This window comes from Spinacia oleracea, chromosome 5 (assembly GCF_020520425.1).
Source record: "Spinacia oleracea cultivar Varoflay chromosome 5, BTI_SOV_V1, whole genome shotgun sequence".
Classification (NCBI taxonomy): Eukaryota; Viridiplantae; Streptophyta; class Magnoliopsida; order Caryophyllales; family Amaranthaceae; genus Spinacia; species Spinacia oleracea.
In genome coordinates, this window is record NC_079491.1 from 60,539,684 (window position 1) to 60,611,772 (window position 72,089).

General features: G+C 41.0%; 1 protein-coding gene across 1 annotated transcript; it reads left to right on the forward strand.

Moving 5' to 3' along the window:
- Positions 1 to 4,253: 4,253 nt before the first annotated feature.
- LOC110791122 (carboxyl-terminal-processing peptidase 1, chloroplastic) lies at positions 4,254 to 31,435 on the forward strand. The gene is made up of 13 exons (XM_021995878.2): positions 4,254 to 4,760; positions 15,080 to 15,199; positions 15,796 to 15,933; positions 22,104 to 22,208; positions 22,298 to 22,466; positions 23,891 to 23,967; positions 25,518 to 25,562; positions 28,658 to 28,738; positions 30,355 to 30,393; positions 30,480 to 30,542; positions 30,748 to 30,877; positions 30,990 to 31,070; positions 31,204 to 31,435. Exons 1-12 carry the CDS (start codon positions 4,344 to 4,346, stop codon positions 31,043 to 31,045), a joined length of 1,440 nt encoding a protein of 479 aa, XP_021851570.2. The 5' UTR covers positions 4,254 to 4,343; the 3' UTR covers positions 31,046 to 31,070; positions 31,204 to 31,435.
- Positions 31,436 to 72,089: the final 40,654 nt, after the last annotated feature.

Consider the following 72,089-nt stretch of genomic DNA (forward strand, 5'->3'; position numbering starts at 1 on the left):
GATTTCATTGTCAATCATGTTGTTCAATATTTATGCATGTATGGTTTGTTTCACATGCAAGGGATGAATTATTTATTGTTATGCTATTGTACGGGATGTCTAGCATACTTTTGAGCCAATTATTAGTACCACGTTGTACTATTTATTTTACCACATGTGAAGGGTTAGCCCACGTAAGCCACCGCACATGTAGGGTTCAGTCGGGAATGTTTTGTATGAAATGAATTAGGATTTGTCGTGCAAGGGCACAACCCTCATGTTAACAGGCATGATGTGGAATCTCACCTTTGGTGAGAAGGAACTTGGTAGTAATTTCACTACGTCTTGATTTATTAATCACAAGTCCTAAAGGAATTAAAATGAATTGTTTTGGTTGTCGTTTATTAATTGTATGTATGAATGTATGTGTGTTCGTGTCTCGAGTTCACCATTAATAAAATACTAATAAACGTAAAGTGCAACCAGAACAAGCTTCAAAACTCTTGGAACATATATACCTTGAGTATGAACAATGGGGGAAGACTTGCCGGAAAGCTTGCTCTCCTACTAATGATACAAGACGTTGTTTCATTCATTTTTATGCGCTGGAATTCCGTCGGTATGGCCCGACACTCGGTATGGTCCGATATTTATTATTTATTATTTGGTGTATGGTTGGCTCCCAACACCCTTCCTCTATGGAATATTCTTTTGGCCCGTTCAAAGCTTATTCTAATTAAATTGTGAGTCAAGAGTCGAGTCACGAGTCGAGTCTTGTATTCATGATTTGTTTGTTAATTATTAAATGGCTTTTGCATGTTGATTAGTACTTAGTGAGTCATGCATGTTTATAGTTTTATTTCACTCTAGTCTTGGAAGTACTCAGCTTTTGCTGACTACGTGCTTTGTGTCTTTTGGTCATGGCCTTTGCCTTAATGACCCTATGATGATCCATCATTTGCACTTGCATTGTTGGGGAGTAGAATAATATAGCAGGTTGGTAGATCGAAGTACGATCGAAATCATGTGGCTGGGATGATTGAGAGAGTTGCATGCTTTGGTACTTTAAAACTATTTTTATCTATACTTTAATTATGTTTTGAATTTGTTGAACTTTTAATACTTTGGTTTTTGGGCCATTATGGTTCCAATTTGTAGGAGGCCTCGATAATTTATTATTTATGTTTTTGAAAAGTTAGTTGACATTAAATTCTGCTGCGTAATTCTGGTAATAGCCTTAACCGTTATCACGGTGGCGGTAATACTTTAGTAATTCCTTTATTTTAAGTTGAAAAATGATTTTATAAAAGCAAGGAATTATTAGGGTGTTACAAAAACGGACGGAAAAGTCAAGGGAAGTGTACCCGAGGAAAGCTCGAAGAGGAAAAAGGAGTCAAGGAATCAAGAACTCAAGATGTTCGGCCGAACTCCAGAAATGTTCGGCCGAATCGAAGCTGAAATGCCTGAAGAAAACAAGCCCAGAGTTCGGCCGAACTTCCTTATGTTCGGCTGAACTCCCCTAAAAAGTTCGGTCGAACCTCTCCAAAAACAGTTCTTGTTTCTCCTCAGGTTCGGCCGAACCTGCCTCTATGTTCGTCCGAACTTGCCTCTTAGTTTGGCAGAACTTTCTTAATGTTCGGCCGAACCTGCTGCCAGCGCTGAGCCGTTTTTTCGGGACTATTCAAATCATTTTGGGAACTTTTAGAATACCTAGTTTTTCACAAAAGTAGTCTGAATTTTTATTTTAGAGAGAGAAAGGAGGAGAACTTCATTTATTGCTCATTGTATTGCTTGGGCCCTAATCTTGGATTTGAAGCTTCATTGTAAAAATTCTCTACTCTTATTTCCATTTATTGTCATTAATTTCTGATTTTTCTTACTTTTGTCTCTTATTTTCTCATTAATAAAAAACCCCCAAAAATAGGCACTTTTATATTTGTCCTTCCTACTTGTTTGATTGTTTAGCTTTTCCTAATCCTTTATGATTAGACTTACTAGTTTCTTTGCTAATCTTTTCAGATTTGGTGATTTTGATTGTATTGTGGATGATGGTTGTGCTTATAGATTTGATTGCCATGATGAAACTAGCTTAAACTATTTGGTTAGGGATTTTTGCTTTGATTATTCGGAAATGCATGCTCCTGTCGAATTTATCATGTTGAAATTTGTGGTCAAGTCCATGAGTGAGTAGTTTTCATCTAGGGGTTTGGGTGTAGCCTAGGGTTTTCATGTATGGGGTTTTAAGGTAGGATTTACTAGTCTTGCAATTAAATGCATAAGTTGGGGGGTTCCTTGTTGCTTGCTTGGTTAGACGTAACCTTGTTTAGTCAATGGAATGCAATGCATTGATTTGGCAAGGGATTGTGAGTCATTGCGTTGTAAGTTTTTGAACGGATTGTTTTGGTTGATTCTTAGCCCTTGGGTTGATGCGGAAGCACAATTCATTGTTTTAAGATTATTAAAGAATCGATTTCCCTTTTGGACTTGTCTTTGCATATCTAGTTGATCCCCAAATCCTTAATCCCTTATTGCATGTACCCCTTGGTGAACCCCAATTCCCTAGTGTTTTTAATCCTTGTTTAACATTCTAATCGCTTAGTTTAAATTTTCTTTTTCAACAACCAACCCCTTTTCAAACTAGCTTATGTTAGCATTTCTAGCTACGGAACTCGCAATTCTCTGTGGATATCGAACCTTTGCTTGCCACTCTACTTGATTCTTGTGGTTAGTTTAGGTATTTGAATTAATTTAGGTGTAAGACTAGCAACGACCTAGTTTTTCCCTTTATCACTAGGATATTAATTTTTTTGTGTTTATTTGGTTGCCTTGATGGCTGATTTTTGTATTAAACAGTGGAAGTGGAGCTTAACTCCTGACTTGGAAGGTATAGTTCCTTCTGGAATTATAAAACGTTCTCCTTAGGGAGACACCTCCAAGAGCGAGTAGAGTCTTGTCCCCCTCGGGGGGGGGGGGGGGGTTTGCCTGTTATAAGTTTATGCTAATGTGTTTGCGCTTTAATGTACAAGCTTACCTTTTTTCATAAAAAATTATAACTAAATAATAATTAATAATTAACAACTAAATAATAAATAATTAATAATCTGTTAATTACTAAATAATAATAATAAATAATAAATAATAATAATAAATAATAATTAATAACTAAATAATTAATAACTAAATAATAAATAATTAGTAATCCGTAAGTAAATAATAAATAATAATAATAAATAATAAATAATAAATTATAGTAATTAATAATAAATTAATACTACCTCCATTTTTTAAAATTCTTTACGCTTTGGAATATGTGTCCAAAGTATAAAAAATTTGACCGTAAATTCTCAATATTATATACATCAAAACCTTACAAGTGAGATCTTATTAGATTTGTCTCATTATGTATTTTTAGAATATCGACTTTTTTTTTTATAACTTTCACATACGAAATTAGATATATTAGTAATTAAATATTGCATGGAGTCCGTGCAGATAGTAACTATAAAGAATTTTAAGAAACGGAGGCACAAAATAATAAGTTATTCCGTATACGTATATAATAATAAATAATCTTATATATATATATATATATAAAGGAGGCATATTTGCTGAACTATTAGAGCGCCACCTAGGATTACTAATGGTTTCGGCCAATGAAAAATAAGATTTCTAATTTATTTTTGAATTAAAAAAATCGAGTGCCACATAGATAATTAATTAGGTGCCACGTAGATATTTAAGTTAATTAATAATTACTAATATATACAATTCCATCCAAAATCAAACGCTCTAATAATTAAAAAAAATAAATCTAAAATAAAATTCATCAAAAATCAAACAATAATCTAAAATAAAATTCAATCCAAAATCAAACATTAATCCAATATTAGAGTGCCACGTAGGAAATCTAATGGTTTCGGCCAATGAAAAATAAGACTTCAAAATTATTTTTGAATTAAAAAGTCGAATGCCACGAATATTAATAATTAGGTGCCACGTAGATATTTTTATTAATTAATTATTAATATTTCTTATATATAATTTCATCCAAAATCAAACACTATAATAATAAAAAAATAAATCTATAACAGTTGATATATATAAGAGTTTTATTTTAACGTAACAATTCAATAGAAACCGTGCATTGCACGAGCTAAAATTTAGTAATAATAATAGTAGTAATAAGTTAATTGAACAGAAGTTACAGAACAGAAGTTAAACCAAAAATAACAAAGCATTACTTATTTGTGAACGAAGAAAAACCCGAAGGCATTAACACTATCTATCCCCTATATTCCTATCCTATGCTACAAGAATATACTCCGTACTCACAACAATAGAGAAAGATATAAACGAATTGTAAGATGAGACTATGTTCTCTCACTTCATCCAACCCCTGCAACACCACCATTATCATCACCAACAACAAAAATGTCGGAGTAGCCAAGAGCTACACCAACAATTGCAACCCTAATTTCAATTCCAATCATCAAAACTCTCCTAAAAAATCTTCAATTGGTGCTGCCGTAGCTGCTGCTGCACTCTCATTCAGCCTCTTACTATATCCACCTGTTTCGATTGCTGCTAATTCGCCGGCTTCTGATCAATCGTCATCGTCTGATGAGTATTGCCGCGAAGATGGGGGATTATTGGGGGATGATATGGCGTTATCGGCGCCGAAATTGGGGACGAATGAGGGTATTGTGGAGGAAGCTTGGGAGATAGTGAATGATAGTTTTCTTGATACGGGTCGTAGTCGTTGGTCGCCGGAATCGTGGATTGTAAGACCCTCTTCTCTCTCTTTGATTCGGTTATGATAATCGATTTATATTGGTTTATTTTGTATTTTGATGAAATTGCATATTTTTTTTTATTTAGTAATTGAGTGATTGCAGAGAATTAGACTGGATATTGCTAGAAATGCATTTCCATGGTGTAGTTCTGGTGGAGGAAAACTCTTCGAATTTGAGTTTTGATCATATACCTCACTATCTATAGTTACTTATAGTTGGAAAATTTAAGAAAATTGATTATGATCAATGGAAATTAAGATTAATTGGGAAAAGGGTAATGGAAATAGATTTTTGTGGAGCAGTGCATTAAATTATAAAGACATTTTTTTTTTCTTTCTTTCTGGTGTGGTGCGGATGAGGCAGAAGGGCAATAAATTACAAATAGCGGTGGGTGATTCGAACCTGACCTATCGTAGACAGACCCTCAATCTTAATCACTAGGCCAAGACCTCATTGGTCTTAATCACTAGGCCAAGACCTCATTGGTCTTAACCAATAGGCCAAGACCTCATTGGTATGGAGACATTTGATTTGAAACAAGCGAAAATGGGAAGGACATTCATTATGAGATGAAGGGCCTAAAAACTTATTATTGTATCTTATTATTATTTTATACCATATACCTAATTCTTAAACTTCAAACTGCTACGTTTTTAATTGCTGCATCATTCTGCTCTCCAACGTGCATCAACTCATAATAGTTTGTAAGCTCAAGCAGAATGTATGGTGCAACATCGACGCTGTTGAGCTAGAGTTCTAAAGATGGAGGTGTAATGATTAATCAAAAATAGGATTTTGAAGAAGTCTTTAAAGCTTTTCATCTTGTGTGCTGTGTGAAGGAAAGTGGATTCCGCGAACACTGGTCCGCTTGGAGGGTGCAACCGGCACGTTCACGGAGGGAGCGATTAGTGCTAGCTAAGGGAAGGAGCTAACATAAAAAGAGAAGCTTTTTAGCCGGAGCAGATGAAGATTGTCGGCGCGCAGCTCCGATGAGGAGGAGCGGAGCGAAGTCTGTCGAAAATCGGCTATTTCTTCCTCTCGAGCCGCATCAATTTCCTTATCTCATTCCATTTTCTACTTAAGACGTTGGGTTTGTTGAGCATTTGCACCATCCATTTCAAATGGAATTTGTTTCGTGGACACATGAGCAATCATAGTTACCATTTGAAATGGATGTTACCTTTGCTTACTGAACATAGTCAATATGTTCTTGCACCTTAAGTTATGAAATCTTCATGTGCCTGCTCATGAAATTTCAAATGAGCAATATTATCAAGCAAGATTCAATTTAAGAGTATCTTCTTTGACCTTGTTGTTGTGGAGGGTGGATTCAACATTTGGCAGCACCGTCAAGTTATGAGTGTATCACTTTGGTACCTTTTCTCTTATTATGGGGAAGATCACTAGTGTTCATTTGAAGTTTTAATGAGGTGGATGATTTCTGAGGCTCATGTGTACATGTATATATATATTTGTGTCTAAGTATGCATGAATTAGTTATATTGCTTATGGATTCCTTCAAATTTTCTAAGATCAATTATGAAGTGTTCTATATATTTGTGTCTAAGTATGCATGAATTAGTTAGATTGCTTATGGATTCCTTTAAATTTTCTAAGATCAATTATGAAGGGTTCTATGCATGTGACCTTGTTGTAAGCCTTCCAAGTACATCATACATGATCATGACCTTTGTTTTGAAATAGGATGACTAAATTTTCACCGGTTGTTTAAAGCCCATTTGTCGTTTGCTACTGTCCACTAAATTTGATGCGCTTCACCTTTATTGTCTAGTATTCCTCCATCCCAATTAATATGTCCCACATTAACCTTTCTTTTTGTCTGAAATTTGAGTTTATCCAACTAATACATACTTCAAGGAACTTCTCTTTGTATCTCCTACCATATTATCCTTCCTTATTTGTATACAAAGTTTAAACGGGGCTCTTAGTTTGGGAGAAAGGGAATAGTAAATTTCTTTGCCATAGGGTGCCTGGCTTGGTATGTTTTGATGAAACCTTAGTAGCTAAAGAGGTCATTGGGGATGTAGCTAAGTATGTTACTAGAACTTATGAATACCTATTGCTCTTGAGTATAAATCATTTTTTGACCTATCATAGGAATTCCAATTTAGGGAGAGCACATGATTTTACTTCCCTTGTGCTTTGATCTTTATCAACATGCCCTAAAGTGACGGGTAAACTTATGGGTTAAGAGAAAAGGTGAAATGGTTCTCACTGAGTGTTTAGTAAGGCTTCATCAAGGTCCACGAGAGTAGATAGAGGAGGTGGGCTCTTTTGTCTTTATAAGATTCTTGTAATTTAAGTGGACTGTCGGAAGTCCTGAGATTCATTTTGTGCTTTTGGAGTTGTTACATGAGATATCCTCCTTATGCTTTCCTTGTGATGTGATTGTGGATATTTTGAACTACTTCCTCTATTAACTAATATATTGCCACATTTAGAGTTTTACACTTTCTAACCGTTAATATGTTTAATTATCTTTTAGTAAAAATTCTAAAGATTTGATGTTTTAGAAATATAGATCGAGTGACAGGCTAAATCGCACTCCTATCAAAGATAAACCTAATGTTCACCAACTAAAAATATAGCAAGGGAAGTAGGGATCGTATACACAGGAAAACAACGTTCTTTCTACCTAGGATGCTCGGACTCGGGTACGGGTGTCCGACTCGGGTACGGGTCCAAGGGTCGGACCTGAATTTTTTTTAAAATCAAGGACTCGGGGACACGTTTTAAAAGTGTCCAAAATTTAGAAACGGACTTGGGGACACGGCAAGCATTTAAATATTTATATTAATCCGCATAAATATAATAAATGAAAGTATTATTTTTGTGATTTTAAAATAAAATTTAAAAGTAAATGTTTTGTAAGTTGAAACTACGGAGTCATGTGATGATGTGATCTCTTTTCCCAAAATAAAAGTGGTTTAGAAGTCAAAAAGAACGAATATCAAAACTTATTAAAAAAATAAAAATTTACGTACTGTACCACCTATTTACTTTTTTTTCTTTTTTTTAGTGGGACCACACCTGTTTACTTACCCAGTTATCCCACGTTATTATTTTAAAAAGAGATGAGTAGTAGACAGTTGTACCTTACCTGTCCCACACCTAATTTTACTTATTTTTTTAAAAAAAAAGAAAATCTAAGTTTTTTTTTTTAATTTTAACATCGAACTTATCGACTTCCATGGAGGTCGCTTCCATGGAGTCTGTCTGCAGCATCCAAGAGTATCAAACCCTGCCGGAGAATATTCCTGGTGAGCTCGCAATTCTCAGTTGATTGCCTTTCCCTTTGTTGAAACCCCCCAACCAAACGCCCCCTAAGTTCTCAGTCTCTGTATCCCTGATTTAAGGCCTCTATTTTTAGATCTGGGTTTCCAAAACCCTAAAAAGACGAGTCCATTTTCCCCATGGCGAGTCCGGTCCGGATTCCGTGTCCGCACCCGCGTCGTGTCGTGTCGACACCTGTACGGCCGGGTGACAGGAAAAGTGGTTAGTTTGAATATTATAACTACGACAATAATTAAATCACGATAATATCAATATAAAAAGGTCTAGGGCATAGGTTCACCAATGAATAATACTCCGGGATGAGACATAACAATTAACAATCAAAGAAATCATTAATCAGACTGACATGCTATCTCGAGTCCATATTAATCATAAAATTAGAAATAACACTCTCACAATTTATTAACACTAATTCTATCTATTGAAACTAGCCTTAGCATCGAGTTGCATCTCTCGATTATTAACTCAATGCTGCCCAACTATAACAATTAAACCTGCCCAAGTCTAATTGCATGGTAATGAAATCAATCAATGGGAAATTAATCAACAACACCAACAATCAGCAATAATAAATCATTCCTTCATATTAATTCATGGATTCCCAAAACTCTAGAAAATAGACTACTCACACATAATAATGAATAAAACAATTAAAATTAGGGAAAGCATGAAATACATAATTAATTAATAATACCAATCTGAAGAAATAAATGTCGAGTCTTGAATTGAAATAACGAGTGTAATCGACAAAAGTTTAGAGCGATATAGATACCAAAAACTACGAAACTTTTAATACTAGAATAAAACTAAGGCCGAGTTAAAGATGTCCCATTAAAAGAAAACTAAGTTTAATATATAGGCTTCCCCTAAAAGCGTAAGAAGAAAACTGACTAAAGCAGGAAAAGCAACGAAAACCGGTCGGGTCTCGAAAACCGGCCGGTTTTCGGCACAACAAGCTGTTCTTGATTCCTGCGTACTCAAATCCGCTGCGATCGGGTTTCAGAACTCGGACGGTTGCGATTGCATCTCAGATATCTCCTTGTGCTCTAGCCCGGTCGGGCGGAAAACCGGTGCCACCAGTTTTCGTTGCATTTTGTCGTATTTCCGTGGGCCTTGAATCTTAAGGCCCAAGCCTAACTCCTTTGGGTCTAAATTGTCGTTTGTGGCCCCTTGAAGTTGGCTAGATCACCCCGTACATGTTCGGGATTCGTGTAGTCATCCAGGAATAATAGAAACGGGTCTCAAAAGACCAATTACCACCAAAAAGCGGTCCTGCGACTAAACATACTACACAACACATATTAGCATTAAAATTGGTTCCGAAGAGCTCAAATGAGAACAAAAGTGCATACGGGACGGGGATAAAAACTCTATAAAATATGAATGTATCAAACTCCCCCAAGCTAGACCTTTGCTTGTTTCTAAGAATAGACATCATTGATGAATAAATAAATCAAAACTTCACCCCAAATACATTTCAAACCAATAGATACGATTCAAGGCAAATCCAACAAATACGCATCAATGTCAACCAAACAAATCCATCCGATTACCAATAGCAATTGTCAAGCAGGGCAAGCCGCAATTGCATATGGAATCCATAACTAGTGCTCACACACTCTTCACTCATTTATGTGGCGGGTAAAAAATGTCCCCGATCGTTCTCCAACCAATCTATGCGAACAATGCCCTCCCAAACTCACAACACTCGTGTGTTTAAAAAAAAAAGACATACACTCAACCTAATAGTCGATTCGGAATATGTCACGTCATTTGTTGCATTGATAAACAACTAATTTCACATTAATACAACTCTATGCACAAAGGTCGTAAGGTATTCAAAGCTTGTAATGTAAGGCATAGGTAAGGGGTATGGTAAATTTGGGAATATGTGAGAGTAAAGCTTTAGCTTTGGGGAGCCAAAATCCTAATACGTCCCATGGTTAAAAATAAATAATGACCATAAACTCTCCCACACAACTCTACGTATAATCACCAAGCAAACCACACAAAATTTTCCACTAATTTTCATCCGTACAATTGATCACTCATAAAAATATAAACTTGTAACACTTGAAAATGAAACCATGCTCTGCACTTTTCTTCTTTTGAAAGTAATGATTTTTTTTTTCAATCTCACAAATTCTTTTGAGGAACCTTCACTAGAACATTTGAACATTGATAATTCTTCTCATTTTTGCTCTTTTTTTCTCTCTTTTTTTTCTCTTTTTTTTTCCACCCAAATTTTGCATGAATGAAACACACTACAACTCCCTCACCTCACTTACTAGTAGCTCCCCAAAGCCAAGCTAATGTGGCTAATAAACAATAAAAGGGGCACATGCAACAACATGGGTAGCAAGAAGGGAACAAATGTATCTAAAATCATCTGAAAGCCACCTAAAAGAACAAATGTCTTCGTCCCTCTCAATATGCATGTATATGAGTCATAAAAACATTACTAAAAGTTGTAAACCAATACTCAAAGTCTATGACATACTAGGAAACTAACACATATAAATTCCTAACCAAATCAACTAGTCAAGTACCAAGTTCACAAACAGTTGGACAAAGTTAACTCATGCTAGAGCATCAAAACAATCGAATATCAACTCATAGCTAACATGTCCACAATATTCATCATTAATAACCAAGAATAAAAACAATTTTCGAAAAGATAATTTCATCAATATTCATCACAGGGAAGCAAGATTTAGTATTCATCGGAACGTTTTTTTTTCTTTTTCAAACCAATAAAGCTAACCTAGGAAGCAATAAAACACACCAAAAATAGACTAATCATACCAAAAAGCAAGAAATAGAATGAAGGTATGGAGGAAGAGAAATCATACCATATATACACGAAAAGTGAACACCCCCCAAGCTAAATCAGACAATGCCCTCATTGGCTCAAACGGATGTGGAGTCATCTCCAATATCATCATCATCAACGTCATCATCATCACCTCGGCCACCACTCGTCCCTACTCCACTACCTCCTCCGGCACCATAACTCCCTTGCCCACCTACATGGTTAGTGGGCATATAAGTGCCATGGGTGTCGGAAACTCGCCCTGAGTGGCGTAATAATCGCATATGGGCCTATGGGGAACATGGCTCTTTGTTGATCACTCTCAAAGCGATCAAATCGACTCTCGGATCGATCGAAACGAGAGGTGAGAGCCTCTTGGTGGAGTTCTAATTGTCGGGACGGAGCATAGATAGTCTCTAGGTCTAGGGGACCGGGCTCACCAGGTTGCCCGTATCACGGAAATAAGCGTGCCGTGGTATAGGTTAGGAGCTGTATAGTTCCAGGAAGTTGCTCATCAAGGATTGCCATATATGTAGTTTGCTTGATCAGGAAGGAAGACCGTGAGATTATTAGGCATTGTGAAAAGCCCTATTCCATTAACCATCCATAAGATCTCACCGGCTTCAAATTATTATGAACTGACTTGATCCATCGGTCCACCCTTGCCGTTCTAGATATGCAAGTGTGATAGTATTGCCGCCTACAACATGGCCATTGGCCGGTGGAACAAAGTCTGCAAGACCCATAGCAAGATGAGTGATCATGCCCCCAATCATGATGGGGGTGTGGGATCCTGACTTCCCGGCGGTGTGGAAGTGGCCATGTGGTGTGTAACATTAATCTTATAAGGATTGGTACTATGGTAGACCCAGCTGCCCATAAGCATCAGTTCAGCACTGCGGACATTGCCGGGCTCAAACCTCCCAAATATGGACAACCCGAAGAACCATTGCCCCAACCTAAGGATAGGGTGTTGGAAAGCAGTAGCATGCAAATGTTACAATCCCCTGTCAAAGTATTCCATAATTGCAAAGCATTGTAACCTATTGGGGGGGGGGGGTTCTCTAGGGTATTCCGTTTTCATGCCAAACACACGTGCGAATTGTGCCAAAGTAATATGAAGCAACCGAAATTGCACATGTGTGATTTCACCACTACTAGCTTTCACCACCTTAAAACTACTCAAGCATTCAAGAGTCAAGCTAGCATAAGTTTTCCTACCAATAATAAATCATCCCTTCATATTAATTCATGGATTCCAAAAAACCCTAGAAAATAGACTTCTCATACATAATAATGAACAAAGCAATTAAAATTAGAGAAAGCATGAAATACATAATTAATCAATAACACATATTGAAATAGAATAGATAAATACCAATCTGAAGAAATAAAGGTTGAGTCTTGAATTGAAATAACAAGCGTAATCGACAAAAGTTAAGAGCGATATAGGTACCAAAAACTACGAAACTTTTAATACTAGAATAAAACTAAGGCCGAAGTAAAGATGTCCCATTAAAAGAAAACTAAGTTTAATATATAGGCTTCCCCTAAAAGCGTACGAAGAAAACCGACTAAAGAAGGAAAAAGCATCGAAAACCGGTGGGGTCTCGAAAACCGGCCAGTTTTCGGCACAACGAGTTGTTCTTGATTCCTGCGTACTCAAATCCGCTGCAATCGCGTTTCAGAACCCGGTCGGTTGCGATTGCATCTCAGATATCTCCTTGTGCTCTAGCCCGGTCGGGCGGCGAAATCCGGTGCCACCCGTTTTCTTTGCATTTTGCCGCATTTTCATGGGCCTTGAATCTTGAGGCCCAAGCCTAACTCTTTTGGGTCTAAATTGTCGTTTGTGGCCCCTTGAAGTTTGCTAGATCATCCGGTATATGTTCGGGATCCGTGTAGTCATCCGGGAATAATAGAAACAGGTCTCGAAAGACCAATTACCACAAAAAAGCGGTCCTGTAACTAAACATACTACACAACATATATTAGCACTAAAATTGGCTCCGAAGAGCTCAAATGAGAACAAAAGTGCATACGGGACGGGGGTAAAAATACTATAATATATGAATGTATCATCGAGATGAATCTAATAAGTTTGAACATGACTAACTATATATTTCCTTACATGTAAATTGGAATAAAAGGTTAAAGGAGAGTGCTTGAATAGTGTAGAAGTCGAAGCGGTGCAATATTAAGAGAACGAAGGAGGTATATAGTATTTCACAAGGGAGAAACAATGGCAGGTTGTCAAATACGAGGTTTTATCGGGACATTCAAAATGTGTTGACGTTACTAAGTTTTTTTATTTTGATGATTTGAGAGTTTAGAAAATAGATAGGCTGGCCTAGCATCACGGGCATTTTTGATAACAAATTTCCATGTAAAAGATAGTGTTTTGACCCAATGGAAACACTATATAAGTTAAAAGTTGTTTTTGGTAAGCTAGTGGTTAGATGTTGAAGTTACTTAAAACTTTAGGTAACATATGCTGGTTTTTTGCTACTATTACCCATGAAATTTGAACTAAAATCTAACTTTAACACATATTCAGACAGCTATCAGCTAATCACTTATGGTTGATTGAATAGTCAACCGTTGGTAGAAAAGCTAACACCACTTTTTACTTTTAAGTTTTTAACATACAAGTTCTTAGGGGCTAGGGTCATGATCAAAGCACAATTATGAACGCCAGCATGTATTGAAGGGGTTTATTTTAAAATTTCATAAAGAATAAGTTCAGTGAAGGAAAAAAATAGAATCAAACCACCGCACCCAGAACGTGGTATGAAAGATCATTGACTTGAAGAAGAAACTACAAAGTACCAAATATTTGTATTTTTACCTTGATGTAGTGATAGAAGTGCAATCTGGATGATGATGCTAGAACTGACTTCAATTAAATGAAGGGAAAATATTTTCAGTTAAAGAACTAGAAACAGAAAAGTCAGACCTAATGCTCGTCTTTATGTCACTTGTTTCACTGAGACTATATACCAGGTATTGCTGCATAGGAATTCTGTTATCTTCAAACAGAACACTAATCCTGTAGTAAGCATTGTAAAGGAAATCCATGCCGTAGGTTCCCTGAAGAGTTCAGGAAGCTACTTGTGGTGTAATGTTTGCTGCAGCTTGTTGCTGTTTTTGATTTTGTTGTTCTGAGGTCTGAGCTGTAATACTTGTCATAATTTTGACAAGGCTGTCCGGTTATTAATCAATTTACTAATTCATCATTATCATTACCCCATTGCCTCAAAGAGGCTCCCGCAAGAAGCGGGGTAAGGGGGGTCGGACATACGCAACCTTACCCCTGTAATTGCAGAGAGGTTGTTTTCAATTGACCCAAAAGCGATAACAGGACGAGACGGAACGACCATCTTCTACTTCATGGAAAGGAAGCGAAGAGGTATTAAGAGCCATTTTACTAATTGCTAGAATATGAGAAAAAGAAAAGATTGAATAAGGGATTAAAAAGGGCTTCTGATGTCAAATGTGAGGGTTAATTTGGACGCCCATTGTAAATCTATACTAGTATTACCGGAAGTTTTGCATGCCACATTGCCCCATGTCCTCCCTTTGTATTTTCATTTTCATTTTATTTTGAATCACTTGTTCTCCTCTCTCTCCCAATTACCTTATATTCCCCACCCCCACCCCCAACCCCACCCCCAAATTCTCTTCTTCCATGTTTATTGACCTTCCCCAACCAATTACGTTCAATTCAACAATTTCACCTCTTGATTCCACTTCAACAATTTTAATCAAACTCCAAACTCATTCTTCATTTCTGCTATTACGTAGACAAACAAAACTAATTTTAAACTAGATGCATGGGCTAAAAAACTAGTTGACTTCAACTAGTGACTTAAAGTAGAAACTTTAGATTTTGCGTTTGTGTGTGTGTGAGTGATTGTGCATGCTTCAAGAATTTACGTATGAGTGATATATTATGAATTTCAATTACTTGTCTATTGCGTCCCATTTTGTGCTGCGATCAACAAATTTCATCAAGTTTCTGACTGGCTAGGAGTTTCCTTGATGCTAATAGTAGTTTGCTCCTTCATGTTTGGACTTGAAAGAATACTCTGGCTTGCAAACTTTTGATTGTATATTGTTAGTTTCTTTCTCTTCTACCAAATCTACGTTTTCTTTCTAAAACATATTTCACTTATGTATATAGCGCAAGAAGGAAGACATATTGAGCACTTCTATTAAGACTAGATCAAAGGCTCACAATATCGTTCAAAAAATGTTGGCAAGTTTGGAAGATCCTTATACACGTTTTTTGTCTCCAGAAGAGGTAATCGGGTTTAAGGATGATGTTTGTATAGTTGTATACTACTCTTTCTGTTTCACTCTAATTGTCTGAGTTTCCAAATACAAACTCCACTAGAATATGCTACTATTGGTTATTCATGTAGCACATTTAATATGCTCAAACAGTTCAAGTGATACAGAGGAGGGTGTAGGTGCTTCCAAAATCTATGCATGTACTGTCTGTTTGATGTCTATGTCTGGTTACACTAGTCTGATAACATGAGAATATTAGGCTGATGTGCTGCAATTCTGAGGTTCTAGGCTTCTAGCTTGATTGGTGTGCTGGATACTTTTCAAAGCTTTAATATGAAACGTACTTGATTGTTTAGGTTTTGTTTGCAATATCTTTTTCTCTATTGTCATTTGTCTTGCGTTCCAATGCCCTCGTATATGTACCACCTATTTGATTGCATGTTTAGCATTTCCCAATGTTTTAAATAGTGTCAGATTTACGGCTACATGCATTTTTAGATTACAAATTTTGTCCTGGTTTATAATTTTAGTAGATTAGTCCCAGGTTTTAACTCACGCATGTTGTAGTATTTTTTCCATGGCATGTGAATCATTGATGGATGAAAGTTCTCGAAGATGGCTAGATATGACATGACTGGTATTGGAATAAATGTCAGGGAGATGCCTGACAGCAGTGGAAGCTTCAAACTGAAGGTGCTTGGACTCGTATTGGATGGGCCTGCTCAAACTGCTGGAATTAGACAGGTAACTAAAACAAGAGTGCTATTCTTTAATGGTTATACTGTATTAATATCTTTATAAATATTAGAGTTGTTGTAATAGTGTAAAATATTATCAATAGGCTTTCTATTGTGTGTCAGTCATAAATTGGGCCTTTAGCATTTAGCTTAGATTTGGGATTCTGTTGCTTGACTCGGTTTCGAACTTTTCTTGTTGGACTCGATTTGAGATTCTGTTGCTTGAATCGGCTTGATTATCTTGCTGGAGCGTCCTGGGTCATTAGACAGGAATCCGAAAATTAAAAGAAACAAAGAATATTACTACTGTGTAAACAAAGAGTTTGAGAGTAAGTGAACCATTATGGCAAGGAAAAGTTATTCAGCGGGCTAAGAAGATAAAAAATTTGGAACAAAATATCATTTGATTCGTCGATCCTCAAAACAAGAAGTAGGCAAAGTAACGAGTGATAAATGGGATATTCATGGAAAGTTACAATCTCCACCACGTAATAGTTCACCTACGCGTCTTCATCGATGTTGTTTTTTGACGGGCCGGTTCGATGGCTCTATATGAATTAGCTGTTTTTGATCCCTCTGACCCCGTTCTTGATCCAATGTGGAGACAGGGTATGTTCGCACTTTTTTACTTTACGGTCTTTTGTTAAAATGGAAGAGCAATCTCTTTTCACGTGGTACAAAAACATCTCTTGCACAAGGTATAGAGAGGGGTCATTGTAAACTTCCAGTCTAAAGGGCGTTTACAGTGGAGAGAGAGGCTTGTGCAGGTGATACTTTGGACAAAAAGAAAGAGACTTGTGCAGATGATACTTCCCCCATAAAGAAATCTTATATGTTGGATTGAAACGAGCCTATTATAACTGACTGAGAACCCTTCTTTGCCTGTTTTATGTCAAATTTGTAAATAGTGCATCATAGGCTGAACTGAAATACCATTTTACTCTAAGTTGAAGGAAACTCAATCTCAGATAGCTAGGAATGGAGGAGAGACAAGGAGGGATGAAAATTCCATTCAAAAATGAATTGTCAATAGGAGTAATCATGGTGTAAAAACTCGCCCGAGTTAACTCGTATCACCTGAGTTAACAAGGTTTTGGAGGCTAGCGATACGAGATATCCCGAGTTGTAAAGGTGCTTTTAAAAACGGCGAGATCTCGGCCGGTTCAACCGATCCGAACGAATTTTGTCCGCATTAAGCGTTATAAACCTCACATCTACTCGGTTTTCAGCCGAATTCCCCATGTTTTCGACAAAAAGAAAGGGCAAAAGGAAAGAAATGGAGAAACTCCATTGAAATCGAGTAGAGAACTCCATTTTCAAATCTAAAACAAGAGAGGAGAGAGAAGGTAGACAAAGGAACTCATTTTAATTATGTCACGTGTAGGGGTGTGCACCGGTCCAAAACCGGTCCAGTCCGGACCTGAACCGGAATGACCCGGAATCGGAATCTATAAATTTCTTAGTCCGGAGACCGGTCCGGAATTAGACCGGTCCGGACCTGAAAATTCCGTTTCGGACCGGTTTTTGTCCTGTTGGACCTGTTTAGCGATTTTCCTTTGAAAAATATTTTCCTTCAAAAATTCAACAGGCGAGTAGAATACTTAATTTCACACCAAATTTTCCTTCATAACATACAGTTCATATACATTAATTTTGATCTATAAAATAAACTTATACCATAGACTTACAAATTTTGTTCTATAAGATAAACTTATACGAAGTACCATACATTCAATATTCCATTAGCTTTAAAAGCGGATTTAATACCTAAAAAGTAACAACATCGATTTAGAATGACCAAATGATTAAACTTGAATATTAGTTGGATAGATTTGTAACATCAGAACTAAGAACATCCATAAGAAGATTTACCTTTATTTATTAAAAACATCAAATTACATAAAAAAAAGGGGTAAAAGGGAGTGGAAGGTGAACCGATAAGGGTTCGCCTAAATGATTCCGGATCGATTACTAGCTTTAGTTAAGATGAAGGCCACGTGAATGGGATAATATTGCCCTTGACGAACTCACCGATCATCTTTGTAATAGCCGACACTGCCGCATCGAATCGTAGATCTGAAAAATAGGTGGTCTAAGAAGTAGAAAGAAAGTGGTCGGGATAAGAAGTAGAGAAAAACAAAGACTAACAAAGATAGAGGAAGTAAATAATGGAGGTTGGGTTGAGAAGTAGAGAGGAGAAGGAATAACAGAGGAGAGAGGAAGAGAGGAGGGTGATTTAGATCTTGAAAAGTTGGAGGGTTGGCGGAGTAATAGAGGAGTAGGTTAAATATGAGAGCAGAAATTAAAAATACGAAGCATATACTCCCTCCGTCCCGGAATACTTGACCTGTTTTCCTTATCGGGCCGTCCCTTAATACTTGACCTGTTTCTAAAAATGGAAATATTCTAACAATACTATATTATTTCTCACTCCACCCCTATTAACCCACCTACCCCCTACTCCATACAAAAAATAATTAAAAATTCAACCCCTACTCTCCCCCAACCCCACATCTTAACACATTTCCTACTAACTACATTAAAATAATACCCCACTATCAACTACTACCTATTAAATTAAATAAGTCAATTCAAGTCCCTTAAACTCTGTGCCGGTCAAACCGGGTCGAGTATTTCGGGACAGAGGGAGTATATTTTAATATTTATGTATCCGGGTTTCCGGACTTGACCGGAAAATTCCGGTTTTTACCCGGTCCGGTCCGGAATCCGAAAACTCATTTTCTTTTGGACCGGTGTCCGGTCCTGAATCCACTGGTCCGGTCCGAACCGGACAATTCAGGTCCGGTTCCGGACCGGATTCAGGACCCGGTCAATTTCTGCACACCCCTAGTCACGTGTACGGTTTAGGGGAGGGGGACTAGGGTAGGTAGTGAATGGGGCTGACATGGGGCTTCTTTTTCAAATTTCAAATTCCTACGCGACAACCGCGACACGGTCCGCGACTAACGCATCATTTCCGTTACCGAGACTCCGCGACCGATCCCCCGACCGTGACCGATACCGCATTTTTTATTTATGGGAGTAATAGCCAACTCAGGTTTTAAACTGACGGCTATTATCTTGAACTTTCAATATGGGACAACAGTGACATACACTTGTACCTTACACAAAGATCGAAGCCTAATATTTTAGATCTATGACAGGTTACACTTTCTGGGAATGTGCTTGTCAAAGAATACCCTACGTTAAATTATATTACTCTGTAGTATAAAATCTTCATTAGGCTTCCATAGTTGAAACTAAGTAGTCAAATGAATGAAATATGTTTGAACTCTGCAAGCTTAAACCAATCATGCGAATATGCCATTCAGGGTTTGCTGATTTCAGGTCCTCCATCATATTTCTCTTGTACTTTCGTTCTATATGCTTATGTAAGCTTTAATTTGCCTTCTGTTTTGCAATCTTGGGAATAGAATAGGTTAATGCTGTTGGATATCTGTGTTTGTGCCTGAGATTGTTTTGTCTGGCTTTAAGAGGGTTATGCTAGTGTTTGTTCCAATAGCCATCTGGTGATGGTGAGAGTCTGTGCCTGATTTCTGTGTTTTTTATTGCCTTGTACACATAATGAGAATTGTTATATGGTGGGGAGTTTACCTGATGGAATCATGATAAACTTGTGGCTGATCAATCTGCAGTCTGCCATGAGCTAGTATTTGTGATGAATATCATTGAAGTATATGATATGGATTTTATCTGATGGGACCATATTAAAGTCCGGGTTGACTTTTCCTTAAAAAAAAAGAAGAATTGGATGAGTATTGCATTTACTTAGTATGAATAGCAGATCATGGCTCTCCAGACCTTTAGCCTGATGAGATTCCTTGTAGTCACTATTACATTTTCCGGAGAGATTTATTATAGCTTGGTTCTCTCTTTCCCTTTCCCTTTCACTCCCACTGTTGTGTTTGGTCATGGTTTTCTTTTCCCTCCCTTGTCTTGGGTGTTTTTGTTTCATTGATTTTGTGTGCATGACTGCATGTGCATGTGACTGTGTCAACTGAGAGTTTTTCAAATAGTATCTCTGCAACTATAGCCTATAAGGGTCGGTCAGATTGCACTAGTGCATTATACTACCAGCTTTTTGATGAGAGAAATTTTAGAGCTGTAGCTAATTTTTTCCCCCCAAAGGGCTTCTTCACAACAAACAGTGAAACAAACAGCAGTGACATTACTGTATTGCTTCTAAAGAGGTTCCTCCAGGCGACTAAAGATCCGAAATAGAAGCCCATATATAAAAGGATAACTGGCGACAGCCTCAATATCACATAGCTAAGCCGCTAAGGTTGTGTGTATCTTAAGGGGTGGGTCTGACTGCACTACTATACTATACTATACTATACTATACTATACTATACTATACTACCGACTCTATTATGAGAACTTTTAGCGATGTTGATAATTTCTTTCTTCTCCAAAGGGCTCCTTCACAAGATACAGCCGCGCTGACATTACCCCCATTGCTTCCAAAGAGTTCATGCCCTTGTGTTAGAATTCAACCTTCCTTTATGTCTATTTTGCTTATCTAAGGCTTTCTAGGACTTTTCAAATAGTTTTCTTGGCTTTAAATAGAATTATTATGTTAGTGTAAATCCAATGTTCACTGGTAAGTTTTAGCTTATTCAATATAAACCTCTTTAGGGAGTATGCACCAATACTCCATACCCATAAAAGTTTCCTTGCTTTATTACTTGCGTTGTTTTATACCTTTATAGATATTGTGCTAGCGCTTGTTATAAATCTCCCTACAATCAACAAAGTCTTCCAAAACAAATATATTCTTGTCGTCGGTCTCGCTTGTGCGTGCTGTCCGCACACAAGCGCCCCGATTGCCCCTCGCTCTTGTCACCAATAGGCAAGAGTGCCCATTCTGAATCAAGGACCCGCCAGGGCCCCACGAGCCTTGAGATACACTTCTCGCACAAGACTTTTGCCCTTGCCGCCCTTAGGCAAGAGCGCGCCGCAATATCCGGGGTCAAATCACTTGGACCGTGACTCGGTGGCATGATAAGGATTGGACCTTTAAATGCAGACAACCTTAGCGGCTGATATGAATCTAAACCCCTTAGTTTAGTTAAGAGGTCTAAACTCAAGAACCCACGAAAAATTCACTAATTGGTGCGTTTTATCATTCAGCAAGTACCCACGAAAATTCTAGTCAGCCCGTTAATTGATCAGCAAGTAACCGATATTTCAATGTATGAATCCACTCTTGAACTCACAATTGAATAACGAACCTAAGTGACCACTCTTGATCAATTAGTTCCGCAAGCCTAACCCTAATAACTCCTGATTATTGTCAAGAAAAAAACGCAAGTTCAAAGCTCTCACAAACTTAAGCTAAGCTTTAGATTTTATTGTAGTCAAATTGTGTGTAAAAACAAGCATAAGCACCTCTATGTATAGGGGATAAAGTGTTAGTATTCTGGAAGCTTTAAGCTTAATCCTAAAGCAATAAGGAAACCTAATCCTAGTGCAAGTAAGAAACTAATCCTAGTGCATGTAGGAAACGTAATCCAACTCTAAATAGGAAAGCTAAAACCGAATCCTAATAGGTTTAGCAAACCAACTCCTAATCCTAATAGAATTAGGAAAGCTAACATACATCAAACTGAAATTTAAACTATGCCCAAAATAAGAAAACCGTCCCAAGTGATACCAAAAACTCATGAGCAAAATCTAAATAAGCAATAAAGATATGAAGAGTCTTGAAACGCTACTCATCCACACATCACCATGCATTCTCTCGCATCAACGGCTTAGCCTTGTGATAACAAAGAGGCTGTTAATCTTTTTAAAAGGGCTTCTATGTCAGATCATTAGTCAGCCTGGAGGTATTTATTAGTATATACTGCAGATGAAGTCCCCATCTTTTCTTTTGTTTCTCTTTGTTATCTTTGTATTTCTACTTCCCTCTTGAGCTTTACCTATTTTGTATTATGTACTATATATCAGAACTATGATGAAACTATGAAAGTGGTGGCTCTATGTACGTTATAGCCTATGGCTTTAAATATATCATCTCTGTGGTAGTGTGGTGGTAAATTTTATCTTTTTCAGTGTTACTGTGTTAGTCTCTGAGGCATTCTTGCAAGAAAGAGACGATTTCTACATATGCAGGCAGAAACTTCACATTATTTTCCATTATCTTTTTGATAGGGTGACGAAATCTTGTCTGTTGATGGGGAGGATGTGAGGGGCAAATCAGCTTTTGATGTATCGTCAAAGTTGCAAGGTCCCAGTGAAACTTTTGTAACAGTTGAGGTGATATTTCTGTGTGTTAAAGTATAAATTCTATATCTGAAGACTTCATTAATCGCGTCACCTACTAAGTAATGAAAATCAAAATTTAGGTGAAGCATGGCAACTGTGGTCCTCTCCAGTCTGTCAAAGTTCAGAGACAGCTGGTTGCTAGACCTCCAGTGTTCTACCGGTTGGAGAAAATTGACAATGGTGCAACCTCTGTTGGATATGTGCGTCTTAAAGAGTTCAATGCACTGGCCAGAAAAGATATAGTAACAGGTAACTACTTCCTCCGTTCTTTTTTGTTGACACGTTTTGACTTTTGACGCTATACAGATACTCTACTTTACTGTCTTTTGTGATTTATACTTCAGAAAAAATATGGTTATGTGAGATCTTGTTACATTCGTCTCATTATATATTTTCAGTATCTATTTAAAAAAAAATTACTTGTCGTCAATTAAAGATATTAATGATTGCAATTGTGCATCGGTAAACGTGATAAAAGAAACGTGTCATCTAAAAAAGAACGGAGGAATCATTACTTTGTATTGATTAACTGTGATAGATAGAGATTTTTGAGAGAGCAAATAATGTTGAAGTGTGTGAGAATCTTTTGCTTACTGTAACAGTGTCTGTAAGCCCTTTAGAAAAAGTTTGTTTTGAAAGAATCAGCGAACCTTTTTATGTAATCAAGAAGTATTAAGCCTAATAAGAAATATTTATAAACTAGTGCCGGCTGGTAATTTTTTAAATAGAAGTTTAGAAAACCACCTTTTGTACTTTCTCTGTTCCAGAATTATTGCAACACCTGCCTTTTTAGGACGTTTCATATGAATTGCAGCATTACTTTATTTGTATAGTGGTTCCCTCTCCTTATCACATGGGCCCTATTTTTATCACTCTCCTCATTATATGGGCTCCTAAATACTTGCACTTCCCACTGTGTTGCAAACTTGCAATTAGTTTTTGTTGACAGTTATTGTCATTTTCCATTGAAAACACCCAAATTGCATTGTTATGAATTTAGTTGCAATTTAGCCAAGAAATAAAGGTAATTGGGCAAAAAAATTTGTTTTTCATTTCACTTAAAGTAGGGATATGAATCAAGCATTCACACGATCACACCCCAAGGTGTAAATAACTGAATACCAAGTGTAAATACTTCTGAAGAAAAGATGTCTGATGTTGACGCCAAATTAAGTCTCTTATAGTATGGCTTTTGTGTGTCACTTTCCCATGATAATAAGCTACATGTTCTTAATGGGCCTGACCATGCCGATTGCTTTTGCCAAGTTACTTTTGTTGAAAAGCATAAACATGCTTCTTTTCAGTGAACTGTGTATAACTGTATATTGTCCCAACTCACAAGTGATTGCATTTTCTCAAACATGACTACTTCGAGATCTTAGGTTATTTTCTCAAAGATGTTATTTCCAACATATACTTTCTCAATTCTTTTCTGGAATTGCAACATAAAGAGTAGGCACGCATATTAAGGAGTGTATGTGATGAGGAGAAACTTAAATAAAGGGACCCCATGTGACGAGTGTGGTGTTGCAGTAAAAATAAGCAGGAGTAATATGTATTTTATGTTTCTATTAGCAAAATCTTTTGAACCATGGAACATGACACATATATGTACCAACTTCTAGTTTTTTCTATTATCTGATTTATCATGACTCAAATATAATCTTGCGCAGCAATGAAGCGCCTCCAGGACCAAGGTGCATCATCTTTTGTTCTGGATCTAAGAGACAATTTTGGTGGCCTAGTGCAGGTATATGCCTTTAAGTGGATGTTCATGCGTTATGTGCCTTAATGTTAATGTTTATGTGTGTCTGTAAACATTCATTTAGTAATATTTTAAGGAAAATATTGTCTTACACTAGTTTGCTTTGGTAAGATGAATTTTGTGACTAATTGAGTATTTCAGTCTACTATACCTAGAGTTAGTTAAACCTAATTTCTCTGCACTTTTCTTTTTGGGAACAACTCAAAGTAGATATTTTCTTCTGTTGCTCTGAATGCCATAACTCTAAACTGGGTGAGATTGCCTTTATTGTTATTTCTCTTTGGGAGTAATTTATGGAGTCAACGGAAGGAGTTTACATAGGAAAGACCTCAAAAAACTAAACCAAGTTTTTAGTGAAAAAGTTATATTCCTTTGAAACAATCTATTCTAAAATGTTTGTAAGTTGAATTAGTTTTGAAGAAATGACCGAAAAGTGGTCTTATATCAAGAACAAAAAAGCCGGGATTACTTCGATGTATCCCGCATATCCAACGTAAGACAACCATCAGACTCGATTTTTTAATGAAAGTTTTACCATAAGGCTAATTAATGCATGAGGCACATCCTTTTTTCCATTCTTCTTCTCTGTTTGATTTTCCCTCTCTTCCCCTAGTTCTCTTGCTGTTGCTGTTAAAGAAAGCCCCATCTATGAGAACTATAGAGCATTTTCTCTCTGCCCCTCAGAATTTATAACCATTTGTGTGAATCAGTGGCCTATTGGGTGCGTCTTCTACTTGCACCTTGCACCTAGCTCTCTGTGCCTTCCTTGCGCTTTCTGAAACCAAGGTTAGAATGCAGCACTTGTCAGATGAATAAGAACCATTTCTGATATCTCCTTTAATTTGGCTCTCAATATCTCAAAGGAGTGGTTGGTCCTTAAAGTGGAAGGAGTTGGATTTGGATTGATGATTACTATTCCTTCTTGTTGTACTTGTGGTCTTGGTTAAATCTTGCTGACACTGCGTGCTGTATGTCTGTATTGATGCTCGTTGATGTTGAACCATTGGATGATCTTGTCGGTTTTTGAGCAAAAAGGTTGTAGGGCCTGGCTGCCTGCAGCCTGCTATCATCTTTTATTGTTGAAGCCTGTTTCATGATTTTTATATTTTTAATATGCCTACTTCCAGTTCAATGTTTCAGGGGGCGTTTGGTTCGCAAACTGGTATGGGGTTAGAATCAGGAATGTTATCAAGGTGGCATAGGTTTGGAACTTGATTCTTAATACCATGTCTTTGGTTCGATTTGGGGATGAGCTTTTTTCCTTTTGTTTGATACCTGGAGTAAAGGTATGAGCCATACCCACCTCTCCCCCTAGGTTTCTAAACCCCATACCTTGGGGGTTTGAGGTATGGGTTATAACTCTTAAAATTTCCAACCAAACACATGGTATGGGTTTATTTGCAATTCTAAACCCATGCTGAGTTTGTTAGTGTTCCTCATAGTGTACTCGGAAGAATATATGTATATATTACTTGTCTTTATAGATTTGAATATTGTCGTTTGTTTATGTAGGGCTTTGTGAATTCTTTTTGCAGGCTGGGATAGAAATTGCAAAGCTGTTTCTGGATAAGGGGGATACGGTATGGTAATGCTACCATTTGTGCTTGCCTAATGCACTGGTCTTCTTTTTCATCTTCTTCTCTCCCTTCTTTTGTTTGTGCCGCATGTGTTATCTTGTGTAAGCATGATCTTAGTACAGTTATCTACATAAATTACTATCTCAACAATTTGTTTGTTAAAATATTCAATAATAAGATTGAGACATTGAAATATCTGCCTATTGATTTGCGGGGATAAACAAAAACCATATTCCTTTTACCTGGGAAGAAAGAGAGATCATTGAATGACAAATGCTGAAAGAAAAGGTATTTCATGAAAAGATAAAGAAAAGAAATAATATCCTCTTCTTAATGAATAACAAATATACAGAATAACTGATGTGAGGTTCTGGTGCATTTTAACTATTAGGTCTTTGGGAAACAACTACTATAAGATCTTGAATGGTTAGGTTAAAGTGGTTAGGTTAAAGGATAGGTATATCTTGACCTCTCCAAACCTCTTGTACATGGAGAGATGTTATTGGTGTATTTATGAGATTGGAGGGGCTAGGAGTTTGGATGCTTTCAATTCATTTCTCTGACGTGTGATATTTGTATTTAGAAGATATTGGACAGACTAAGTTTCACATTATGTTAGCATGAGAACCAAATAATTTCTTCCCCGTCAACCTACCTGTTTCCTCTATTTAAGATATTTTTTAAGCAGATCAGTGCCATGTCTATATATTTTCCAAACTCTAAAGACGTTGATGGTAGTGAGAAAAGAGAAGGATATTATACAGTTATTGATCCTTCTTAACATATTAATTCTCATAATTGTTGACGCATCTTTCTTTTTAGCAAGACTTTTAGCACTATCAGCACTAAATTTTACTACTTAGGTACACAATTTGTAGTATTATTGTTTTTTCTTTTCTTTTATGCACTTCCACTTTACAACATAGATCCACTAACGCTTAATTATTTTGTGAAATTTGTTTGGACTATTTGGCTGTGGGATGTAATGGACTAAATCAAAATGACTATTAATACCTCTTCGCTTCCTTTCCATGAAGTAGAAGATGGTCGTCCCGCTTTTGGGTCAATTTGGAAATAACCTCTTTGCAATTGCAGGGGTAAGGTTGCGTACGTCCGACCCCCCTTACCCCGCTTCTTGCGGGAGCCTCTTTGAGGCAATGGGGTAATGGTAATGATGGTAATGAATGTTTGGACTATTTAACAAAGTTATTTTAAAGTTCAAAAAAAATTATAACTACTTATTATTATAATTTTATCGCATGATTAACAAAGCTATTTATGTTTTCTATTTATTTCCCCTAAATCCAAAATTATATGCTTTAGTCAAGTATTGAAGGTCCAAAAAGTACTACTAACTTACTAAGTCTACTATGAAACTTTTTATTTAAATTGAATATCTTTTCATTTTTTTTAAATAATACTCCGTACGTAGTATTATGTTTAGTAACATTTTCTCTTAAATTCAAGCTTGCTCGTTTATCAAGGCTCATGTATTAAAAGCTTGTTTATTGATCTAGCTCGGCTCGAGCTCAAGCTCGAATTTAAACGAGCTATTCGTGAGCTAAGCTCGAACAGTGAAAAACTTAAACGAGTCAAGCGCGTATAGGGGAAATGAAAACTCCGTTAAGCATGGCTGGAAATTCAGGCCTAGCTTGAACAGCCAAATACTCAACTCGACGTGGCTAGTTGACATCCCTAATAATGTACTATCAAAATTTAAATCGGGTCAGTGGTTAGTTTGCTCGGTTTGGGTTGTTTTTCGGGTTTGTATGGTTGTGGGTTTGCAGTATAGGGTGATAATGATAAGTCTCATCTCTGATTGTGAACTCCTGGACTTTCATTGACTCAACAAGTCAAAAGCATTTTGAGGTCCTTTTTTGTGTGTGTCTCGGTTATCATATTTAGTTGAGCTACTTAAATGTTATAATCAAACTTTACTTACTCGTGATAGTATCCCTTTTCAGTATCTATTCTAAATTTCTAATATCTAAAGAAAATTTACAAACAAAGCAGTCCTACTTTCAGATTATATCAAGTAGTACATTTGACCATATTGATGGATATTACAAATGAGCAGATGATAAAACAACTAGTTTTTGAGGGTATAAATCATCATGAAGAGTTGACCGAACAGCTGGAAAACCATGACTCTGATGGTCATATGTTAAATGTATTGCGTAATCCAGTTATGTGTTGACGAATGGGTTGGGGGGGGGGGGGGGGGGTTTACAAATGCCAATAAATCGTTCTATAACTTTATTGGGGGATCAACAACTTGATGGTTTTTTCTTTTATTACATTGACGAAGCATGTTGTAATACTTGTAAATCGGTTAGATAGAGAGAGATTCATACGAAGTGAAGCAATTGAGTGAAAAAGGTGTTAAAGATTTTGTAATCTTGAAGCCTGTCATAGTCCTGCTAAAATTCTTAATTTTACCTAGCAGGTATAGACTTTGAGTCAATGGCTATTGTCAAATTGAGGGAATTGTATGAATCTTAATCATTTATAGATAAATTCAATTTAGAATGGCCAATATCTAGGCTGTCGTCTATAGGTGGAAGGAATCTAATTTTAGCATATTGCTTGCTTGCTCTATTTACGCCAGCAATTCCTTCCACAAAAAATTGTAGCTCAACCCATCCCAATGCCTTAACCCGGTTTTTGGCATGGCTTCTGCCCTGGGGATCGATGCCGAATAGTGTGATCTACTTTCCATTAATTTTATTAAAATAGTAAGTCCTCATTATTATGAAGACAAAAGTTCGGGACTCTTACTGCTCGTTGCTTTGTTCTTTATTCTCAGGCCTGCTCACCTTGAAAAGGCGAAAATTGCTTCCTACTGTGATTTTCCGGGCATTGGATGAAAATATTGATTTTTTTTTTTGCTTATGTTTCCTCCTTATGGCTTGTTTAAGTGACCTTAAATTATTGAAGTCATTTAGGTTTGGTTAAAAATTGATTTTCACAATCCAGTCAAATATTATGCTCAAAATTCAAAAATGTTTCAGTCACCTTCAGTTTTTGAGGTCCTTTTGAAAGGTCCGTGAACAACTCAACAACGATTTCTTTGCTTGCTAATTGTCTCCTATCAACAGGTGATTTATACTGCTGGAAGGGATCTGTCTCAGAATGCTTTTGTGGCAGAGTCTGCACCACTCGTCAAAGCGCCTGTCATGGTATGAATTATCAACTAAGATGTGAGATCATCATAAATAGAATAGATGCTTTTTATATGATACATTTCTTGTTGGAGATATCCATGTAGTGATCAGATCTAAATTCAGAACAAAATAGTGTTAAAGCTGCTGGCCTTTGTGCCACCTCCTTCGGCAAAACTGGGATAAAGTTGAGCCAAAAGATCCCGATTTATGATAATTCATGAGGAAGCGGTATCTCTTTAGGATCTACTCCAGCATTTAGAAATTGGTTAATCGGTAAAGATAAAGGATTTGATGACCCGCCCAAGAAAGAGACCCAAGTCCTAGTAGTCCTACTAAATGGTGATTCAACATAGATTCCACATCTTGGAAACAAGCTAATTTTGGATAAAGTTCCTGTTTTCTTCATCATGCCTCATCATTATGCAAAAACGCATTTATATGATGTTTACTTGTTTTCATTAACATAAAAGAGGAAACAAAAACTTTACAGCTTTTGGCTAGGACCTCGATATCCTAGATTCCTAGTACAAAAGTAAATGCAATACAACTATTACGACATGTGCAGTATAGACAATCGTAGCTGGTCGGTTCTAGTGGTTTGTCGTTGCATTTGTTTACACTTGGGCCCTGTTCTCTTTGATTTTTCCTGAACTGGAATGACACCTTAAATCCCAAGTTTGGGGTGACATCCCATATTATTTGAAGTTTGAGTCGTTACTCATTAAGGTGAAGATCATAAGAGCATAATTGGAGTTTCTCTCATAAGATCATTTACTACGAAGTACTAATTAAAATTGATTCTTACTGAATTATTTTTCTTTAAAAATAAAAATATTTAAGGTGAAGATCATAAGAGCAACTCCAATTTTGAGCTACAAGGTGTTGGTGGCTAATTTTGCCACATTAGATTTTTAGCTACAATTAATTTAAGCTACATATTTTCACATTGGTGGGCTACAATAACTTGTAGCTCCCTATAATATTTAATTAAAAAAAATTATTTATTTGAGCTACATTTTTTTTGAACCACCTGCCCAAAATAGCTACAAGGTTTTATCAGCTGCATATGCCATTGTTGCACCAATGGTGGGCTACATGCTCACATGTTCATTTTTTTGGTGAGCAGGTCTATTTTTTAACCATTGGAGTTGCTCTAAGGCCTTAGTAATAATGGAATGTTAAGTGAGTTTGAGGAATTACTAGTTTGGTTAATTAAATGGCAGATTTCTGACAAGTGGTATCCTGACTCAAGGTGTTCATTTTGCTAAATATTATTGACTCTAAGCAACCAGAGATTATTTTATTTCCAATTTAGATCCAATAAAATTGAAGAAGTTTAACGGAAATTTCATTTGATCCCGTTGAGCACATCATTGCTGGTCAATTTTTTTTTTTATTTTTTTTTATTTTGCTTGGCTAACATTATTTACCCGAGTTTCTTGTTTGAGTATTGGTCCGTGTAACATGTGTCATCAACTCATCGAATATTTGTTGGATTGATATTTCTTTGACCTGTTATGGTCTTGAGCATCTATTTATTGGTTTTCAACTATTCAAGGCAAAAAAGAGCAGATATGGAGTTTTTATCTTTTCTTTCTCAGTTAACTTCAATTATTGTTATTATTATGCAGGTTTTGGTGAACCATAATACTGCAAGTGCCAGTGAAATAGTAAGTCCCGCATTGCTAGTACTTCTGATAGTTAGACGACTTAGACCATTCTCTTTGGTAGCTGCTTAACTCTTGCATCAGTACAGGTCGCATCAGCTCTTCATGATAATTGCAAAGCTGTTCTGGTGGGGGAAAAAACTTATGGCAAGGTTTGAATTCCAGTTTCTCGCAACTAGTCTTGCTTCAGTTTTTCCTCTTTCACCTCTGTTCACTTGATTTATTTCTTCATGAAGGGAAGGGTTTTTAATCTTTTTATTTTATTTTTTCTTTCATACATGGTCGTTGAGTCTAGATTAAATTGCGTGGTTAGGGGCCATAGACAGATTTTACAAGATTGAGCAATATTATGCGCAGGGTCTAATTCAATCAGTTTTTGAGCTCCATGATGGATCTGGCGTGGTTGTGACAATAGGGAAGTATGTAACGCCTCACCACTTAGATATCAATGGCAATGGAATTGAACCCGACTTCTCTAACATCCCACGTGAGATTTTATGTTATTTTATTTGTTTTATTTATTTAATAAATGGCACTCTTGGCTTATTTTACCTTATATTGAAGCCTCTTAGTACTTACTGTGGTCTTGGTAAGTTTAGGGTGGAGCGAGGTGAAAGAATATCTTTCTACTTGTAATCGATTGACACAAGGATGATTGAAGCAAATCAATCTTGTTTGTTGTAAGCATTCCTATCGACTTGTGATTCTATTGCTGTATTGAAATTGTTTTGGTGATTCTGCTTAAAATACGGGCCATTGTTTTGTACCAACCGCCTGACTCTTTGGACGTGTCATTTGTCATTTGTCATATAGCCACGAAGAGCTGAAAAGATTATACTGCTTCCTGGCTTGGTTTTCTTATGACAAATCTGGTGCCGGGTTTGAGTTGCAATCCCCTCCAAGGGCAAGTAGAACTGCCGTACTTGTACTAGATTCTTTCTACTTGTAAGTTGTAATTAATACATGTATGTACACGATAACAGACTTGGCTGCAAGAATGAACCATTCTTATAGAAAGATTTTGATGACCGGTATTTGACTGCAATTTGATGCCTAATTGCCTAAGCTTTGTTCTTATGTGTTTGTTCACAAGGTACATAACATATGGGCAGAGAAATAACTTTGGTTGTGTATATATAATATATATATATAGACAATTACCCTAACTTGCCTCTAATCAAAGACGTATTCATGAGTAATATCGTATGATATGCAACAAGTTAATGAAATGTGTAATGACAAGTTTTCTCTCCCATCTATTTACATCGAAACCGTAGAATTAAATTTGTCCTTGGTTAATACTCCGTAGTGTTTAGCTCCTTTTGTAGACAGACATTGATCATTGGGAATTGCCAAACAACAATCCAATCCGAGGTGGTCATTATTATTAAAACAATTATTATTTTCCTTTGAGATATCAACTTATAAGACTTGAATTGTTGCATATTGTATATTGTTGCGTGTTGTTGTTGGAAGGATAAAACTAATTTTATTATTTAGGCCTATTATTTAACCTTATCCGTAAAAGGTAATACGAAGTATAATATTTGTTATTTCTCTTCTGTATGTATACACGTATATAATTAATACGAAGTACTTTATATATTATGGAGTATTAATTTCTCTTTTGTATGTATACACGTATATATAATTAATAATTAATATATTTTACGAAGTGGTAACGAGCCGAGCCGAGCCGAGGCTGAACATGTCTAGGCTCGGCTCGAGCTCGAAGCTTGTCGAGTCTGGGAAACTGAGCTGGAGCTCAATACAAAAAGTATTAAGCTTGGCTTAGTTTCGGGCTAAATAAAGCTCGACTCGAGGCTCGAAGCTCATAACCAAATATCTTAGCTTAGCCAATTTCCTAGACAAGTCCAAGACAAAAAATATCGAGGCCCAAAAAGAAAAAGTTATATTAAGACCAACTGTGGTCAAAGTTGACACCCAAATTTAGTTTCTATCATCATTTGCTTTTATAACTATTCAATATTCATAGATTCCTCCCTATTATATTGGTCGGTGTGGATGTTTTCAGTTTCCTTCCTCTTCTTGTTTTATACATGCACTACGCCTCCTCCAACTCTTTTCTAACTCAATTGAACTTCTAACATTAATATCATGTGTTTGGGCTCCCAATTGAATATCATCAATTGTGCCACTAAGTCTAAAGCCCAATGGCCCAAATACAACAACATCAAACCCACTATACTCCAAAGGCTATTCAGCCATCAACCAAGGCCCACGGCCTAATAGCAATAAATGACCTATGGGCATTTATTATGCAAACACTATAAATAAGCCGCCAAGGCTCACAACTCAAGGTACGTCCAATTTATCGCCTTAAGACTACTCTTCTAGGGAACTTCTCTTTAGAATCCGAGCATTGTTCTTACTTAAGCATCGGAGGGGCTTTCCTCGGAAACACCCCCGAGGCTAGTGACTTTACTATTGTGCAGGTGAATTCGGACTCAACTCATTCAAGCTAGCAAGATCTTCATCACACTCGAAAGGCCTTCAAACGAAGCCCATTGTTTCATCCACTTCAACACCGGAATAATTTGGCGCCTGTGGGGAAGAACACTTCAAAGCCTTGAAAAAACACCATTTTTCACTTCAAAAATGGAAAACCTTAACGATGACAATCGTGACGATGTCCTTGTTCATACGGACTCAGAGTCCGACGCGGGGGCGCAACTACAGTCTGAGGCGAGATCACATCCGACAAGGGCCACCGCCGCAACAGCCAGCAGACCTCCGCTCCCTTCTCGAGAAGAGCTCGCCGCAGCTATGACTATCATGTAGAACTTCCTCTTCAATGAGAAACAACAAGCCCAGACGGCAGATTGTCGAGAGGCAAGGAGAATCAGGCGACAGCTTCAGCTGAACAGGCCTCCTTCTAACGAGGAAACTGCGAGACCCGAACGCACTCTCCCCACGATGTCAGGAACACACCTGACAACAAGATGGAGAGAGAGTACATGAGACACGCAGAAGAGGGCGGAACAACAACCAGAATGGTTTGAAACACCGTCTCCAACGCCGCAAGCTATCTAGAGCGGAGCAAGTGATCACACTCGGATCCGAAGTTTGGTACACAGCAGGCTGCGACCTTCGGTCCATGACAGGCTAGGCAGCACCAGTGGGTCCAGCAGGAAACCCGAAGCCAGTGGCCGATCGAGAAGGAGGAGGAGTGATCGAACTCCTAGCCCCCTACTGAAGGAAATAATGCCCTTGGTCCAAGTATGCATTCAATGATAAGTCTAATATATGCGGTTCAGTATTAATTAACAAGTTAATAATTCAGTGAGATCAAGTGAGCTGAATGCCTAGCTAGAGGCCGCTTCAGTTCAAGTGGAATTAATGATATTAATCCACAGCTTACTCTTGCCTGAACCCGTAGGGTCACACAAATAGTACGTAAACGGATCAAGTATTTAATGGCATTAAATACTCCATCTATGGATATTCGGAATCGACGGATCTTGGTTTCAGTGGGAGCTGAGATCGTCACAGGCAAGAAATGAATACTCCGGAAACGATGATATTGCCGGAAACGGAAATATGGATCGTATCGGAAATATAAATATTATCCAAGTCGTAGATGTTGCCGGAAACGGAAACATGGTACGTATCGGAAAATATTATCGGAAATGGAAATATTGCCGGAATCGGAAATATTGCCGGAAACGGAAATATTGTCAGAATCGGAAATATTATCGGAATCGGAAAATAATTCCGGAAACGGAAATATTAAATATTTGTTCGAAACGGAAATTGATTCCGGAATCGGAAATATTAAATATTGTTCGTATCGGAAATGAATTCCGGAATCGGGAATTTAATCGGAAGCGTATCGTACGAATTAGCATTGGACGAGGCCCGCTAGACGAAGGCCCAGCACGAAGCCAGGCCATCGCCCAGCGAGCCAACACGCACCATCGCATGCCAAGCCTCGACCAGGCCCAGCGCAAGGCCAGGCCCAGCCAAGGCCTGGGGCGCGCGCGCGAGAGCACAGCAGTGGGCCGAGCGCTGTGCGCCTAGCGTGGGCCGCAAGGCTTGCGCGGGTGTACGGTGCTCATGCAATGCTTGTGCGGGAATCCTAAAGCAATCGGGATTCGAAATATGATTAAATCCTAAAACTATTAGATAATGATTATTTAATTAGAGTCCTAGTAGGATTATAATTAAATAAATTAGTATCCTAATAGGATTCCAAAACCTTTTCCATAACTCTATAAATAGGTGCCTAGGGTCACATATTTACATAGATTATTCAAGTATTCAAAGTGAGTTTTTGAGAGAAAAATTCAGTCACATACCTTGCCTAAAAGTGCCGAAATTATTAGTACCTTAAGGGCGATTCTAGTTGGTCAATCTTAAGGCGGATCCGGACGTGCTGTGGACTATCTACGGAGGGACGACACTTGGAGTCCTAAAGACTTGTTCTTGTTCGGTTCGGGCGCAGCTAGGGAAGGCACGCAACAAAGAGTATGCATCTAAACTATGCTATATGATTATGTGTAAATAATATGTATTCCTGGCTAAATGGTTTTTCCGCATGATTTATGAATTGTCATATGTATCATAACCTAACACCTACACGTCCCCTAGCAATCCCACAAAAACTCGAGGAGCGAAGGTATCAGGGCGAGGCTAGGAAAGAGGATCATAACCCCATCATCTTCCCCATTCTCAGATAGTATTGTTATGGAGGAAATCCCTAAAGTCAGGCTACCAGCGCACTTGACATACAGCGGGATCACGGATCCGAGGGACCATGTTATCTCCTACGAGAAGAAAATGTTCCTAAGCCCCTACTCCGAGGCCTGTTGGTGAAAATATTTCCCAACCACGCTAACGAGAGTTGCGGGGGAATGGTTCAGGTCGCTGCCGAAAGGATCGATCAAAAGATGGAAGAAGCTGAAGAAGAGATTTTGCGTACAGTTCGTGAGCAATAATCGCCCCGAACGAACTACCGCAGAGCTAACCTCCATACAACAAGAAAGAGACGAGAGTCTACGAGACTTCATGGCCAGATTCATGAAGGAATCAACTAACATCCCGAACCTGCAGCCAGACGTAGCAATCTTCGCCTTGAAGCACGCCCTCCGAGAGGGGAAATTCCGGGATAAACTGTCAATGAAAAACCCCTCCAAAATAGCTGACGTACTTCAAATGGAAGATGCATTCATCAGAACGGAAGAGTTCAACAAGGCAGCAGCAAGGTTGAAAGGTCCCTCACATACGAAAGACACAAAAATGAATCAGAGTAAGCCCGAGGGCAACTCAAGAAAAGGGAAAGAGAAGGTGGGTGCAAGAGAGGCAAGCCCAAAGAAAGATGGGAGAAAGGGTGAACTTCAACCCAAATACACCAACTACACCCCACTCACTATACCCCGAAGAGAAATTTTCAGCCTCCACAAGGATGATGAGAAATGGAAGCTACCAGACAAGCTCAGATCAAACCCCCTTCGCAGAAACAAGAACAAATGGTGTGAGTTCCACGATGACTTTGGCCATACCACCGAAGAATGCAACTTGCTGAAGGATAACATCGAGGACCTCATCCGCCGAGGCTACCTAAAGCAATACTTGCTTGACCGAAGGGAAGAGAAAGAAAAAGCAGCGGCTGGAAAACCACAAGAACAGGCCCAGAAAAGAGTCTATGAGGCCGAAGGGAAAAAGAAAAAACCCATTCTCGTGGTGTTCGGAGGACAGAGGTCCGGCCACGCCAGCAAGCAACACTTGAGAGCTCTCTCCCACCGAGTCAACTTCAGCACTATAGGGGAGAATCAACCTATCCCCCCGAACATGACTTTTACTGCTGATGATTGCCTCAGAACCCAGTACAAACATGACGACCCATTGTGATCGAAATGGATCTCAACAACCATAACGTCCACAGAGTGCTGGTCGATGGAGGAAGCGTCGTCAATATTATCTTCATAAACTGTTTCGAGCAGCTCATCCTCGAGGAAGGAGAAGAGTCGCCGACTAAGGTCAGTTACCCACTGATCGGATTCAACGGATCCGCAGCAGTCCCCCGAGGAAAGATCACCTTGCCCGTCACCGTTGGTCAAGGCCTAGCGGCAAGAAACATCCGAGAATAATTCTTGGTGATGGATTGCGACTCAGTATACAATGTCATCATGGGACGAACCATGATTCACAAGATACAAGCAGTCCCATCCACATACCACCAGATGATGATATACGTCTCGGATGCAGGTTTTGTAACATCCCGACAATTCCCTTTTTCTAAAATAACCCTTTTTATAAATATAACTATAGAGAATTATCAAAGTATTATCGCCCGTGTGAAAACGTAACGGCTTATTCAGAATTTTGCATCGGAAAACATAAAACTAACTTTTAGGTTTATAAATAATTAATTACATATTAAATCCAAAAACCAATTAACGAAAACAAGGAAATTTAAATAGTATGACAAGTTTCAAGTCTAAATTAACAAACCAAGTCACTTATCAAAACAAAAATAAATACAAGCTCTCTAATCCCGATCCCAATGATGCATCATCTTCAAACCTGTAGATGGGCAACGCTTATTGATCCTTAGAGACTGCTCACCAAAATGGGTCATCACAGGATCAATAAGGCATAGCCATGATCAACACACACAAACAAAGCACGTAATCAGCAACGCTGAGTACTACATACTAAAACAATAGCAATCCTAACATGATAGTATTAAACGAACACTCCTAACATGATACTAATGAACATAAATAAGGGCAGACAAAACATGATAATTTGACGACCATACTTGACTAGACTAGGCTAGACTTATAACAATAATATTATTTTAGTTGAAATAGACAATGAACCGAGTTGTCCGTCCAACAGTCTTCACTAAGGAAGACGAGGTACGGGCGCGACTCCGTAACCTCACTGACCTGCGATATCGAGGAACGTTTGAATAAAAATAGAACACGGTGATCAACCCGGTCCCAGAAAAGGCCATGGGCTACCACCATCAACCCCAACTCCTGTTTGTTCGTCACTTTAGACGTGCACAGTCTAAAGCTATTGCTACTCAGTTTCACTTTACATGATTTACAAATTGAGACTCTGTTATGACTCAACAATCACATAAGGCATACAATCCACATTTGTTCACAACTGTTTTTATCTTGGAATTAAGTAAGTGATCATAAAGGCATCAATCAAGACTCATTCCAATTTATCCAACCTTTCCTTTAACCATGATCAACCCCTGTATATGGGTGTAAAGTTTCAACTTACTAAACAAGGTCCACCGCCCTCATAAAGTAGTGAAAAGCTAAAAAGGAACAACGATCGATCGATCCAAACCAACATATATAGAATAATCTAGTGTTCCCAACCAACATGTTTGTATCAATCATCCATACTAACATGTTACAATTCTCATAATGCAATCTAGGTTCAATATGTCCATCCAACAGTATTAAACATGCAATTTCAACCTGGCCAAGTTCATCAATAATATCAACATAACCAAGTTCATCAACAATCTCAACATAACCAAGTTCATCAACGATTTCAACATGGTTTCAACAAATAGCACGCATTCCAAGCACACAGGTATGTACGTACCTTGTGTAAACAAACTGATACGTCACTTTAACACTTTCAAAAGGTGCCTAAAGAGAATTCTCCACCTAACAACAACCAATATAGACTCATATCAATTCATATTGAATTTTTAGCAACATTAGGGAGCTTCAAACCCTTCCTAAACATAATTAGAACGTTTCCCAATATCGAAACTTGAATATTTAATTTCCTAGCATCATAATTATTATATTAATTATTGAAATTCGTTGAAAACTCTTCAAAGCATCATACTTTAAATTCCAGCAATATAACTAATTTCAAACTACTCCAAAACATAATTAACATGTTTGAAATCATAAAAACAATAACTTTAATAACTTATAATCATCCTGCTATGATTTTAAAACTATTAAAACTTAAAAATTCATGCTTTAATAATTAAAATTCTTATTTCAATCCAATTATATAATCTGAAAATTAAATTATTAATTAATCAAAATATATACTCTGAAAATTCATAGCTTAATCATAAAAATCATAAATTTAATTCAAGAAACATAAATTAAATTATTAAAACGTAATTAAAAACAATAATTTAGCTTAGGGTTCAAGAAACAACCAAAAGAGAGAGGAAGAGGGACTGCTGGCCGGCGGTAGACGACACACGGCAGCAGCCTGACGGTGGCAGGTCTGGGCGACACGGCTGGTGGCTGCGAGTGGTCGCGGTTGCGCTGGTTGTTTGTGGAGGGAGAAATCCGAGCAGCAAGAAAAAAGAAGGGACGAACGAGAGGGAGTAAGAAGAGTGAGGCTCGCCGGCGGCAGGGCGTCTCGACGGAGGACAGCGGTGCGGCGGCTGTGGCTGCTGTGCAAGAAACAGAACCACCTATGAAGGAGGAGAGAAAAAAAAACGAGAGAGAAAGAAAGAAACACAAGGGGAGAGAAGGAGTTACCGGAACGATGAAGGAGGGAGGAACTGACCGGACGGCGGAGGATCAACGCTTGTGGTCGGGTGATGGTTGGCCGACGGAGCGTGAGAGAGAAGGGAAGCAACGTGAGAGAAGAAGGGTTTTGTGTTTTGATTTTTCACGTGAAATTGAAAAGGGGAGAAAGGAGAGAGTTTTGGGTTTGCTATTTTGGGCTTCACCCAATTGGGCTAGAATTAGGATTTAGTTTGTTTGAATCCAAAACGGTTAGAATTGTTTTCCAAATTCGATCGAACGTGTTTTCGTAATTCAATTCTTTTCAACATAAAAATTCTAAAATTATTTTTGATTTCATAAACCGTTAAAATACTTATAATGTAATTAAATAAAATAAATAAACGTTAATTATATATTTATTACTAAAATTCGTAAATTCTATTTAAAATATAAATAACTATACGTTAAAATACATTAATAAAATTTATAAATTTACGGGGGATTACAGGTTTCGCCGAACGGAAAAAAGGTGACCAGGAGGTGGCAAGACGAACTTGCCACACTGCCACCCGAAAGCCGAAGCTAGGAGACGGTCCCGAAGATGAGGACGAGAAAAGTGACCCCTCAAGAGAGGAAAATGAGGCGAAAAGGAGAAAGGCAGGATCGAGCAGTCTGGTAAAGCCCGCACAGGTTGATGCTCGCCCCGAAACCCTTTCCCCCGAGCCAGATCAAGAAATGGAGGACGTCCCCCAAGAGGATGACTCAGATAGAAGTGTCCGAATAGGCAGAGGCCTAAGTTCGGGACTCCGAATCGAGCTGATCCAGTTGTTGAGGGATCACAAAGATATTTTTGCATGGTCGGCAGCAGATATGCCAAGGATAGATCCGAGGATGATCTGCCACAAGCTGGATGTCAATGCCGAAGCTCGACCAATCAAGCACAAAAAGAGGAATTACTCCTCAGAAAAGAACAAAGCTATCGCCGAGGAGGTGAAGAAACCGCAAGAGGCAGGTTTCATTGAATCGTGCATGTACCCCAAGTGGCTGGCCAATGTGGTTATGTTCAAGAAAGCAAACGACTCGTGGCGCATGTGCGTTGACTTCACGGATCTGAACCGAGCCTGCCCAAAAGATTGCTATCCCCTCCCGAGGATAGATCAGCTAGTGGACTCTACAAGTGGCCATGCATTGCTTAGCTTCATGGACGCCTTTTCAGGGTACCATTAAGTATTCATGCATCCTGACGATAGAGCAAAAACTGCCTTCATCATAAGCGCGGGAGTGTTCAACTACAGAATGATGCCCTTCGGATTGAAGAATGCCGAAGCTACTTACCAAAGACTAGTTGATCACGTCTTCGCCGATAAAAAAAGGAAGGAACCTCGAGGTTTATGTGGACGATTCCATAGTGAAAAGTGTGAAGGAAGAAGACCACATCAAAGACTTGGCCGAGACCTTCGCCAACCTGAGGAAGTACAAAATGAAGCTGAACCAGAAGAAATGTGTCTTCGGGGTAAAGTCAGGGAAATTCCTCGGATTCATGGTGAGCGAAAGGGGAATTGATGCGAACCCAGACAAGGTCCAGGCAGCATTAGATCTACCCAAGCCGAAGACAAAGAGAGACGTGCAAAGACTAACCGGTAGGTTAGCCGCATTGTCAAGATTCATATCGAAAGCTTTGGACAAAGGGGCACCCTTCTTCAAAGCTCTCAAACCAAAGACCCTCCGAGGAGGAGAAGCAGAACCAATCAAAAAGAAAGGCATCCCGAGGAAAGTGGACCCCGAACTGACGTGGGAAGAAGAGCAGAGAGATGCATTCCAACAGCTCAGGGCTCACCTGGCCCAACTGCCGACGCTAGCCAGGCCAAAGGAAGGGGAAACCCTGTACCTATACGTCGCAGTTAGTCCCGGGACAGTGAGTGCATTACTCCTTCGGGAAGAAGAGAAAAAGCAACAACCAATCTATTTCACCAGCCGAACTCTAACAGATGCCGAGACTCGGTACCCACTCATCGAGAAAGTAGCATACGCAGTGGTGGTAGCTGCCCGAAAACTAAGACCCTATTTCGACTCCCATCAAATAATGGTGCTAACTGACCAACCACTGCTAGACAAGATAGAGAGGCCGGGAAGATTGGCTGCATGGGCTTTTGAGCTATCTGAGTTCGGCATCAAGTATCAGCCAAGGACAGCCATCAAGGCGCAAGCACTCGCTGACTTCTTGGCCGAATGCTCATATTAAGAAATGTTGGATGATACGAAAAGAACATGGGAGGTCTACACTGACGGGTCCTCCACAGTGAATGGCTCGGGAGCCGGAGTGGTGCTGATACCTCCGGTAGGGAAAAGCATTGAGTATGCCCTGAAGTTCGGTTTTAAAGCAACCAACAATGAAGCCGAATATGAGGCCGCGGTCGCAGGGATAGAGCTATGCCTATCTCTGGAGGCTGAACATGTTTGCCTCAAGACTGATTCCCAACTTGTAGCCAACCAAATCCGAGGGGAGTATGAGGCAAAGTGGCCAAGTATGACAGCTTATCTAGCACAAATTAAATCCTTAACGTCAAAGTTAAGATCCTTCGAAGTCATCCTCATCCTCCGAGGTCAGAACACACAAGCAGATGCACTATCAAAACTTGCAAGCTTAACGCTCACCGACCTAAACAGGCCGGTCCATGTGGAAGTATACAGAGAAAAGAAGCACCGACATGCCACCCCCCACAGTCTGCAACCTGCGTCCCGAACCAAACTGGATGGACGCAGTCATCGCATACAAGGAGAGGGGAGAACTTCCCGAAGACAAGCTGCAAGCAAGAAAGTTGAAAAGATTCAACCAATGGTTCATCATTGACGCCAACGGAGAACTCATGAGAAAATCATTCTCAGCCCCACTGCTGAAATGTGTAGGTCCAACTGATGCCGATTACATCCTAAGGGAAATCCACCTCGGCATATGTGGAAATCACATCGGAGGCAGAGCATTGGCGCACAAGGCCCTAAGGGCTGGATTTTGGTGGCCCGCCATGGTTTCCGAGGCAAAAGCGATGACAAGGAAGTGCGAGAAATGCCAGAAGTTCGCACCAGCAATCCACCAGCCAGCTCAGACCTTACAATCAACACTCTACCCCTTACCATTTGCACAATGGGGCCTGGAAATCATCGGTCCATTCCCCTCGGCTGTGAACCAGAAGAAGTGGTTGATTGTAGGAGTTGACTATTTCAGCAAGTGGATTGAAGCTGAAGCAGTCTCGTCCATCACTGAGCCACAAGTCCGCAAATTCATTTGGCAAAACATCATCACAAGGTTCGGAATATCGAGGCTGATGGTCTTCGACCATGGAAAGCAATTTGACAACACACCACTGCAAAAGTGGTGCAAACAGTTCGGTATCCACCTCGCCTACTCAGCGGTGTGCCATCCCCAGAGCAACGGCCAAGCCGAAGCCGCGAACAAGCTCATCCTTAACACACTCAAGAAAAGAGTCGAGGACGAAAAGAGTAAATGGCTAGAAGAGCTCCCGGGAACACTTTGGTCCCTTCGGACCACCGAGAAGGAAGCCACGGGGCAGACACCCTTCCACTTGGTATACGGTTCCGAGGCTGTCATCCCCGTAGAAATTGGAACAGAAAGTTTGAGGATCCAGGCATACAACAAGTATAACGGAGTCCATGGACAAAGCAATGACCAACTTCTGTCCGAAGCCCTAGATCTACTAGATGAAGCTTGGAACGAAGCTAGAACTCTCAACGCAGCCTATCAACAAAGGGTCAGCAAGCACTACAACCGAAGAGTCAATGCCAGACCTCTAAAGGTCGGCGATTTAGTGCTCAGAAACGCTGCTGCAGTCCAAAAAGGAAGGATCCACGGGAAGCTCTCGGCAACGTGGGAAGGACCATACATCATCCACTCTGAAAAGAGAACTGGCACCTTTATGGTCAAACAGTTAGATGGAACAGTCTTGAAGAACTATTGGAATGCCGATGTTCTCAAGAAATATTTTGTATGATCTCACCCCCCCTTTGTAATCCAAGTAAGTTGTTTAATGAGAAGAGGAAATCCATTGGCACCATGTGTTTCATTAAACATATTTATGTATCACTATTATTTATGTATATGCACATATTCAGAAGTCCTCAACTGGAACCAACCGACTCTGAAGAAGACGACGGCCCGAATCCCTAACTCTTGGGAGCTTCGGAATCAGTCCCCTGAGGAGCATCCTTGGAAGAGCCTCCAACAGTGGTGTCGCCTTCGGAGTTCACCTTCCAAACCCGAGCTTCTTCAAGAGCCCTTTGATTTTCAGCTTCGGCTTCGTCATGGTCGGCCTGGCACTCCTCCAAGTGATCCTGGGCCTGCATCTAGAGCAGAATCTTCTCATTCCAAGGGAAATGAGGCATATGCTTCGCAAACATCCGCCGAGCGCCCAAGATACCATTCCAGTACTGCTCTTTACACTGATCAGCAGTATAAAGTTCAGCTCTGTCCTATTCCAGCTTCCGAATATAGTCGTCGTTCTCTCGGATCTTCAGCTAGAGAGTGGGTACCTTGTTGGCCTCATTTTGGATCAGCTCCCGATTCTTGACGAATTGCTAGAGCCTTGACTCCGCCTCTTCGCGCTCATGCTTCTCCTCCGTGACCTTGGACTCCACGTCCTTGAGCTTAGACTCCACATCTTTGAGAAGTGTGTCTTTTGGCTCCAGTTCGGTAGCGAACTTAGCAGACATATCTGTCTTTTCCTTCTCAAAGCGGGAAATCTTCTCAGCATCCTCTTCCACCTGGAAGGTGAGCTTGCCAACTTCGTTCCCGATCTTCTCAGCCAGTTCCCGAGCCTCACGACTGTACTTAAGGTACAGTTGCTTGACATCCACAAGCTCTTTCAGCAGCAGCTCGGCTTTCTGGTCCAGGATAGGGATGTCACGAGCATAAGCGTCCTGGTACTTCTTCAGCTTCCTCTCCTCAACCGAGCTGCACTCCGCAGCGAATGAGGACCAAAAATGGCCTGAAAAAAAGACAAGTTAGAGTAAAAATCCAACAGAAAAGGGACGAACAAAAATATATAAACAATAAATCCAACACTTACCTCGTTCAGATAAAACTGAGCCATCATGGTCGGATGCCTCTCTTTGGCTCCGGGAACTCTCCATTGCGAGTTAGCCCGAAGCATGTTCTCCCTCGCAGCTTTGGGACCAACTACGGAGCTTGCATGGGCCAAAGGATCCTCCCCATAGTCGAAGGCCGGGCATACCGAGCCATTACCTGTCTCACCTCCTCAGGAATTCGCTTTAGAGGAACATCCGAACAAGGATCAGCATAGATCAGCCTATCCAGAGCCGAGGTAGAGGTAGAGCCCAACGTCTCACGACGCCTCTTCGTCCCCTTGCCTTGCTCAGGCTGCTCCTCCGCGAACTCAGTAGAAATGACAGATTTCTCGGCAGCCGAGGTCGCAGGCACCTCGGCATCGGGACCCGTGAGGTCCACCATCACTTTCACAGGACTTCTTTCTTCCTCGAGAGGAACGTCAGCAGGTTTCTCCCCCTCGGGAACGATGGTGGCAGCAGAACCCAAAATAGGGTCGGTCTCGAGCGCCTCACCTCCTTGGTGATATCTTGGATCACGGCCCCCGAAGGAGTAGACGGCTTCAGCGGAGAAGGAATAGCAGTCTCCTCAGCAAGGGGCTGATCCACGGGTGGTGGCTCGGAAACCACCACACTCTTTAACTTCTGCCCTGACAGGGGCATGAGGTCCAGAAGACTCTTCGGGGGAGGAATATCCCCCGAAACCGTTTCCTACAAAAAGCAATTGTTCAGAGGTCAACTTCAGAAAAAGATCATGACCCAAGAAAGTCACACTAAGGGATCTGTATGGGGGTTTTTATTTGTTTTTCCCGTTCCTACAAGGGGGGAGGCCGGGTCGTTTAGAGAACCGTTTGAATTTTTGCACCTCGAAGGAGTCGCCACCAAACTTTATTTAAGGTCTTGTTTGGAAAGACCGCAAATGACTCTATTTTTGGATAAGGCCTTGAATCCTTGAAACGGATGGGTGAGATCCGGGCTCGGGAACAAAAATGCGTATTCGGCGAGCTTTAGAAATATTAAAGTACGTTGGCACAACATTATTTCGAAAATATACCCTAGATTAGACTATGTGGGTTTGAATTTAGAGCAAATAGAATTTCTAATTGTACGGTGGTCACTTTGCTTCAAAGATAATTTAAGGAACCTAAGGCCGGTTTGTCCAAGAAATTATCTTTGTTAAGCGTGATGTAACCTTTGTATTTTGTTGTATTTAGCATGTGCGGTGATGAAAGCAATAAAACAAGTAAAGCAACATCACAGTAGTAAATAAAATGCGGAATTAGTAAATACAAGACCCCCTAGAAATGGACTAGGGAGTAGGTCCACATTGCCTAGAAATGGACTAGGCAAGTAAAGATGCGGAATTGAAAGTGCGATATTGAAATTGCGGTATTGAAAGTGCGGTATTGAAAGTGCGATATTGAAAGTGCGATAGTGAAAGGTGCGATATTGAAATTGCAATATTCAAAGGTGCATAATTGAAACTTGTACTTGGGCACATGAGATTCGAACGCCAAGCGACTCCTTAAAAAAAAGTGTGCCCGACACGAATTCAAAGCCAAAAATCTCAACTTGGGAGAGGTTGCTCAACCCAAATATCCTAGATTTTGCATATTAAACTTGGAATTGAAAGCTTGAATATTGAAATGTTTGAACTTGAAATGATTGAAATTTGAACTTGAAATGATCCTAGTTCAGAGAGGTAGTCATGAACAACCCTAAACATGGTGGGATCTTGAAATTTGAAAACTTAAACTTGTATATTGAAAAATGGAGTTTTGAATCTCAAAAGATTAAACCTTTAAATGTTAAAAGGTATCATCTTTGATTACTCCATACTTGAAGGTGATTCTAGTTCAAAGAGATGATTGCAAGCAACTTTGAACATCCTTCAATCTTGAAAGTTTGCATCTTGTATTTTGAAAAAGTTTGTATTTTTGAAAAACATGTATGATTGTTGCAAGTGGTGTTTTTTAATGGAAAAAACACCTACTTGCTAATCATTTGAAATCAAAATAACATGATTGATTGAAATGGGATTCAGATTTACCTATTTAGGTTTAGGCAAGATCTCCCAATTGCTTAGATTTTAGGAATTTTTGTATGTGTTTTTGAGGAGTTTTGAGTTGTATTTTCGAGGCGTAATGTCAGAATTACGACGTTGTATTGTTGTGCCCCCCCTTTTTTCGATGGAAATGAGGGGTATTTATAGGAGGGAATGGTGCAAAATGCCAGCACAAGCCAGCGCAGGGCGCCAGGCCAGCGCAGTGCGCTGCTGACGTGGCTTGAATTCCGCCAAAGCAAGGACGCGAGCTCCGTCCTTGTTTCGTCTTGTAGTGTTGTACCTGTTGTACGGATTGTACTAGGTCTGGCGTTTTGTGTTTTCTTGGAGGTTAAGGCATCATTTAGCTTTTAAAAACAAGCCTTTCTCGGGTTTTTGAATTCCGGTTTTACGAGGCGGGGCCCGGTATGCTCGGTTTTGTGGGTCGGCGCCCGAATTTGACTTGCCTTATATGATTTTGAGTGGAAAAGGCCTAGTAAAACCAATGGGATGGTATACTAGTTGAGATTTTACTTGGATTTTGAAATTGGATTTTGGAAGTTGTATTTTGTACCGAGTTCCGGGAGGGGAACGACCTCGGGGATTGGATTTCGGACCTTGGATTTTGGAGATGTTCTTAGCAATTGTGATTTCCGCCTAGAGTTACTCCAATTACCTAGTAAGGATAATGGTATCGTCATCATCCCAAAGGGGAGACACAAATTAGGTGTCTACAGAAGCCCCCACTTTGACTGAGCGTTCGGTTAGGAAAGCGCAAGTCAAAGTATTTCGAAAGGGACGGAGAATGATCAAGATGTTCTGCAATCGAGACCATTCTTTGTACGCCGGTACCTGCATGAAACAGGCGTTAGAAAAAAAGACAGAGTCTACCTCGGTGCGGCGGCGATGACTCCGATTTGTACTTGTACCTTTCCGCCTTCAGTTCAGGACAGAGCTTGGCATCAAAAATTTTGAACCTCGAACTTTTGAATTTTTGAATTCGAACACCTGGAGTTGATCAGTTGGGATGTGCTTTGCTGGGGATAAGAGCTTTTTACTGGCCCTTAGAGTTTTGAAATTTCGACTGACTTTCCCGGAGCTTGGGTCCGTTGGGAGTTGGACGCCTGAGTCGTTGTATTTTTTGGACTTTGTATTCTTGAAATATTCATCTGTTTGCACTTGGGGATACAGGTGTATACCCGTATTTTCGATGGATGGTTCGATGCGACGTTTGATGCTTGGTGCGGAAGACCGTAGCAGCAAAGGACGTGCAATCAGCACGGGAGACCGGGCGCGCTGCAGATTCTCGCATGCAGCAGGGCAGCGCAGTGCGCTGGGGCGGTGCCTGGCGCCGGGCTGAGCTATAAAAGGTCCCCTTGCCGTGCCATTTTGAGGCACACTCTCTTGAATTCTTTGCTCTTTTCTCTCTCAAAGGTCGATTAAGCTCTTCCCTTGATCTTGCTCTTACCTTGTCCATGTAAGTTTTTCATGTTTTGCTTATGAAAGAACTCTAGGATTGCATATAGTCTTGATTTTTCGTACTTTGAAATGATGCTCGTATGCTTAAGCTTCTTGAATCTTGTAGAAAACTGTTAGATAGCCACTTGAACTTGAACTGTTGGAACTTGTAGTTTTGAATTTTTGGAAATTTTCTTGAATGTTGTATCTGGCATTTGTAGATAGTAGTCTCACTGGTGACCTAGCGGGGTCTCAGGTAGAGAAATAGGCTAGGATGCCTTGATATTTTTGTGGAACCTTGGAATGCTAGCTTTGGCATGGGTAGCCTAGGCGTTGATGTAGAACTTGTATACCTGCTTCGGCGTGGGTAGCCTAGGCGTTGGTGTAGAACTTGAATACCTGCTTCAGCGTGGGTAGCCTAGGCGTTGGTGTAGAACTTGAATACCTGCTTCGGCGTGGGTAGCCTAGGCGTTGGTGTAGGAATTTGTATCTTGAACTAGAGGTCCACTGGGGATTTTGTTTCGAATCTTTTGACTTCGTATAGGCCAGTATAGGATAGCCCCTAGTTTAGAATTTTGACACTTTGTATGCTACTTGATTTAGTATGCCTCGTCACACTCGGAGGAAGCTCGCTGAATCATCTGTGGTTCGAGCCGCTGAGGAAGATGCTTCGGATGATGAAGCGACTGCAATAAATGCGCCAGGTGGGGGTATGGTTCCCCGAGATGCGCCCGCTTTCCCTGGTACTGGTTGGATCCCTTCCGACCTGGTGTTTCGGCCGGATCGGTACTTGTCTCAGCGGCCTCGTGCTGGCATGATGAGTCTTGTACTGTATTTTGGGTTTGTACTTCGTAATTGTATAGGTCTTGAGCTAACTCGTTCACCTGTAGGCCGATGGAAAGCCGTTTCGTACTTACTGGTCCTTGGTGGAGGTTCAGAGGGCCTTTAAAGCTCTTCGTGCTGATGAGGAGGCTATGGAGATTTGGTCGCAGACGGGCCTGGCCGATTTCTGGCGTACCATGGGAGGTTCTTCGAAGAGAACGGGGATTAAAAACCGTTTGTGGGCTTTGTTAGAGCAGTGGTGGGATACCACCAACACTTTCCACATGGCATGGGGGAGATCACTATTACCCCTCTTGAATTTTCTATGATTACAGGTCTTCCTTTTTCTGAGAGGAATGTGACCTTTGATTCTGAGCTGACGGGGCGCTCGGCCGCTGCCAAGGACTTGCTCGGCCCTGTTGTTGACTTGTCGGATGACGATGCTCATGCTTCCGTGAAGGTGATTGTGGAGGCTATCTGCGGTGGGGGTGTATCCGCAGAGCAGAGGGTTAGGCTCTTCCTCCTAGCCTTGGTGAGCAGAGTGTTGGCCCCGAGTAGGAACAGTCGGGTGCACATCAAGTTCTTGTCCGCTCTGCGGGACTTGAGAGCTGTTTCGAGCTATAACTGGGGTGGCTTGGCATACAACCACCTTTTGTACGAGATGAAGCGGGCCTCCCGAACTGCACTGGGGAATGACCCGAGCATGGCTGCACTGTGGAGCGTGCTGGAGGTATTTGAGACTCCTTGTACTTTGTACTTTGCACTTGTATGCTTGTATTTTGAACTTGCCTGATGCTTTGCTTGTTCCTTGAAAGATTTGGATCTATGAGCACTTTCCGACTTTCGCGCCGGAGCGTACTAGAGATGCGGCTTACCCGTATGCTACCTCTTGGATAGGAGCGGTGCGCGTGGGTGCGTCTCTGGCGGCTTCTCGCAGAGCTTGGAGAGTTCTATCCGCTGATGATGTAATCTTTTGTAATGTTTTGCTCTCTTGTATTTGTATTTGTACTGTTGCCTGAGTTGTTTGCCTTGCAGGTGGTATGGCGTCCTTTTGCCAACGCGGTCGTACCTGTCTCGGTTGCTCGTACCCATTTCCTGTCTCGGCGACGGGTTTTGCTTCCAGGGGTATACCGCCATATGTGGTATCTGGGGGAGCGAGTGTCCCTTCAACACCATTCGGGGGATAGGCTTGTCCCCAAGGATCCACCGGAGTCCATGCTGGCTCTAGATGAAAATCTTGCCCGACTCTATGCGAAGGCTAGGGGCGAGGCTGTTTGCCGCTCTTGGAGGGAGTTTGTACACAAGAAGGGTAGCTATGATGACTTCTTGAGGAGGCTGGCCCCACCAGTACGCTTCGTACTGCCGGTGAGCTTTTGAACCTTGTATCTTGTATTCTTGTATTATTATATTCTTGTATTGATGTATTCTTGTATTGATTGTATGTAGGAGGAGGAGGTTGATCCTGAGGACATTCCTCATGCTGATAGGATCCTCCGCTATGAGAACTCGGACGGGGAAGAGGTGGTGGAGACCATTCCTTTGGCTTCTCCTCCGCACCGGAAATCATATGATGCTGTACCAGAGCATTATGCCCTTGTAAGTACTGTTGCATTTTTGAAACTGTTTGTAACTTTGTATGGGGAAATTGATCTTGAACTTTGTATGCAGGCGTCTCGGGCGAGAGTGCGTCGCTGGATGCTCTTGCTTGATTCTTGGAAGAGGCAGTGTGCCAAGCTGACCCGGAAGCTTTCTGGCCGGAACAGAGAGGTGTCTTACTTGATCTTGAAACTTGTATACTGGAAATTCGAACTGGGAAATTGATTCTTGAAATTGTATTTTGTATAGGAGCGCCGTCGAGACCGTAGAGGTTTGGCTGACAGAGAGCCTCAGGCGGAGACGTCCTTGGGACAGGAGGGACCGAGTTTGGAGCTGGGACAAGGGTCCGGTGCTGGTGCTCATCAGAGGCATTCTGATGCTAAGCGGGGAGCTTTCCCTTTTGTACCTGTTGATTCCACCAGACATTCATTTGGAGGTGTTGGCAGTTCACGACCCTTTGTATCTTCCCCTGGTTACTACTTCAGAGGAAATGGTCCTCAGCCTTGGGGTGTAGGTTCATGGGCTTGTTATGCGGAGATGGAGAGGATGCGTCAGACTCAGATGTTTGGGTCGTACCCGTATATGCCGATGCCGCCGCCTTATCAGTATTCCTCTCCTCAGCAGGGAGTTCATCCCTCCGCTAGCACACTTCGTATCTCGGAGGAGGATCCTAGTACCCCTGGGACAGAGCTGGATCGGGATCTGGAGCGCCTTAGGAGGCGTAACAGGGACAAGGCACCAGTGATTGATGTCACTGTTGGTGACGATTCAGACTGACCTGCATAGTAGCGAGTTCCAGCTTGCCTGGGTTGATTTTGTATAGGCTGGATTGTATTGTATTTGTATGGTTTGACACTTGAATTTTGTATGGTTGAATTGGCTTTGAACTTGAATTGGTTTGAAGTTTTTGAAGATTGGCTTTTGTATGTTTGAATGCTTGAAATTGTATGCGTTGTGTGTGCCTTGAAATTTTGTAGCTATATGCATGCATGATAAATTTGCAAAAACATTTGAAAAAATTTGCCCATTTTTTCGGGTGTATATACCCACTATAAGCCCTCACTTTGACTGAGGTTTTTTAGTTAGGAAAAGCGCAAGTCAAAGTATATTCAACTTTTGCTATGCATATGCAGACTCGGCTTAAGACGCCGATTTAGGACTAGAATGCTTGAATTTTGAATAAAATTGACCCGAAATCTGCCCGAAGCGTTGATCCGGATTGCTTGAAATTGCGCGGCTTGCGGCTTTGGAATCTTGAATAATGGAGGTTGTACTCTGCTGTCCGAAACACTAAAGAGTGTGTACTCGGAGTCATAAAAGAGGATGGTGGCCTGGTCCTTTGTTGCAGGCTCCCTGCGCCCGGCGTGGGCTTGGTGCATGGCGCCTGTGGGCTGTCGTGCAAGCCGACTCTTGTATAAATAGGGAGGTTGCTGGATCACTTCTTGTATCAATCCTTTCCTACTATCATAGCATATTGCTTCCTCACGAAAAAGAAAAGAGAATATGGTTGTGTCCTTTGTAAATGCCTTGAACTCGTGGCTTGGTTCGCTAGGCAAATTGGAGAAAAGGGAGCTTGATGGCATGCATCTTGGGGTGCTCGTCTTTTTCCGGTTTGTAAAATTGGATTTGAACTTCATTCTTGCTGCTCTTGAGGCTTGGGACCCGAATCATCATGTCTTCCGCTTTGGAAATAATGAGGTATGTCCCCTCCCTGAGGAATTTAGTGCCATATTGGGGTGGCCCGTGATGCTGGAGCCATGCATGCCCAGTGTTAAAGAACACTTTTTCTTGAGTTTTGAAAGGTATTTGGGCTCGAAGCCCCCACTTTTGAGTGCTGTTGTATATGGAAGAGGGGTGGATTTGTCCCTCTTTGTCACCTACTTTGTTGGGCTTGATGTTCCCAAAGTTTTCCGCCTGAGAGCCTTGAGTTTTTGTATATTCGCTCGCTTCCTCTTTTCGAAGCAGGGGTTTGGCAATGGTGATGCCTCCCGAATAGAGATTGTAGAGCAGTTTGCTAATGGTCGGGACCCAATGCCGCTCGTGGTGGCCGAAACATCGATGGGCCTTGACATGCTGAAGTCGGACCCCTCTTCACTGCCGTCGGGAAGTCCGGTATTACTCCAAGTAAGGATCTGGAGCCTTCTTGTATATTGAAATTGTACTTGTACTTGACTTTTGAATGTTGAATTTTGAAGTGCGTTTCTTGTATATTCCCCAAGGTCTGGCTTATGGAGAGGCTCATGCTGTTGGCGCCACCGGAGAACATAGAGAGCTATAATAGAAAAGGATTCACCGTGCGGCCCATGTTGTATGGCCGGCTTTCGCTGGATGAGTGGCGATGCGCACTCTCTGGGATTGAATCTTGTATAAGGTGGGTAGTTCCTTGGTGGGGAATTGCTGCTATGAGACATGCCCCTGGTTCTACTGCTTTGAGGGTGCCAAGCCTCACAATGCTGGTCTTCTACTCGCCTGCCCGAGTGATGAGACAATATGGCTTGAAACAGGAGATCCCGGACTGTACCGAAGAGAACCCGAAACCTGTTGCGCTGAATGCAAATCGACTTGAAGTTTGGAGGTGGTATTGGGTCGCCAAACCATTCTTGAATATACAGTTCCCACCTGAGCCAGTTACTCTGTCTGCGGGGTATATTGTATGGATGAGAGGCCTAAGCCAGAGGGACATTTCTTTCTCCGGACCAGCTAGAGTCCGAGGTTCTAGAGCTAGACGTCCTGCATCAACTGACTATGAGGAGGGTGACGGGAGTGTGGCCCATCCGGTACTTGACCGTTCGGAATCTAAAGGAGGTTCGTCGTCTTCCCGTCTTGGAAGGCTTGCAAGTTCCTTCTCCCGCCGCTTGGGCAAGGGGAAGATTGATGATTGATTGCGGGAGGAGCCAGGGGATAGTACTCAAGGTGCCAATACTCGAGAGCATAGTTGCCCGACCCTAGATATTTGTAGGCTGAATGTGATTGAATTGTATTGCGATGAATCGTGTTTAGAATGTGTTTGGAAGATGTGTTTAGGAAATGAAAAGGCTTTTGAACTTTGCTTCACTTGGTCCTGACTTTGTATTTGAATTAGCTTTGAAGGCCTTAGGGCCAAATAAGAGTTGCTGTGTTAAATTCCGCCCGAACATGCTTTGCTTTGAATTGGCACATTTGGAATAACAACAATTGAATTTTGAAATTTGATTTGATTTTTAGGATGCCCTTAATTGAGGAAATTTTAAACTTTTTTGTATTAAAGTGGTCGGGCCTCGTGATGAGGTTGCCTACGTGTCCCGTTAGGGAATCAGGCCGGACGTAGTTCTGACTACCTTACATGACTTGAATTTGAATTCTTGTACTTGAACATGGAACTTAGACATAGAAATTCTTGAGTTGATCGAGGTTGGTAAGAGATCTGAATTCTGTTCCGTCGATGTCTGTTAGTTCGACTGCTCCCCCGGAGAGGATCTTCTTGACAATGTATGGGTCTGCCCAGTTGGGTTTGAATTTTCCCCTTGGGTCCATGCTGCTTTTGCGAAGGGCTTTCAGGTCAAGCTCGCCTTCCTTGATGTTTCGGGTTCTGACCCTTTTGTTGAAATGTCTGGCCACTCGACGCTGATAGACTTGTACATGGTGAGCGGCTTGAAGCCGACGTTTATCGAGCATGACTAGCTCGTCATATCTTGCTTGTACCCATGCAGCTTCTGGGATTTTGCTTTCGAGGACTATCCTTAGAGAGGGTATCTCCAGCTCGATATGTTGTACCGCCTCCATTCCATAGACCAATGAAAATAGAGTTGCACCTGTTGAAGTGCGAATTGAAGTTCGATATCCCCACAATGCGAAACGCAGCTTCTGGGGCCAGTCTTTGTAATTGGTAGTCATTTTCATGATGATGGCTTTGACATTTTTGTTGGCTGCTTCGACTGCCCCATTGGTTTGTGGGCGATAAGGCGAAGAGCGATGATGTTGAATCTTGTACTCGGTGAATAGATCTTCACACTCTCCTCGAAAATGGGTTCCTTGGTCGCTGATGAACTCGTGAGGAACGCTGTATCTGCATATGATGTTTTCTTGTATGAACTGGGCCACTTGCTTGGAACCCAACATTTTGAATGATCTGGCCTCGACCCATTTGGTGAAATAGTCGATGGCAACTAGTATGAACTCATGACCCCCCGTGCCTGTTGGAGTGACTTTGCCAATGACGTCGATACCCCAGGTTGAGAATGGCCACGGTGATGATTGAGAGTATAGCAATGATGGAGGAATGTGCTTCAAATTCGCACACTTTTGACAGGTAGGACATTTCTTGACAAAGAAGTAGCAATCCCGTTCGAGGGTAGTCCAGTAGTATCGTGCCATGATGATCTTGAGAACTAGCATTTTCCCATTCATGTGGGTGCCACAGACTCCTTCATGTATGTTGTCCATGACTCTTTGAGCTTCGTGCTTGTCAACACATCGGAGGTTAGGACCGCTAAGGGACCTTTTGTATGGAACGCCGCCTTCTATGACGAAGTTGGCTGATTGTAATCGTAGAGCCCTTCAATTCTTCCTTGAAAAGTGTTGGGGATACTCTGAACTTTGTAGATACCTTTGAATGTCTGTAAACCAAGGTTCGTTTTCCTCTTGCTCGACATTGTCAATAGCATAGACATATGCTGCTTCTTGACGCGTTTCAATTGTGAGTGGCATTTCAGGCATGCCGCTTGGAATGTTGATCATTGAGGCCAGTTTTGCCAGTGCATCGGAGAATTGATTCTCCTCTCTTGGGAGGTATGTATAGCGGAGCTCTTCCATTTGTTCGGACAACTGCTCAAGGTAAGACTGGTATGGAGCCAGGCTCTCGCTCCTTACTTTCCATTTGCCGGAAATTTGATTGATGATTAGGGAGGAATCCCCGTACACTCGAAGTTTCTGGAAGCCTAGTGCTAAGGCGGCTTCCAGGCCCATGATGCATGCTTCATATTCTGCCGCATTGTTTGTGACGTTGAATTGCAGTTTTGCTGATATAGGAATGTGCGTGCCGTTTGGGGCTACTAGAATTACTCCAACACCACATCCGTTCTGATTGGAAGCACCGTCAAAATGCATTGACCAACTGTCATCACTGGTCATTAAGATTTGCTCGTCGGGTAAGTCGTAATCTTCCTCTTCTGCCTCGACAGGACAGTCGGCTAGGAAATCTGAGACTGCTGAACCCTTGATAGATTTCCGTGGAATGTATTTGAGGTCGAATTCTGCTAGCATGACCAACCATCTGGACAATTGTCCGTTGAGTGCTGGTTTCTCGAATAGATACTTGAGAGGATCCGCTTTGCTGATCACATGTACTGTATGGGAGAGCATGTAGTGCCGTAGTTTCTTTGTGGCCCAAACCAAGGCGATGCTGAGTTTCTCGAGCTGAGTGTATTTGGTCTCGTACTCAATCAGTGTTTTGCTTATGTAGTATACGACGTTCTCCTTGCCTTCAATCTCCTGGGCAAGCATAGCCCCCACTACCGAATCTGTTGTTGTGAGGTAGAGCCTGAGGGGATTCCCTAGCATTGCTGGTTTTAGTACTGGTGGGTTGGAAAGGTAGCTTTTGATTGTGTCGAATGCATGCTGACAATCGTCATCTCACACTTTGGGCTCGCTTTTCCGGAGCTTTCGAAATACCGGTTCAGAGCTCATTGTGAGTCTTGAAATGAACCTGCTGATATATTGTAGTCTGCCGAGAAAACCCCGAATTTCCTTTTCATTCGTTGGTGGTTGCATCTCGAGAATTGCTTTGGTTTTTGAAGGATCGGCCTCTATGCCCCGAGAGCTGATAACATATCCGAGTAACTTGCCTGACGTTACCCCGAATGCACACTTTTGAGGATTGAGCCTCATATTGTATTGTCTGAGCCTGTTGAAAAACTTTCGAAGTACTGAGGTATGCTCGGTATATGTCGACGACATGATTGTCAAATCCAAAGAACGGCATAACTGTATAACAATATGTGCCCCACTGAGTGATGAAGGTTGTCTTCTCCATGTCCTCCTCTGCCATGGGAATCTGATTGTTGCCCGCGTACCCGTCCATAAAAGAGAGTAAGGCATGATTTGCGGTTTTGTCGACCAAAATGTTGATGTGAGGTAATGGAAAACCGTCTTTAGGGCTGGCCCTGTTAAGATCTCTGTAGTCCACACACATTCGTACTTTGCCGTCTTTCTTTGGAACTGGGACGACATTTGCGATCCACTCTGGATACTTTGCTTCTCGAATAAACCCGGCCTCTAACTGCTTGGAGACCTCTTCTTGAATTTTGAGGGTAACGTCCGGTTTCATGCGACAGAGTTTCTGCTTGATGGTCTTTGAACCTGGAATGAGGGAAATTGTATGCTGACCGATGCTTGGATCAACCCCTGGCATATCATGATAGGACCATGTGAAGACGTCTATGTACTCTGAAAGTAGCTTGATAAGATCATCCCGCTCTGGTTGAGAAAGAGTTAAACCAATCTGAACTAGTTTTGAATCACTGTTGTTAAAAAGGTTGATTTTTTCTGTTTCCTCAATTATGGGTGTCCTATTTTTGTGATTTTTGATAGCTTTTAGAATTTCAAGGTCATTTTCTTGTGAAGAAAAGTTGTGTGGATTAGGATTTGATTTTGAATTAGGACTCGAAGAGTAAGTAGAAATTCAAGTGTTATTGAAATCAGCAATCATTACATCGACTGTTTGAAGCTCGGCCTTTAGAGGCTCTTGATTGATGCAAGACTCTAGTTCTAGACACTTAGACTCATTGCTAGACTCGAAAATTGAAAGACAGACTCTGGACCTGGACAAAGACACTAATCGAAAAGATAGTTCTCAGGGTATTCCCAGACATCCACGCTGTAATCGTCATAATCATCGAAGATGAGGCTGCATGCACAGATTTTCAGGACTTGATCCCAGACTTGGTTCCATGTGCTGTAAGGAAATGCGGCGAAGCTGCCCTTGTATGAAGTGTTGAGCCTTAAGAGGAACATTCTCACCATTTTTCCCTCTGGCAGCTCGGGCTGAATTGTACGAGCGGAGATTGCCCATTTGTGGTAGTATTCTTGAATGCACTCATGCTTTTCCTGGCGTACAACCGGATTTTGCTTGATGAGAGTGTCTCGAAAGTTTGAACCTTTGAGGGTGAGGCAGGCAGGGCCATCTAGTATTTCCTCGAACCAAGGTTCTCCGAATAGTAGGTCGAAGTTAGCAGGTATATCAATAACCAGGAACTCAGCATTGTCGTAATAGGTGTCAAAGGAGAAAACCAGCTCAAGGACTCCCAAGACTTCGTATGAGACACCCTGGAATTTGACAGTTTGTTGGGTACTCAGCATGAGATCGTACTCGGAAAACCCTAAAGCCTTCAAGGTGGCGAGCGGACAGATGTTCTCTTCAAATGTCGGTGGTTACCCTAGGTTTGGGGATCACCCAGTTTTGAGAACTTGGAAGTAGATGGCAAAAGCTTGGAACCATAAGCTCGTAGCCCGGCTTGCATATTGTGGAGATCAGATTGCATGGAAACTCCTCTTCTTCATCTTCGCAGTCATAGGAGATGGCTTGTACAGAGGGGGTTTGCTTAGCCCCTGGGGGTAAGGGTAAGGTCTTGTTGTCGACCATATTCTGGATCAAGTACTTGAGCTTGTAGCAGTCTTCGATGTCATGACCCTTCCCTTGATGGTATTTGCAATGAGCTGTCGGATCCCAACTCTTAGATCTTTTGTCGACTGGAGGATCGAGTGTTGGACCGATCGGTGCTATGACTGGTTTTTTGACCATCCGATCGAATGCCTCACTGTAAGACATCCCGAAGTTTGTGAAGACTCTTTGGGGCCTGCCTTGATATTTGCGCTGGTTAGCATTGCTTTTGAAGTTGTTTGACTTTGGACCTTGAGGAGCCTCTAGGGCGTTAACCTCATGAACTTTGTGTGTTGTCTCAGGTCTCTTTCCCTTCCCTTTTTCAGTTTGTGGAGCTGGGGGTGCAGGTGCTTTCATCAGTTCATCCTCTATGTCGACCCCGATGTCGTAGGTTCTCTTGAAGCTTTCCAAACCTAGGTACTTCATGTGAGAATTGTACTTCGGAAGAAGACCAGCAATGAAAATCTTAACTAATTCTCTCTCGGAAGGTCGGGTCACCATTTGGGATGCCATCTCTCTCCCCCGGTTGAGGTAAGTAGTAAAGCCTTCCTGAGGCCCTTGCCTGAGAACTTCTAGTTCCCTTAGAGTAGTTTGAAGTTGAATGTTGGGCTGATATTGCTCCATGAATGCTCGAGCAACCGCTTCCCATGTATTTGTTTGATGTTCCTTGAGTGAATAGTACCACTTCTGGCAGACAGGTTCCAGAGACATAGGGAATACTACTGGGTATAGCTCGAGTTCGACCCCCTTGATGGCCATTGTAGCTCTAAAGTTCTTGAGATGGTATTTCGGATTGTCAGTTGATTTGAACTTTGGAATATCATTGGCGGAGAATTTGTCTGGCAGATTCGCCTTCCCCTTCTCCACATTGGCACTGAGGCTGGCAAAAGCCGCTAGGAGTTGAGGGAGTTGATCGGAAGCAGACAGTTGGATTGTTTCTTGAATGGGACTAGAAGTCTGATTTGTAGGAGATGAACTGGCTGCTCGTTCGATGCCGGCTATGAGGGAAGCTATGGCTGATGGATTTCTTTTCAACCTTTCTCCTCTTCGGCGAACCCACAGGATCCTTGGACTACTATTTAGAACACACCAGACGATTTTAGAACTTGGACTTCTCGACACATGATATGATATGCATGCAAATGAATGAGACCTAGACTTGACTCTAAGTGCCACTCCGAAGATTCGGGATTTTGGATTTTGTACTTGTATTCGGGACTTGCAACCCGTTGGAAATGTTTGAGAGGAGCCTTAATTCTTTTGTGAAAGTTGACTCTTTGTACTAGAACTCGAAAAAGGAATATTCCGACCTATTGGAAATTGGACTTATTTGAAGGGGATTTCAACCCGCTCGAGGATTTGGAAATTGGACTTGTACTAGGAAATTGAATTTTGTATTATTTCAAGGGAATTTCAACCCGTCAATATTTTAGGGGAATTTCAACCCGTTGGACTTGGAGTATTTGAAGGGAATTTCAACCCAATTGAAAGGGAATTGATTTTGTATTATTTAAAGGGAATTTCAACCCGTCAATATTTTAGGGGAGTTTCAACCCATTGGAGACTTGGAATATTTGAAGGGAATTTCAACCCGTCGGAGAATTGGAATTTGTATTATTTCAGGGGATTTTCAACCCATTGGAAAATTGGACTTGTATTATTTCAAGGGATTTTCAACCCGTAGATGGAATTTGAACTTGTATTATTTCTGGGGAGTTTCAACCCGTTGAATGGAATCTCGAACTTGTATTATTTCTGTGGAGTTTCAACCCGTATAATTTGAACTTGTATTATTTCAGGGGAATTTCAACCCGTAGAATTTGAGCTTGTATTATTTCAGGAGATTTTCAACCCGTTGGAAATATTTTGAATTTTGTATTGGGGAGCAATAGAAAGCGAGATTTTTTGTAGCTTGAAGATGAATTTGGAATTTGAATTCGACTCGAAGTTTGGACTTTGAAATGGAAAAGGACGCATTTTGTATGTAGAACATGAAGCTTCGTATTTGGAAAATCCGGCATTATGTTGCCGTGGATTTGAGACATTCAGTTTGGGAACTTGAAAGTCCGGCATTATGCCGCCGTGGACTTGGAGTGTAGGACTTGAGATTTGAAGGTTTGGAATTTTTGAACTTCGAGCTTGAGGTTTGAAATATAGAATGGAAAAAAATCGGCATTACGACGTCATGAATTTGGAATTTGAAATTTTGAGTATAGGACTTGAAATTCGAAAGATTGACATGGAATTTGAGGTTTGCAAGTTTGAGTTGAAAAGTTGGCATTACGCCGGTTATGAACTTTGGCATTTGAACTTTGAGACTTGGAATTGGCAACTTGACTTCGATGCTTGAAGACTTGAATGTTTGAAATAGGGAATCCGGTATGACGCCGTTGGATTTGAGTTTTGAACTTGAAATTTCGACTAGAGAATCCGGCATTATGAAGCCGTTGGATTTGGGGTTTTTGACTCGAAGTTTGAAGTTTGAAATTTGGACTAGAAAATCCGGCATTAAGGCGCCGTTGGATTGAGTTTTGACTTGAAACTTGAAACTCGAAATTTGGACTAGAAAATCGGGCATTATGGCGCCGTTGGATTGGATTTGAAAATTGAAGTTTTGGACTAGAAGGTTTGAATTTGAACTTGAAGATTGAACACTAGAAAATCCGGCATTATGACGTCGTTGGATTGAATTTGACTTGAAAATCAAAACTTGAGTTTGGAAAATCCGGCATTATGGCGCCGTTGGATTTGGACTTGAAAATTGAGGTTTTGGATTAGAAAATTTGAACTTGAACTCGAAACTCGAAATTTGGACTAGAAAATCCGGCATTATGACGCCGTTGGATTTGAACATTGACTTGGAAGCTTGAGGTTTTGAAGTAGGAAATCCGGCATTATGACGCCGTTGGATTGCATTTTGAACTTGAAAATTGGAATTTTAGACTCGAAAATCCGGCATTATGACGCTGTTGGATTGAACTTTGAATTTGAAATTTGGAATTTGGACTAGAAAATCCGGTATTATGATACCGTTGGATTGAATTTTGAATTTGGCATTTGTGCATGAGACGTGTTTAAGGGTTTTGAATCAAATGGAGTGGCACTCCTAAAAGACCCTAAAATCGGCGATTTAGATGCATGAGGTTTGAATGATGCTCCTGGGGGTTTGGTTCCCTAGTTGGAGGCTAATTGGTTTTGGCAAGCTAGAACTCGAGGTTAGCCATTCACGCGTGCAAAGACGCCCACACAATGCACAAGTAGCACGTTGTCACACTAGTCATGAATATGAATGCCACATGCAAAGTTCTCAACCTAAGGTCGGTCTAAGTTTTGTATGATGCAAGTGGTCGGCTTTGGGTGTCAAAAGGTACTCGGCTAAGAGACGGATCCGGCGACATACTTGCACCTTCGCCTAAGGGAAGTGTGTGTCGGCAGACGGCCTCCATACTTGACATCGGGAAAGTCAAGCAAATGCCAAGTTTTGGTAGGCGCGGAAATGGTCACACACTTTGGTCGGGAACCGTATGGAGAGTCACCATTTCGTTGCCCCCGGGGCTAGCCCGAATGTAGAACACATCCGTTTGGGCAAAGGTAGAAATTCATTTTGCACAATATGGTTTTCGAAAAATGTATGAAATGCCTAGAAATTGAAATTGAAATCGTACTTGAATTTGTATTTATAAAGCTCGTTTTTCGGCACTCGTTCACGAGGTTTGGGAGCGTCCTTCCAGATGCAAAAACAGACTAACTCCCAACACGAAAAGTTGAGCAAAAGTGAGCGACAAGCCACTGTGAGCCACTGTCCTGGATGCAGGCAGTGGCGTTGGGCGCAGGGGCTGTGCCTGGCGCCAATGCTGGCATCCAGTACTTCGGCAGATCAGTGGCCGGTTGCTCGGAATTTGCTCGCATTTTCGAATTGAAATTAGAAAAGTCCCCAGTGGAGTCGCCAGAATTGTAGGGGGGTTTTTATTTGTTTTTCCCGTTCCTACAAGGGGGGAGGCCGGGTCGTTTAGAGAATCGTTTGAATTTTTGCACCTCGAAGGATTCGCCACCTAACTTTATTTAAGATCTTGTTTGGAAAGACCGCAAATGACTCTATTTTTGGATAAGGCCTTGAATCCTTGAAACGGATGGGTGAGATCCGGGCTCGGGAACGAAAATGCTTATTCGGCGAGCTTTAGAAATATTCAAGTACGTTGGCACAACATTATTTCGAAAATATACCCTAGATTAGACTATGTGGGTTTGAATTTAGAGAAAATAGAATTTCTAATTGTACGGTGGTCACTTTGCTTTAAAGATTAATTTAAGGAACCTAAGGCCGGTTTGTCCAAGAAATTATCTTTGTTAAGCGTGATGTAACCTTTGTATTTTGTTGTATTTAGCATGTGCGGTGATGAAAGCAATAAAGCAAGTAAAGCAACATCACAATAGTAAATAAAATGCGGAATTAGTAAATACAAGACCCCCTAGAAATGGACTAGGGAGTAGGTCCACATTGCCTAGAAATGGACTAGGCAAGTAAAGATGCGGAATTGAAAGTGCGGAATTGAAATTGCGGAATTGAAAGTGCGATATTGAAATTGCGGTATTGAAAGTGCAGTATTGAAAGTGCGATATTGAAAGGTGCGATATTGAAATTGCAATATTGAAAGGTGCATAATTGAAACTTGTACTTGGGCACATGAGATTCGAACGCCAAGCGGCTCCTTAAAAATAAGTGCGCCCGACACGAATTCAAAGCCAAAAATCTCAACTTGGGAGAGGTTTCTCAACCCAAATATCCTAGATTTTGCATATTAAACTTGAAATTGAAAGCTTGAATATTGAAATGTTTGAACTTTAAATGATTGAAATTTGAACTTGAAATGATTGAAATTTGAACTTGAAATGATGTCATGAACAACCCTAAACATGGTGGGATCTTGAAATTTGAAAACTTGAACTTGTATATTAAAAAATGGAGTTTTGAATCTCAAAAGACTAAACCTTTAAATGTTAAAAGGTATCATCTTTGATTACTCCATACTTGAAGATGATTCTAGTTCAAAGAGATGATTGCAAGCAACTTTGAACATCCTTGAATCTTGAAAGTTTGCATTTTGTATTTGGAAAAAGTTTGTATTTTTGAAAAACATGTTTGATTGTTGCAAGTGGTGTTTTTTAATGGCAAAAACACCAACTTGCTAATCATTTGAAATCAAAATAACATGATCGATTGAAATGGGATTCGGATTTACCTATTTAGGTTTAGGAAAGAGCTCCCAATTGCTTAGATTTTAGGAATTTTTGTATGTGTTTTTGAGGAGTTTTGAGTTGTATTTTTGAGGCGTAATGTCAGAATTAAGACGTTGTATTGTTTTTCCCCCCCTTTTTTCGATGGAAATAAGGGGTATTTATAGGAGGGAATGGTGCAAAATGCCAGCACACGCCAGCGCAGGGCGCCAGGCCAGCGCAGTGCGCTGCTGACGTGGCTTGAATGCCGCCAAAGTAAGGACGCGGGCTCCGTCCTTGTTTCGTCTTATAGTGATGTACCTGTTGTACGAATTGTACTAGGTTTGGTGTTTTGTGTTTGCTAGGAGGTTAAGGCATCGTTTAGCGTCTAAAAACAAGCCTTTCTCGGGTTTTTGAATTCCGGTTTTACGGGGAGGGGCCCGGCATGCTCGGTTTTGTGGGTCGGCGCCCGAATTTGACTTGCCTGATATGATTTTGAGTGGAAAAGGCCTAGTCAAACCAATGGGATGGTCTACTAGTTGAGATTGTACTTGGATTTTGAAATTGGATTTTGGAAGTTGTATTTTGTACCGAGTTCCGGGAGGGGAACGGCCTCGAGGATTGGATTTTGGACCTTGGATTTTGGAGATGTTCTTAGGAATTGGGATTTCCGCCTGGAGTTACTCCAATTACCTAGTAAGGATAATGGTATCTTCATCATCCCAAAGGGGAGACACAAATTAGGTGTCTACAGGATCAAAACCATACCTTTTCCGAAGCCTGGGACGTCTTTGCCTTCTTCGGATGCGCAGAAGATTTCAGGAGAGTGCTACCCTTCCTCTTCTTCTGATCCTAAAAAAGGAGATCGAGTATCAATAACCAGAAGAAAACGAGGAAGAAGGAATAAGACAAATTAAAAGTGGAGTACCCAGTTCCTAGATAAAGAAATATCTATCCGAGTCGGGGACGAAACCGAAGGAACTGCACGCGGCGCAGCGTCAGTCCCAGGACCCTAAAAACACGGGCCAGGACCAAGACGTTAGCCGACGGCCAACCAAAACATGAGTAAAAGACGAATAAAACTGAAAGAGTAGAAGTCCATACCGGATCCGAAGTTGTCTGAAGAGGGCGAAGCACGACCTTCACTGGAACAGCTTCGGGAGACGAAGCAGAATTAAACGGATCAGCTCGAACTTCAGTGATCCGAGCAACACCCGCAGGAGACAACACGTAATCCTTCAGGCGAGGATTGCGAGGATTCTCTTTCCCGAACTTGTACTCGGGAGTCGAGTCGTGAATAGTTCGCAGGTCCAAAGAGATGCGCAGGACCTCAGGGTCGATGCGCTCGAAACCGTACTCTACAAAACAAATTGAAAGACGAACTCAAATAAACTGAAAAAAGAAAGGAGGCAAAACTCACTGAAACACGGTCCCAGTCGAAGGAAACATACCCCTGTCAAAAACCCTGCTGAGACCGGCGCAAGCGAGAATGTCCTCCCGAAGAATGTAGTGAAGGTTCGGAAGCCAGTTAGCCGGCAGTCTATAATTATCCTCCCGATCCATAAACCACTTCAGAAGGTCCACATAATGCTTGTGCCTCCGATCTGGAGCAGCCACCCTCGTCATATCAGGAACAGGTGTCACAAACCATTTCGGAGGACGATAGAAATACGGGTGCTTCGGATCCGTAGGAACACGGACGAGTAGCCACTCTGCCTTCCCATTATGGTTGGAGCTGAGGTAGGGATAAGCCGTGATATAGTTAGGCTCACCTTTCCTCCGAGACTTCTTATTAACAATGGTCCACCAACCATACCCATCACCCTTGGAAGCGTGGTTGAAAGACAGGTCGTGGAGGTCTTTGAAAACGGCCACGGAGCTGGGGAAATTGACGAAGTCGCACAGCCACCGAAACCCGATAATGTGCCTCATGGAATTGGGAGTAAGTTGAGCCAAACTAATGTTGTACGACACCAAGATCTTGGAAATGAACAGATCCAAAGGAAAACGAAGACCATTCTCCAGGTGATGGGTGTACATAGAAATAAAACCCCTCGGCGGATGGGTCACACGAGGACGCTCCTGTTCGGGAAGCTCGCACCAGTACCCCAAAGCATGCTGGATTCCGTAGAGCTCCTCGGCCTTCCGATGATAGGCCCCCAGCTTCGCCTCCACCAACCAGTCACCACTCACTGATTTTTCAAGCGGACCATCAATCTTGGTAGTCTCATGCAAAATCGGCGCATACTTACCCTTCGGATCTGCCTCAGTCCAATGGACCGAAAACTCAGGGTAAGACCGACAGTGACCCGAGGAACCGACCTTCTTGCCAGAAGCAGCGCGTTCAGATCTACCAGAACTGCCAGCAGCACCATCTTTAGAAGCGTCCCAACCATCCGAAGTCTTATGCACCTTTTCTGAAGGAACATCTTCCCTCTCACTGGAAGAACCGACGACAAACTTACCCTTGCCCTTGTTCTTCGCCATGGCCGCAAATTCTAAGTCTAGGGTTCAGATTGAGGGGTAGAAGAAAGAGCAAGAAAAAGAATGAAATTCACAAACAAGTTACCTTCTTCCGAAGCGGAATTCACCGACAAAGTGAATAAAACGAGTTCCCGAAGATAAAAGCTAACTGAAAGCCGTAGATCTAAGAAATTCGAAAACTGCGATCGCCGCAAAAAAGAGAGAAATCTTGTGCGAAAGAGAGAGAAAGTAAAAGTTTGAAGGGAAGTCGCGTCCAATATTTATAGAAGAAAAAAGGCGCACCAACTTCCTTCAAACCCACGACCTCCACTATTCAAAACAAGTCCCAACACTTGTCATCAATTCAAATCACCACTTTTTCGAAAAAAGAGAGGGAACTTTTGGACTTCTGACAACTGGAAACCCACCCATTTAGTTCTAAATGGGCCGGGTCTGGGGGGCATGTTGTTTGGGCTCCCAATTGAATATCAATTGGGCCACTGAGTCCAAAGCCCAATGGCTCAAATACAACAACATCAAACCCACTATACTCCAAAGGCTATTCAGCCATCAACCAAGGCCCACGACCCAATAGAAATAAATGACCTATGGGCATTTATTATGCAAACACTATAAATAAGCCTCCAAGGCGCACAACTCAAGGTACGTCCAATTTATCGCCTTAAGACTACTCTTCTGGGGAACTTCTCTCTAGAATCCGAGCATTGTTCTTACTTAGGCATCGGAGGGGCTTTCCTCGGAAACACCCCCGAGGCTAGTGACTTTACTATTGTGCAGGTGAATTCGGACTCAACTCATTCAAGCTAGCAAGATCTTCATCACACTTGAAAGGGCCTTCAAACGAAGCCCATTGTTTCATCCACTTCAACACCGGAACATCATGTGAATTAGATAGAGAAAGAAATAGCGAACAAATATCATGTACTACCCATTTTCGCATCTCAATTCCTATTGATTTCAAGCACTACACATTTACTTTTTGTGTTTTTGTTCTTCAAACTAGACGTATGATAGTGTTAAATGAGAGTCAAATTGATTTAACTTCATTTGGACTTCATTTGGACTTAGTATAATTACATAAGAAGAAAAGAAACCGGGATATGCATTTGCGCACGATTGTATACAGAGCTTCAAGGCTGTAAATTGATGGCCACTTGATAATAAAATTAGATAACAATCAATTATTTTTAAATGTGTATGAAGTATCAATTATTTTTTGAGAGAATACTCATAATCTAAAAAATACTCGAGCTTGCTCACGAATTTTCGAGTCGAACCAATATTAGCTCCGACTTGGCTCGTTAAGATCTCGAGCCGAATCCGAGCTCGAGTCGAGTCCGCTAGAGCCGAGCTTCAACGAGCCTTGAACGAGCCGAACATCGAGCAGTTCACGAGCAGGCTCGGCTCATTAATACCCCTAATCCGTGTGTATATCGATACACACTATATTTCATGAATGAAAAACATTTCTTGTTCCTTTTTTTTATCAAACTTATGACCTGTTCCGGGTATGAAACAGTGGGCTTCGGATGGAAGGCCCTTTCGTTGATATGGAAGATACTGCTTGATTGATTGTGTAGAGTCCAAATATACATCCACAAAAGTAAGATTACTAGCCTCGGGGGTGTTTCCAAGGAAAGCCCCTCCGAAGCCTAAGTAAGTACTTGGTTTGGATCTAGATAGAGTTCTCTAGAGAATTATAAGTGTGTATGCAATAAATGGACGTACCTTGATATATGCGCCAAGGCGGCATATATATAGTATTCGTGTAATGAATGCAGCTAGGGTATTTATTACTAATGGGAATTGGGCCGCTTGTATAGAGCATAGAGCCTTTAATGGGTGCTATTGTATGTTGTATTATGCCAAGTGAAATTTCGGGAAGCAGGCCCATTTGGTAGCCAATTGGGCACCCAAACAACATGCTCCCAGACCCATTTTATTTAAATTTAAATGAACGGGTATCCGTATGCATCATGACGGTTTTTGAAGTCCAAAAGTCCCGCCACTTAATTCAAAAAGGTATTTTGAATTTGTGCATTTATGACAAGTGTTGATCACCTCTTCAACTTTATTTGATCACACGGTGTAGAACTGAACGAAAGTTAGGCAATTTTTGGGAGACTTCCCTATATATACCCAACCCAAATCTTCATTCCAGACTTTTATTTCACACCGCTTTCTCAAAGTTTTCTCAAGCTTACACGATTTCATCTTTTAAATTCTGTAGATTATTGTCCGGTCTTTGGGAATTTCGTTCGGGACCTTACATCATTCAATTTTTCGGCGAATTCCGCTTCTGAAGAAGGTAATTTGCTCGTTAATTTCTTATTTTTCTTTCGCATTCCTCTTCTACCCTACTGTCTAAACCCTAGATCTAGGATTTCCGGCTATGGCTAGAGATAATAGTAAGAGTCCATCCGTCCTTGGTACCTCCAGTGAGGATGACATTCCTTTGGAGAGGCCAAGAAGGTCTCTCGTGGTCCTGGTGCTTCAGGGAGCACCGCTGCTGCTGGAGGATCCGGGGGTATAGTTTGTGCTGATCTATTCGGGCAAGAAGGCTGGTACCTCTTCGCTATGTTATTCCGCTTTTCCTCGTTTTTAGAGAGAGGCGGATCCAAATTCAAGACTTGCGTCGATCCTGCACGACGTAGAGAATCTTGGTGGGCCGTTAAACAAATCCCTAGATGGCGCGTGGCTGGTGATAGCCAGGAGAGGTCACTACCATCGGGTGGTCGAAGACTTATACGACATTCAGTATTCTTAGGGATATTGGTGTGAACTTCCGAACCAGGAGCGTCCTCGAGTGACTAATCCTCCTAGGGGTTTCATTGCAGTCTATAGTCATCATTTTGAGTATGGGCTTCAGTTTTCGTTGGATCCTTTCATGGATAATGTGTTGGTTGCTCACAACATATCCTTGGTCTAGCTGACCCCGAAGTCTATGAGGCATATCATTGGCTTCCGATGGGTGTGTGAGTTTATAAACTTTCCCATGCCCGTGGGTATCTTCAAAGATCTTCATGAACTGTAGAAGAACACCACCGTCGAGGTGTCTACAGGCAAGGGTGGTTGAATATCGTGAATAAGAAGGAAAAGAAGGATCATCCTACTTATATCACGATCCATCCGTATATCTCCTGGACCATCAATGGAAAGGAAAGTGACTTCTTGTTCGGGTCCCTTTGAATCCGAAGCACCCTTACTATTATCGGCCTCCAAAGTGGTTTGTCCAGTTGGATCAGATTATTTCTGGAGTGGGTGCCCCTGGCAGAAGCAGTAACACTTACAACGACCTTCGGTTGTGGTTCTTGGCCCGAACCGAGGGTTTGAAGTATCCTGAGCAAGAGAATTGGCTTCCTAATCTACACTGTGAATTTTTAGAGGTCGTCCTTGCTGCTGCCGACTTCAGCAAATTTTTTGATAAGTGTGAGATTTCCTTCAGGTGAGACTGCGTTACAGTAGTTTGATCTCCATTTTATTTTTCTTGTGTCTAATGTCGATTCCAATTTTGCTTACAGAGAGTGGGCGTTCAACAATCGATCCCAAGAAGCTCGATATTACTCTAGATCTCAAGAAGATCCTCTACCGAAATCTTGACAACAAGTTTGGGAGGGATAATCTTCGGAATCCGATGATAGAGTAGCATCGGCTTCCTGAGGACCATTGCTCGGGTGAGGGACGTGCACGCCGATCCTTGGGATTCTGCAAATCCATGGGAAGCGATTCCTTTAAACTTCGCGCTTCGTCCTCTTGTGAAAGCTTCAGATCTAGTAAGTTTTTCCTTCTCGTAAGTTTGAGTATTTTGATCAACTTTTTGGGAGTTGCAAACTGAAGATCTTGACTTCGGTCTTTTCAGGGACTTGAGGTTTCTACTGTTCCTCATGCCACTCCGTCTACCTCGTCTCTTGCTCAAATGAACATTCCTGTTCCCGAGGTTCAGGTAACATTGTTCTGCCTTTTCTTCTTTTTCCTCAAGTTTCTTTTCCTTTGTTTTTGACCTTTTGTATTGATATCATCCTCTCTAATTCCCCAAGAGGGAGGAAAGAAAGCACAAGAGGAAGTCTGCTGAAGAAAAGAATTCTCCTCGGAAGGAGAGGCAAAGAAGGAAAACTTCGGAGCAAAAGAAAAAGGTAAAACCTAGTCCTGAGGTGCTTAAGTTTTTGAAGCAACGACCTCCTCTTTTTGAAGCTCGTATTCAACATGTGGTTGCTGAAAATCCTGACCTTGCCGAGGCGGGTGAGCGCTACTGTGAACAACAAATGGGTCGACCAAAGCGTTTTCGGGGTTGTATCCCTTTGCCTGGAGCCAAGCTGAAGAGCCCCGTGGGGGATGTCATTCAGAATCCAGTCGACCAAGCTATCATCGAGAAGGTGTCAATTCCTTCTCTCTTGAAGCCGATTGCTTCAGTTTCTGCTGGTGTGATCATCGAGGATGTAACCCGCGAAGAGTTCCCTCAAGCTGTTGATCTTCCTCTAATTTGCTCCCGAAGGGGGGGGGGTGCCTATTATAGATTTGGAGGGTGATCAAGAGACACCCGAAAAGGCTTCCTTGGGTCAACTTGCTGCTGTGGAGGTAACACAGGTTATCATCCCTACGCCCGCTGAGAAGGAGACACATGACTCTATCCCTGTGCCTACTGAAAAGGAGACACATGTTGTCATCCCTGTGCCCGTTGAAGGAGATGATGCCACCTTGGAGCAACCCTTTAAAAGGCCTCTTCAAACACTAGGTTCAACCGCTACTTCTGCTCTAGAGAGGTTGGCCAACGCCAACCCTTATGCTGACGTTCCAATGAAGAGGGTGAATCTCGTGGTTCAAGAGATCATGGCTAAATATGCCTCGCCTTCTGTTTGCGGGGAGACTCCTTCTACTGATATGGGTTCCCTGGTAGGCCCTAAAGCTGCTCGGGAGCACTTGCTCAGAGGTGTTCTTCATTTCAGGGTTCCTGGCAAGGAGAAGAGGTATCACGTTCAAATGGCTCAGTACCACTTGAGTGAGGTAAAATTTTAAGAACTGCCTTATTTTATGCTTATTATTTATCATTTTCCTCAGTTTGTTAACCATTCCTCCTTTCAGGCCACCTATTGGGCTACATTCGCCTTCGAATGTAGTTATTTGGAGGAAGAGCTGGTCAAGAAGTATGACGAGCTTTATGCTCATGATATTTCGAGTCTCGATGGTAAGGCTAACCTTATCTTTTCCTAGCTTCATCAGGCTCGAGATAAGCTGGCTGAATTGGAGGCTATGTTCGACACAATGAGTGGTCGGGCTGGAGCCAAATCTGGTAAGCTTATTGTTCAAGGTCGAATTGATGCCGAGACGATTCAGTGTCTCAAGAAGTAAAAAGCTGAGCTGACCACTCCTTTCCAGCATCTCGAGAAGGAGAAGGCCGAGCAAGCTAAGTCCTTTGAGGAGGTTAAGGCGAAGCTTGTGAAAGAGAAGGAAGAAGCCGAGGCTCGAAAACTCAGGATTGTTACAGGCCATTCTCTTATTCAAGTCGAGGCTGATGGAGTGCTAGTGCTTCTTGAGAGGATGAGGGAGGAGACCGAGGAATGCAAGAAGCTCGAACGGGAGAAAGTTGGTCTTTACACTAACTTTGGTTTTCTTTATATTATCATTGCAGACTTGCAGTTGTCGCCGGTGGAGCCTTTTCTCCTCCTGTGGTTCGTGGAATGCAGTGGAGGCCTTCAAGAATTAAATATGTTAGACAAGGAGAAATTAAGTATCAGTTTATAAATTGCCAAACAATTGGAGAACAATGTAAATATTTATGGATGTTTTTAATAAAAATGAAATTTTATAATCATTGTTAGTTTTTAATTAGCTTAAATTTTTATGAACATGAAATAAGCAGGATATAATGTCCACAAATTTGATGTTTAGTATTTTAATATTTTTCATGCCCGTTTGGATAATTCTTACTCCGTAGTATATTGCAATCCCTTAAGCTTAAAATTCTTCACTTTTAATTATGCTAAATATAAAATATGCAAATTTATGTAAAAAGTAAAGAACATTGGATTATCAATTCAATATTATAAGATTAAATTGGAGAAAATAATGGTCAAAACTAGTCTTGATCGAATATTATTTTGAATAGGGAAGGAAAAATAAGTTATTAAGAACAAATAAACAAATACATGAATTCGAGTAATTAAATGAGTTGAAGGTAAAATTAAGTGGGATCAGATATAGTTAGGTTGGTTCAATATAAAAAAAAGTCGATTAGATAATAGTTCGGGTCAAATCGGGTGAAATCGGTGTTGGGTGGAGTTTAGGTCGGGTTAAACTGGTGTCGGTTAGACAACAATTCGGGTCAAATCAGATATTTTACGGATCAAATCGGTGCCCGGTGAAGTTCAGGTCAGGTCAAATCGGTGTCGGGTGGAGTTTAGGTCGTGTCAAATCGGTGTCGGTTAGACAACAGTTCGGGTCAAACCAAATTGGGTCAAATCGGATATTTACCGGGTCAAATCGGTTTTCGGTGAAGTTTAGGTCGGGTCAAATCGGTGTCTGGTGGAGTTTGGGTGGAGTCTAACCGGTGATAGGTGGAGTTCGGGTCGAATCAAACTGGTTACGGGTGGAGTTCAGATCGGGTGAAACCAGGGGCGGACCTATATAGGTCCCGAGGGGTCCAAAGGGACCCCCATTATTTTTGACAAAAAACTGTAAAATTGATATTGGGTAATTAATTGCACTTGAAATATTTAAGTTATTATGTATGATTAACTTACATTAATGACATTGAAATATACTTGTAGTATAATGGTTACTTGAATACCATGCTACACATAAAACCTGGATTCGAATCCTCTTAATGAGAGGCTAAATATAATTTTTTGTCCCCCTTCTTTTTGTCTTTTACTTGTCCTTAGTTGATCATCTAAATTCT

What these genes read in the sequence shown, in the direction of transcription:
- LOC110791122 (XM_021995878.2), top strand. Translation starts at nt 4,344, where the DNA reads ATGAGACTATGTTCTCTCACTTCATCCAACCCCTGCAACACCACCATT. An exon ending in CAGAAAAGATATAGTAACAG is followed by an intron (nt 22,467 to 23,890) that starts GTAACTACTTCC and finishes AATCTTGCGCAG; the next exon opens with CAATGAAGCGCCTCCAGGAC. An exon ending in TCGTCAAAGCGCCTGTCATG is followed by an intron (nt 28,739 to 30,354) that starts GTATGAATTATC and finishes ATTATTATGCAG; the next exon opens with GTTTTGGTGAACCATAATAC.